Source organism: Nicotiana sylvestris, chromosome 12 (assembly GCF_000393655.2).
Source record: "Nicotiana sylvestris chromosome 12, ASM39365v2, whole genome shotgun sequence".
Lineage (NCBI taxonomy): Eukaryota > Viridiplantae > Streptophyta > Magnoliopsida > Solanales > Solanaceae > Nicotiana > Nicotiana sylvestris.
Genome location: NC_091068.1, coordinates 54,819,297 through 54,891,385, shown reverse-complemented (window position 1 = coordinate 54,891,385; position 72,089 = coordinate 54,819,297). Strand labels below are relative to the sequence as shown.

Here is a 72,089-nt window from a genome sequence, read left to right as displayed (position 1 = left end):
TTCAAAAATAAAATCACAAAAATATGCATTGGTTCTATTTTAAATGTTTCACTGTGTGATTAATGTTTTGTCTATGTGTTAATATTTGTTAAAAGTAATCAGTATTTTTGTAATGATAATTTTTGTTTTTATAATTTTAATTAAGATTTTAATAATTAAGAATAAAATTAGAAAATAAAAAATAAATTGTAAAAGTAAAAATCGGACCTGGACCTAAATCTAGGCCCAAACAAAATAAACCCCACAGCCCAGTCCAAACAACCCCATGTCCGGTCCAATTTAAACAAACCAAACGACGGCGTTTCATCATCCTTCATCAAGGGCCGTTGGATTAAATCTATCCAACGGCTGAGGTCTCACCCCTTTACCCGTAACCCTTTACCCGGTCCAGTACCCGGTTCAACCCGTCCCCCCAACTTAAACCAAACGACATCGTTTGGTTAAGTGAATAGATCCTAGCCATCCATTCTGCTTGATCTAACGATCATTATCAATCCACCCCACCCCTATATAAACCCAAATCCTTACCCCGGCCCCCCTAACTGAACACCCCCCCCCCCCTTCCTCTCCTGTTCATCATCGTCTTCAAACACACCCCTAACCCTAGCCGCCCTCATTCCCCACCGCCTGAAACCCGGCGGCAACAACGCCGCCGGTCACCACCTTAACACCCCGGAACCCCCTGACCATCCTCTATCCAAATATGTTAGCCACTTGGCTCGAATCCTCCTGAAGGTTCTCGAATCTTCATTTGAAGATTCGAGCCAAACTCAGATCCAAACTCAACCACCTCCGATGGTCCCCAAATTAACACCGTAGCTTCCCCTAACTACCCTGGCTATGGATCTGGTGTTGGTTTGGTTCGAATCACCTCAGAGTTCTTCGAATCTTCTTTTGAAGGTTCGAACCAAACATGAACTCACTCAGATTCGTTCCAAACTAACACCAAATGACCCCTAGGCCTCCCTCACCCTTGTGTCATCTTTGGTTCCCTTCGAATCTGCCCAGAAGTGTTCGAATTTAAGATCCAAGAATCAGAAACCCTAAAAATTTTCCATCTGGGAATTTTTCCGATTCGAGTGAAGGATTGAGGTCTAAGAGACTTTAATCGAGGTATTCTCAACTGAGAATACTTCGAATAAAGTCTGTTCAGCCTCAAAAATGTCCGAATTCAAGTTGAGACTGTGTCTGAATAAATTTGAAGATTCAGAGGTATTTTTCTATTTCTTTTGTGTATTCTACGTGTATTTTATGTTTGTTTCATTAGTCTGTGTAATTTTCCCATCTTTTATTGTTATTCTGTCTCATACCCGTCTATATGATCAAAATATGAAATTGTTTCTGTTGGTTGTGATTATTTACAATGTGAGTAATCGACTCGATTAAGTTCATCGATTAGTTATATTATGAATTCTCGTTTATGATAATACTGATTGAAACAATCTGTTTCTATTTTTATAGACTATTGTTGACAGATGTTGTAGATAATCATTTTAATTAATACTCGTCAGTTAAGTCATCCTGGTTTATATGAATCTGTCAAAATAAGTGCTGTGTATATGTTATTGTCTGAATATTAAGTTTCAGGGCATTGTCAATATATTGACAATGCTCCTGTGTTTGTTTGATTTTAGTTCAAAGTTGAAGTTCAGTATAATTTGTTATGTTGAATTCAGTATAATTTGTTGTGATATTAGGTTTAAATTCAATTTCACAAGTGTTGATTAGATACCATTGTGTTAGAAAAGTACATTCTCAGTTAAGATTCAGTCCAGAACTTAAGAGAATTGGTATTAGCTGTTTTAAATCAGGTTGATAATTAGGTTTGAACAGATTTTTAAATCTGTTTTGTAATAGATTCTGATTTTGTATTAATGGGCAGTAATAACAGTAGGATTTCAGGGCATTTTTGGGAATAAAACAGTGTTAGTGCTAATGTGCTGGAAGTGGAATGTTAGTGGCTATTACTTAATGAGATAATGGGAAACAAAGGGTAATGGGAGTGCTGAAAATAAGGAAAAGGGTACCTTTAGTGGCTGATTTATTAAAAAACAGCCTTAGTGCTATTGGAGGGGATTTTTTCTGATTTTAAAGGGTCCAGGCAGTCCTGTATATAAAAGGGGATTGGGACTGAAGAGAAAAAGGACAGATTTTAAAAACTCAGATTTTAAGGACTGAGATTTTGAAGAAAAGAAAAGAACTCAGATTTTTTTTAAGAAAAGGAAAGAGAGGAAGAAAACAGAAAAAGAAATAGAAAAGAGAACATTCACACACACACACACAATCTGAAACAGATACAAAAGCAGAAACAGAAAAATCAGAAATAGGAATCTGAAACAGATAGAGGAAAGAAACTGAAATCTGAAATGTTATTTTTCTAGAATCTGTCCGTTGTTTGTTTGTGGATATTGTTCGGTTTAAATCTGAAATTTTTCTCAAGTTTCTGTCACTGTTCATCTGGGTTAACGGGTTTTGTTCAGACTTGCTGTGTTATTGGTATATTCTGCCGGTGTTTTGTTGCTGCTATTATTGCTGAAATTTACTCCTTCTACCTTCATTTCCATGTACATATCTTTTAAACTCATGTTGTGAAGAGCCTCAACATGACAAATAAATGAAGCTTGAATTGTAATAATGTCTTCTATTCGTTTAAGCTCATTAGTTTAAATTTCAGCTTTGTTTCATGTTGGTTAAGCAGTAGTGAGTTCGACACGATGGCTACAAGTTAATTGTCTTATTTTGAAATTCGTATAAAAGCTTTGTAATAATGTTATCCATTTCGAACTCTCATTAGTTTAGTTATATTTGAATTGTGTAAATAGGGAACATGGCAGGAAGTTGACCTTTATTTACACTTTATGATATTGTTAGTTAGGTATAGCATAGTATGGAAATATCAAGGAAAAATACGTTATTAGTTTATTTTGTTAGTTAGTTAGTTGTTGTTTAAAGCTAGATGATGTTGGTTGCAATTTGCTATATTTTGGCATAACAATGGTTATGTTTATAATCAATAGTTGAAAGATGCATTAGTAAAATCCGCTATGTTCACAATGTCAAAATATGGCGAATAATATTGTAGGCAATATCATTTTATTAAGTCAACAGGTAGACTTGTTCTCTTTCTTAATAACAAAGGGCCTAGGAATTTATACAATGCGAAAGTTAGTGTTTAGCAATAATTCACATAGATTGAGAATCAAATTGGTTTGATTATATATATATATATATATATATCCCAAAATCATATATATATATCCCAAACTCAATCATAAGCAGAATTAATTAAAATAATTTCGCCTATTAGATTAAAAACAAGTATATGAGAATGAGATGAGATGTATAAGCACGAATTGCAACATTTTATATCAATGGTAAGTAGAAATAGAATTTGCATTAAATAAAAATAATGAAAATTCTTCAAAAATATCTCTTCCCTTTATAAATCATTTTTTAGTTTCATATGCAATTCATTTTTGGGTATATATATATATATATATTGTATTTACGAGAAAAATGGTAGTCTTAATCACGCTTTGTTTATTTTTACTCCTAAAATTTGAATGGCTCAAAAGAATATAATTCACACGTGAAAATATAATCAGCGGTAAACATTTAATAAATTGTGAATTCTTTTCGAAGAATTTAAGGGCTCCTTAAATGGGAATATCTCATGATTTTCATATAAAAATGTATGGATATAATAAACAATTTGTGGAAAATCCATAATACCATTACGAATATTTTGCGCGATTAGGGATGCGTTCGCGTAACCTGATTATATTTTTAAAAGCAAATTCGGATTATGCGTTCGCGCAACTTCGAGTGAATATTTAATAAAAGGGATTTCTCCGAGGATGTAAAATAGTTTCATATAACCCGGGATGTGCTGCTCACTGTTTAAATATAAGGGTGATGACGTTCTTAATTTTATTTTAAATCTCGAACATATGATTTTTTAATAAAAACTATAATATGGTCAATCTTATTGTGTACACGTATGCGTGACACGATTTTTTATATCTATAAAAATGTATAAGGCGAATATACGTACGCGTGATTTGTTTCAAGAAAATCTTTAATTTGTAAATAATCTAAACGACAACGGTAATAAAATCATGTAATAAAAAACGTATTTAGTAAAATCAAGATAATTAAGCCAAAAATAAAAAAACAGTTAAGCGACCGTGCTAGAACCACAGAATTCGGAAATGCCTAGCACCTTCTTCCGAATTAACAGAATTCCTTACTCAGGATTTCTGGTTCGCAGAATAACAAACAGAGTCATATTCTCCTCGATTCAGGGATTAAAACCGGTGACTTGGGACGCCTTAAAATTCCCAGGTGGCGACTCTGAAACAAATAAATAGATCCCGTTTCGACTGTCCTTCATTTGGAGAAAACTCCCTACGCGCCCCGCGGGTGCGGAAAAAGGAGGTGTGACAGGTATAAATTAGGGATTTGGTAAATTGGGAATTTAGACCTCAAATTGAGGTTGAATTCCAAAACAAATCACATAACCGGGCTCGAGGGTGAATGGGTAATCAGATTTTGGTCCGAATTTCGGGTTTGGACCAAGCGGGCCTGGGTGTTGACTTTTGTTGACTTTTTCAATAATGACTAAATTGAATTCTTTACAATTATAGGTAGTTCCAAAAAGTTAATTTGAAATGTTTGGTTGGTAAATTGCTAGATTCTATTGGTTCGGAGGCTTGTTTGAAAGGCAAAGTTGTGGTTGAGCTTTGAGTTTGGTCGTTGGAGCGAGGTAAGTATCGTGGTTAACCTTGACTTGATGGATTAGGACTTATTTGTCTATTTAATGCGTGTTTAGATATTGGGTACAACGTATATGTGAGGTTGGGATCCAACTGGGTTTGTTGTTGTTGTTGTTGTTGTTGTCGGGTTATAGCATGCAGGTGGGACTTGTTCTTGTAATTGTTGCTTTCCTTGGTCATATTATCCATGCTTAGACTAGCAAATTGTTAAACTAATCGTTCTTATCAGGTTTACGGATTCTTGGTGATAATTGAATATTGATTTCAAGGTTGAGGTTGGTATGGTGGAACCAAATGTTGAAGTAAGGCTTGTTCTCGCTATTTTATCTCACTGTTGTTATTTGTTTATTGCTTTATGGTAAGAGAGAGTGTTAATACACGAAGGGTGATTTCATGTCATGTTATGAGAGTGTTAATGCATGAAGGGTGATGTCGTGCCATATTGAGAATGTTATGCACGAAGGGTGATACCGTGCCATATTGTGAGTATTAGTGCATGTAGGATGATGTCGTGCCATATCGTGAGTGTTAATGCACGAAGGGTGATGCCATGCCGTTTCTATTGATTTACATGGTGAGGTTGAGAGTAAAATCTCGAAGGGTCATGTCGTGCACTTTTCTTTACTGTATCTAATTGTTTCATTGGTTCAAGGCATATTGTTTATTACATTTATCATTGATGCGGTGATTCTTTTATCTTATATTCCCCCTCAGCATGTCCCCCTCCCGATATTTACTCGCCTAACTTCTATTTATTGTTATTTCATACATATACTATTAAATTGCACGGGTTTATTTTGTATGTGTCTTGTTATAGCCTCGTCACTACTTTGTCTAAGTTAGGCTCGACACTTACTAGTACATAGGGTCGGTTGTACTGATACTGCACTCTACACTTATTGTGCAAATTTTTGTACCGGCCTTAGCTGATCGGGAGGTTAGCTGCTGGACTTTTTCGTCAGGAGACCCAAGGTAGATCTGCTGGCATCCGTAGACCCTGGAGTCTCTTCCTAGTCTTATTATTTTACTATTTCTTTTCTTTCAACACTGTGTACTTTCTTTCAAACTCTAGTTGTAGTAATTCATAGTAGCTCGTGAGTTGTGACTCCAGATCCTAAATGCATCAAATATTATGGGTTATGTTATTCCGCAAAACAGTTTTAGCTTTTGTTTACCTTAATTGTTCCTGTTATTGAAATTGGCAGAAATTGACTTAAGAATCCTCTAATGTTGGCTTGCCTGGCAAGTGAGATGTTAGGCTCCATCACGGTCCCGGCGGTGGGAATTTTGGGTCATGACAAAAAACAAGATGAAAAAACTAGTTATTCATAATAGTATGCAAAACTACAATATTAGAACTCATAACCGATAATGGAAATAGGAAGAAGATAATGAAAAACTCGTAAAAGAGTTCTCTGCCTTGCTCCTTGTGTGTTCTTGCCTCCTTAGGTCGAATCTCCATCTCCTCCTAAAGTGAGTTTAAGGACTATTTATATGTGATAGGATTTGCATGGGGCGAAATAATACAAGCCTACTTCAAAATAGTCTTTTTAGGTTAGCTCATTCACTCTCTCGTGCATACGCGAGAGTGAACGAGCGAAGTTCTTCTCTTTTTCTTTTTCTTTTTCTTTTCCTTCTAGGTCTCTCGTGCACTTCCATGATTTTTTACCATAATCCTCTGATTTTGTTTCAAGCTCCCCTTAGGTAACTCGTTCATACTCTTGTGTGCACGCGAGAGTGAACAAGTGAAGTTCTTTTTTTGTCTTTTGGTCCCGAATCAATATCTTTTGCTCACCTTTCGTCCAACTTGCTCCTACACATAAGAATACATGTAATGAGCATAATTCACTACAAAAACGCATGTAACCTCCAACATTAACACAAGTTATGAGATGAAAGTATACCCAAAAATATGCATTTTTCACCGTTTATAAACACCCCACACTTAAACTCTTGCTCGTCCTCGAGCATCTTTCAAAATTAAGTACATTGGCAAGAAACACATTTTAACAAAAATTACTCAAGCATCATACTAATGACAATGGCTTTTACTAACACTTAGAACCCAACATAAGAACTACTGACATCTTTCTTTAAAATTTGACCCATGCCAAGACTTTTTAAAATATATGTGCGACTTCTTCTAACATCCTAACATTAAAAGATGACTCCAATACATTTCCTACTATGTTTCACTTCTTGTGTCAACTCAAAATGCCTGAACTTTACCAATCCTTTGTACATCATGTGCTTTCAAAACAATCAAAGAGAGAAATTAGTCTACACACTCAACTATGAATTTACGTATAATTTAAGGACTTACAAATCGAAAGAATTTACTCATTCTCACAAAGAAATTCATGTGCATCCTGGGTCATATCATATGCTTGCCCGTAGTATATGTCTCTACTATTTTAAGCTTGCGAAGTCTTGGATCAATTAGGTATTTCCAGGTTGTAATGTAAGATATTTTGGGTATCGTGACTAACCCTCCTAAGCACTTTAATACACTACACTTAACTTTTAAATACATACTCTTCATGACCAATTCAAGCAATGTTACGAAACCATATACAATTTAACCCTTCTTCTTTAAGCACGACTGCGCATTCACTAGCCCGGATTAAGAGGAATAGGAGGTGTATTTTCTATTTTTTTTATTTTTCTTTTTGTATTTTATTTGATTTTTTTTTCTTATTTTTTCCAACACTCTCCAAACTTGGGTTGTGTGGCCAATTATCTTTCAAAATATATGTACACCTTTATTTTTGTGGTTCCACTCAAAAGTTACCCCAACTCTCACCTTACTCTTCTAGAGACTTAAAGTGCTTTCGGAGGTAAAGGTTCAAAAAGATCTAATTAAGAACAAAAAGGGAATCGTCTATAAAGTGGGTGTCAAAAAAAAAGGTTTATAGGCTCAAATGAGCTATCTAAGAATTAATTTATTTATGGTGGCATACTAGATCAATGGACAATCAAATAAACTCCTACATCTAGGGGTGGGCATAGTTTGGGAAAATACAAAATCCAAACCAAAATTTGAATCTTTTGAATTTTTGGTTTGTATTTTCGGATTACGGATTGGATTTTGGATTTAATTTTTAAAATTTTTGAATTTCGGATTGGATATTGGATTTGGTACCTCGATTTTTTAGATATCCGAAAATCCGAAATTCTTATACTTTATTTTTAGTCCATTATTTATATGTCAATAGTAATAAGTTCAATATTGTACCCATTAGATATTATCTCATATATTCTATATTAATTACTAAGTTACTGTGAGAATACTTTCTATTTGGCCATGGTTTTACTATTTCTACTTCTCAGTTGTCGTATTAATGTCTCTATTGTATTTTTTTGATAATAATTTCATTACTTGAATATTTCATTTGGATGATTGCAGTGAGAATGAGGAACTTTTTCGGCAATTTAACATGAGTACTTCATTTGGATATTCATTTGTGTGAAAAGAAGAAACATCTCAACTTATAAGCTCAAAACCGAAAATCCAAAATATCCAAACCAACTAATCCGAAATCAAAGTTAAAAAATCTGATCCAATCTGAACTTATTTGGATTGGATTTGAATTGTTATTTCTTCAATCTGAAAATTGAAAATCCAAACTGAAGTTTTCATATGCAATCCAAACTGCCTGAATGCCCACCCCTACCTACATCATCTCTTAGACACACAAAGCTTACTTATTTCGCTTCTATTAACATATAGGGAAAGTTCTAGACTAACACAGGATAGCACATAATGTAATCAAGCCTCACATCACACAATACACATGATTTACTCTGGACGGTTCAGACCCGACACTCAAGTTAAACAACTAAGCAAAGTCATCATATTAACTCAACACATGGAAAGTAATCACAGGAGTCAACAAATGAACTTAAGCGTAAAAGGAAAGTCACATATATTCTCAAGGCATGTGGGCACATAGAAAACGAAGAAGATAATTAATTCAAATATTATAGCTCTAAGTCCCAATATAAAACATGTCAAAAAGCACAGATACTCAAGTTTTTCTCATTCTATTATCGTTTCTAAAAAAGAAAAGAAAAATCTTTTTGTATTTTTTTCTTTAGACTTTACTCCCTTAAGAAAACTGTCTAAGAAATCCATCGTCGGGAAAAGTCCAAATTTTTTTAAAATTCTACCTAAAAAATTGATGCCCGGTTCAAAGAGTCATCCCTTGAAAAAAAACCGTTGCCATAAGAAAACCAAGAGGGATATTTCTACCTACTTTTTTTAACATACCTTTTTTTTTAACATACATAATATAGCACAAGAAATCACCTAGACAATCTTCTCCCACCACACACTTAAAATTGTGTATTGTTCCTAATGCACACCATAAATAATACGAGGGTAAAAAAACTCTCAGGTAGGCCAAAGGCCGAAGCATTAGCAGCTCATGGGGTACTTAAACTTCTCCCAGTCATTGATCGATTATGCGAGCATCCCACACTTGTTCCAGCCATCTTGCTTTCTTTTGCTTCCTTCCAATAGCTTTTCTTCTCATGCTCCTTGAAAATCAAAAGCTCTACTAAAAAATAACACAATAAAAATAGTTTAAAAAACAAAACAAAAAAATCAACGAAAGTAGTAAAGTTGGGCTGCCTCCCAACAAGCGCCCGATTTAACGTCACGGCATGACATGAATTACTTTTTGCTTCCACATCGAGCTTATGAATTGGACCCCCAATTTGGCATCAAGTTTTCGGCTATTCTCCATGGGTGGCGGAAAAAATCTAAGTGGCCCAAGTAACCAATGTAGTATTCTGCACTTTTTGGCCTTTATATGAGGTGTGTAATCCTGATTTTTCGGAAGAAAAATGTCAGAATGTAGCCACCTTATTCCGCATTCCTTAACTCATTGATTGGCTCGGATGACTCTATTTCTATATCATCATCTACACACAATGTGGAAAAATGCTTGGAGTGAGGACAACTGCTCTTAGACTAAAAATTTACAGGCTTATTCACACCCTCTTCATGATACAAACTAGAGTCAACTAAAATTGCTTCTTTAATATTCTTAGTTGACTCTAGTACCACTACTTTAACATGGGCATCCTCAAATTCTAGTTGGATAGATTGTTGGTTTTCTACTCTGACCTTCTTCGTTATCACCCCACTTTTTGCATTTAATTCACGCTCTTATTGGCTACTATCCACAATATTGGTTTGTTGAGCATTAAAAGCTTCAACCAGTTGACTCGCTTGAGCCTCTAAGTTGCAAATAGTTGCCTCTTGCCTTTCTATCTGTAGCTGTCTTTCATCATTTTGTTTCACAATGTACTTTAACATATCTTTGATCTCTTTTAAGTAATTATCCCTAAGTTTTTTGTTCCTATTAACTTCACAAGAAAAAGCAGAACCATCATAGTAAGGGGTTGGGGGAGGATAAGGAATATAATCACAACCATGCAAGTGATCATCTTGACCACCACACACATCACACACATTCCATAAATAAGGTTGAGTTGGTGCACATAACTCGCTCACAGGAACATTATGATAATTTTTCCACTGGTGGTTTCCTTCGCAATATATATAAGGATCAAAAGTAGAATGACCAACACCTAAACTCCTATAATTCCTAGATGTCATGTTTCTCAAATTAAAAAGTAGAATAAAATAAAAAAACAAAATAAAAGTTCAAACTTGAAACCTAGAAATATATACAGCTACAACTACACCGTTAGTTCCCCAGCAACGGTGCCAATATTTGATCATGCCAAACTCTAGTCCTAAAAAGGATAAGCGGCCACTGCAAATATAATCCGGTCTAAGAGTCCGGAGTCAAATCTAACAGAGAACTACGATTTTGCTATAATTGTAAAGTATCACTAAGAAAACAAGTTCGAACAATTTCTAAGTTATAAATATCAAGATTCTTATGTCTAACTAATCAACTAACAAATTAAAAAAGTAAATTAACAACTAAAGATATTAAGGGTTGGAGACAAGATTAAGGAGGTCTAGAGTTATGATTTTCCCAATTGCCGGAATCCTATCCGCTACATCTTCTATAATTTCGCCTAATTATTCTCTACTGATCGTGAGAACTCGACTTATTGTAATTCTCTCTCGAGCAACTACAATAATGTACTAGTCATATTTTCTCTAATTACGCTAGCTCGCACTTTTTCACCACTCACTATGATCACGTCAAAGCTTCGATTCTCTGATCTCGCTTTTAAACCCACCGTATTAATCTCTCATATATGTTAGGAGTGATGTTGTTTAACAACCACATAAATATATATACTTTTTCAAGAATTACACAATAAATCGGCATCGTTAATTGAGAGCTCTTCAATTAACTAAAATAAGCACGTAGTTGAACAAGTAGAAAAATTAAAAAATTTAATTATATCAAAACATATCAAGAATTCATCCTACAAAAGTTTCCATCAAAATCCTAGATAACAAATTCGTTATTCATAATAGTATGCAAAACTACGATACTAGAATTCATAACCAATAATGAAAATAGGAAGAAGAAAGTGAAAAACTCGTAGAAGAATTATTTGTCTTACTCCTTGTGTTTTCTTGCCTCCTTAGGTCGAATTTCCTCCTAAAGTGAGTTTAAGGACTATTTATATGTGATAAGATTTGTATGGGGCGAAATAATACGAGCCCAGTTCAGAATAGTCTTTTTAGGTCAGCTCGTTCACTCTCTCATGCACACGAGAGAGTGAACGCGCGAAGTTCTTCTCTTTTTCTTTTTCTTCTAGGTCTCTCGTGCATTTCCATGCCTTTTTGCCATAATCCACTATTTTTTTAAGCTCCGCTCAGCTAGCTCGTGCACACTCTAGTGTGCACGCGAGAGTGAACGAGCGAAGTTCTTCTTTTTGTCTTTTTATCCCGAATCAACTTCTTTTGCTCACATTTCGTCCAACTTGATCCTACACATAAGAATGCATGTAATGAGCATAATTCACTACAAAAACTCATGTAACCTCGTACATTCACACAAGTTATGAGATGAAAGTATACCCAAAAATATGCATTTGTTTATTAATGTCTCTCTGTCTTTATAATGCTTTGATTGATGGGAGAATTCGGCCCAAAATGAGGAATTTAGCATTAATAACAATAATAGGTATCTTATATCAAATGAGATGCGTAGTATTTTTATATAGTTCAAGTGTCATATTCATGACAAATCTAAATCATATTGTTGCCAAGTATAATGCCCAAAACATTAGTAATATTTACTTCTCATTGGAAGACATAAAGTACATATAAAGACCTTTAATAAGACTCAAAATGATATGCTAATAAAGACCAGTATTTTCTTTATACCGCAAAATGTTATACTCCCCCATTTCAATTTAGATGAGCTAGTTTGACTCGGTACAGAGATTAACAAAAATAGAAGACTTTTGAAACTTATAGTCTTAAAAACTTGAGGATTAAAAACTTTGTGGGGTCATGACATTTATGTGCTTAAAAAAGCTTCGCATTAAGAGTAAAATGGGTAAAATAAAGAACTTAATGTTAAAATATTTTCTATTGTAGAAATGTGTCATTCTTTTGGGAAAGGACTAATGAGGAAAGTATGTCATCTAAATTGAAACAAAGAAAGTAATATATTTCAAATATAGATATGGTGCATCCAAGTAAAATAATATATATATATATATATATATATATATATATATATAAGGCTAATTCATATTCATACCACCTTGAAAATAATTGGTAATGCCCAACCGTACTCTTATATCAGACATAAAAGTGCCTGTCACAATATAATACTGGTAAGACCAGGTCGAATCCACGAGGGTGGTTAAGTCTCACTACTAGAAATCCAGTAAAAAGCGATCACAAAAAGAGATCAAAATTGGTTGCTTATAGGCCTAAAAGCGACCAAAAAACGACCAAACATGCATGGTCACAATATTGATGGTCTCTAAGGTAAAAGGACCAAATATTCCGGGTAAAGACTATAGCGACCAACTTTGGTCGCTTTATTATTTTAATAATATAATTTTGGCGACCAAAGTTGGTCTCTAAATGTAAAATACGTTATTTATTTATTTATTATTAATCATAAAAAACCGACCAACTTTGGTCTCTCATCCAAATATTATATTTTAAAATCTGGAAAATAGAGACCAAGATTGGTCGCTTTTTTATTTATTTTTTTAAAAAAAAAATAAGCGACCATAGTTGGTCGCTAACTTCAAGAAATAAATTTTTTTTAATTATAAGCGACCAACTTTGGTCGCTATATTGCCAGATTTTTTTTTTTAAAATAGAATAGAGACCAAAGTTGGTCGCTTTTGAGAAATCTGGGTTAAATAGCGACCAAGGTTGGTCGCTATTGCCCAGAAAATTGTTTTTTTTAAGGGAAAAGCGACCATTGGTCGCTTTTCTTGGTATATTTTTGCCAGAAAATGCCTGTTTTGGCAGCTACACCACCTGCCAGCTTACCAAAAATCCTAAACATGCATTTTATGCTAACAACAACAACAACAATAAACAACAACAACAATAAAAAGCAACAAAGTATAAAGTTCAATAGAACTAAAAATTAAGCTAACAAAACTAAGTTAACGCTTATTACAAGCCCATTCGAAAACTGGTTCTATTGTCTAGTTCAAAGTATATAAAGTACTCAAGGAGTGTTCTTTCAGCATCCTCATCCGAAAGTTGGATTGCCTCGCCCGACTCATTAGGTGGCTGACTGCGTATGAATTCCCCCACATCAGTTGTGAAGCGAACCTATAAGAAAATTTTTATTGAATTAGTATTTCAATATTTATATAAAAGTAAATCAAAATACTTAATAAAAAGTAAAAACTTACATGTATAGTCAAGGCTCGACCCTCGACCCACCTTTCTGGATCAATCTCTTTCTTCTTCTTTACAATACGAGTCTCATTGAATAACTCATCTTACTTCATTGGCATCATAAAGTTGTATGGTGGCTTTGGTGATTATCCTCGTGGTACTATTACTCGGGATGAACTTAGATACAGAGAGTAACTTGAATACAGTACCCGACAGGGTGTGTCTTTGATCAATTGTTGTTCTCATTAGCGACAATGATGATGAGAAGGCAATGACATGCGTTTCAAACAGTGATGGTGTAGGTAAGAATTTAACATTTCCTAAGCAGATAAAAGAAGAGGTTATAGAGGAATTCTCTACTTCCTCTTGGAAAATGAAGTAGAGAATTCCTCTATAACCTTTTCTTTTATCAATTTAGGAAATGTTAAATTCCTACCTACATCATCACAGTTTGAAACACATGCCATTGCCTTCTCATCATCATTGTCGCTAATGAGAACAACAATTAAAGGCACACTATGCCAGGTACTGTGTCTAAGTTATTCTTGGTGGAAGTTGCATTGCATGTCTAATAAAGTCATCAACCCCTTCTACAAAATCCTCCCGCAATCCTAAATTTCAATTCATATCCACAAAATTTCAATTCATATCCTAAAGGCTCAATTCATATCCTAAAAGTTCAATTCATACACAAAAATTTCAATTCATATCCTAAAAGTTCAATTCATACACAAAAATTTCAATTCATATCCTAAAGGTTCAACTCATATCCACAAAAGTTCAAGTCATATCCTAAAATTTCAATTTATAAACTAAAATTCCAATACATAAACCAAAAATTTCAATTCATATCCTAAAGGTTCAACGCAGATCCACAAAAGTTCAAGTCATATCCTAAAATTTCAATTTATAAACTAAAATTCCAATACATAAACTAATATCCTAAAGGTTTAATTCATATCCTAAAGGTTCAACTCATATCCACAAAAGTTCAAGTCATATCCTAAAATTTCAATTTATAAACTAAAATTCCAATAAATAAACTAATATCCTAAAGGTTCAATTCATATCCTAAAGGTTCAACTCATATCCACAAAAGTTCAAGTCATATCCTAAAATTTCAATTTATAAACTAAAATTCCAATACATAAACAAATATCCTAAAGGTTCAATTCATATCCTAAAGGTTCAACTCATATCCACAAAAGTTCAAGTCATATCCTAAAATTTCAATTTATAAACTAAAATTCCAATACATAAACTAATATCCTAAAGGTTCAATTCATATCCTAAAGGTTCAACTCATATCCACAAAAGTTCAAGTCATATCCTAAAATTTCAATTTATAAACTAAAATTCCAATACATAAACTAAAAGTCCAATTCATATCCTAAAGATTCAATTCATATCCTAAAGGTTCAACTCATATCCATAAAAGTTCAAGTCATATCCTAAAATTTCAATTTATAAACTAAAATTCCAATACATAAACTAAAAGTCCAATTCATATCCTAAAGGTTCAATTCATATCCTAAAGGTTCAACTCATATCCATAAAAGTTCAAGTCATATCCTAAAATTTCAATTTATAAACTAAAATTCCAATACATAAACTAAAAGTCCAATTCATATCCTAAATGTTCAATTCATATCCTAAAGGTTCAACTCATATCCACAAAAGTTCAAGTCATATCCTAAAATTTCAATTTATAAACTAAAATTCCAATACATAAACTAATATCCTAAAGGTTCAATTCATATCCTAAAGGTTCAACTCATATCCACAAAAGTTCAAGTCATATCCTAAAATTTTAATTTATAAACTAAAATTTCAATATATAAACTAAAGGTTCAATTCATATCCTAAAGGTTCAACTCATATCCACAAAAGTTCAAGTCATATCCTAAAATTTCAATTTATAAACTAAAATTCCAATATATAAACTAAAAGTCCAATTCATATCCTAAATGTTCAATTCATATCCTAAAGGTTCAACTCATATCCACAAAAGTTCAAGTCATATCCTAAAATTTTAATTTATAAACTAAAATTCCAATACATAAACTAATATCCTAAAGGTTCAATTCATATCCTAAAGGTTCAACTCATATCCACAAAAGTTCAAGTCATATCCTAAAATTTCAATTTATAAACTAAAATTCCAATACATAAACTAAAAGTCCAATTCATATCCTAAATGTTCAATTCATATCCTAAAGGTTCAACTCATATCCACAAAAGTTCAAGTCATATCCTAAAATTTCAATTTATAAACTAAAATTTCAATACATAAACTAAAAGTCCAACTTATATCCTAAAGGTTCAATTCATATCCTAAAGGTTCAACTCATATCCACAAAAGTTCAATTCATTTCCTAAAATTTTAATTTATAAACTAAACTTCCAATACATAAACCAAAAATTTCAATTCATCTCTTAAAGGTTCAATTCATATCCTAAAGGTTCAACTCATATCCACAAAAGTTCAAGTCATATCCTAAAATTTTAATTTATAAACTAAAATTCCAATACATAATCCTAAAGGTACAACTCTTAGGGTTTCTTCTCTTCAAACAATTTCTTCCCCAAATTAGTAGGTAAAACTAAATATTTTGGACTAAATGTATTAATAAGAACCCTAAAAAATGCAAATAATATATAACTTTGAACCCTAATATGGTTGAGCTAACTTTGAACCCTAACATGGAGAAATTAAACCCTAATATGGAGAAATTAACTTTGAACCCTAACATGGTTGAACAAATAATATATAACTTTGAACCCTAACATGGATAAATTAAACAAAATCACTGTATTTCGAAAAAAACAAAGAAAGGAGAAAGAAACCTACCTTGGGAATGGAGGTCGCCGGCGATGGAGCTGCTACCGTCGGTGGTCGTGGATGGCACCGCTGCTGCTGGGAGTCGGGGGGGTTTGAGTGTGAGAGAGAAAAGAAAGATTTTGGGGAATTTTTTTGAAAGAATGGGAGGGGAAACCCGATTTTGACACTGGAATTAAAAATAGCGACCAACTTTGGTTGCTATTTTGGTAGCAAAATAAGTTTTGACTTTTTGACCAAAATAGCGACCAAAGTTGGTCGCTATTTCTAAAAAAAATTAAATTACTTTTAATTCAATTTAAAATTATGTACATATGTAGTATAAATTTAGGATTTTAATTCAATTTAAGCTATATATATATATATAAATAAATATATAATATTTAATAAAATATTATATATATATATTAATTGATATAAGTCAAGACGTTTTAATTTATTGTTAATATATATACATGCATATGATTAGGTTATAAGTCGCTGAATCAATTTACAAGTGTATCAATACCTAAAAGAACCCGTCCATGTGTTCCGAACGCGTCATGTTCTTATATATATATATATATATCGAATATACCTTGATATATAATACACTTAGTATATATACTATACTATACTATACTATACTATACTATACTATACTATACTATACTATACTATACTATGTATTAGTGCATTAGCTAATATTATATCGAATATAGCTTATATATATATATATATATATATATACTATATATATAGTATAGTGTATTATATAATACACTATACTATACACTTAGTATATATAATACACTTAGTATATATATACTATACTATACTATGCACTAAGTATTAGTGCATTAGCTAATATTATATCGAATATAGCTTTTATATATATATATATATATATATATATATATATATATATATGCATATGAGTAGGTTATAAGTCGATGAATCAATTTACAAGTGTATCAATACCTAAAAGAACCCGTCCCTGTGTTCCGAGCGCTTCATGTTCTTATATATACATACCTAATATTATATCGAATATAGCTTATATATATATATAAGTCGAAACGTTTTAATACCTAAAAGAAATCGTCCCTGTATATATTGGAGTATATAGTGTGTGTGTATATATATATATAGCTTATATACTATATACTATATTATACTATATATATCGAATATACCTTGATATATAATACACTTAGTATATATACTATACTATACTATACTATACTATACTATACTATACTATACTATACTATACTATACTATACTATACTATACTATACTATACTATACTATGCACTAAGTATTAGTGCATTAGCTAATATTATATCGTATATAGCTTATATATATATACATACATACATACATACATACATACATACATACATACATACATACATACATTAATTGATATAAGTCGAGACATTTTAATTTATTGTTAATATATATATATATATATGTTATAAGTCGATGAATCAAATTACAAGTGTATCAATACCTAACAGAACCCGTCCCTGTGTTCCGAGCGTTTCATGTTCTTATATATATATATATATATATATATATATATATATATATATAGACACACACGCACGCTTCGTAGTACTGCTTAACTGCATATATAGCATGTTAGAGTATATTTTAGTCTATTCATCATTTGTATTACAAAAGTGTTAACGGGTTACATTTATATTATTTAGATAGTAAATACAAAAGTGATTTTTAATTTTGACCATTGTTGACCTGAAAAGAGACCAACTTTGGTCGCTAAATATACATAAATTTAAATTAGCGACCAAAGTTGGTCGCTAAATTTAAATCAAATTTATTTATATTTTATATAATATTTAAAATAATAATATAATTGTTAAACGTTGGAACTCGGTCCCAGATTAGCGACCAAAGTTGGTCTCTATGTTTGTAAGCGACCAACTTTGGTCTTTAAATTTGAATTATAATTTTTTTATATTTTATAAAAAAATTTAAATACAAATATAATTATTAAAATTTTATAATTGGGTCCCATTTTAGCGACCAAAGTTGGTCGCTATCTGCTTACCCCTTAATTAGCGACCAACTTTGGTCGCTAATTTAAGTTATATTTATTTATATTTTATAATTTTTTTAAAATAATATTATAATTATTATAATTATATAAGTGGGTCCCCCTGTAGCGACCAACGTTGGTCGCTAATCTCAGTATACCTTTGACCAAGCAAGTCTGACCAGTTCGGTCAATATTTTGACAAAATTAGCGACCAAGTAGCGACCAACCTTGGTCGCTAATGTATATCAAATAATTATTTTATTATTTTCGCCAATTTAGCGACCAACTTTGGTCGCTTTTCTTGACAGACCAACTTTGGTCGCTAAAGTTTGATCGCTTTTTTCCGGAATTCTAGTAGTGTCTATGTTTGAACAAACAAGCCATGCACAAACCGATTAACTTTTTTAGAATGGGGTGATCAGGAACTAAAACATAAATTAAACTATTCAACTGAAAACACAAGTAATAAGATTGGATTTACTCAAATAAGGTTAAGCATAGCATTGCTCACTCTATATATAGCTGATTAGTAGAGTTTTTATCAAATTATCTCCCTCAATTTGGTATTATTATGCTCTAGCTCTCATTATACAATAATCGAATAGGTCGTTTTGAGTTCAGTCATTTTGTTTCATTGTTTGAGACTTCTAGTAAGTTTATTTGGTGATTCATAACCTGCGGGTATGAATGGCTCGGGTCCCAGGGGTTCGGGAGTAGAGATACATGAAGAGATGTGTGCATGTGCATAATCTGACTACGGTTACAATATGTAATCCAACATACAAATAGCACATCATGTCCAAATATATTACAAGTCTAGATATGATTTCTAGCATGAATGATAATACTCACGCGGTCATGCAAACAAGTAAAGCATATCACAAGTAAAACATGTATGAAACCAAGGTATAAAGAAGCCTAAAATCTACCCCAAATATGGTACAACCTCGACCCCTACATATGTGCTCGCCACTTCGCATATACATTAACCCAAATAAGTAGAATGTAGCACAAAATTTAGTTTTATGAAAAAAGTTCCCATAAGTAAAGGTTAAACTAGATACTTTTCTTTTTTCTCTGGCTAGCTATGTTCTTCAAAATTCGCCTTTTCTAGATCTAAATTCGTCGAACGAGTCCGATCTAGCCCAAAAAATACTCAATGAAGCAAACAACAACAACAATATCAATCTAGTGGGATACCGCAAGTGGGATCTGGGGAGGGTAATGCGTACGCATACCTTACCCCTACCCTGGAGGGCAGAGAGGCTATTTTCGAAAGATCCTCGGCTTGAGAGGAAGAATATGAACAAGTAAATAACAACAACCAGATCTGAAAAATAATATCAATAATGTAAGGACCGGAGAAAAATAAATGGAAGAAAGCAGTAGCAATAGCAATAGCAAAAATAAAAGCCATAAGCAGTAACACGACAGGGTACTAGAAAACTGAAGTAGAAGATAGTACTAAAATAATTCTAATACTGGCATTCTAAGAATCAAAGACAATGTACTGGTCAGCTAGTCCTATTAAACGTGGAACAGATCAAAAAAACATACGACGACCTATTATCCTTTTATCCTAATCTTCAACCTCCATACCCTCATGTCAAGGGCCAATGTCCTCGGTAAGATGAAGTCACGCTATGTCCTGACTGATGACCTCTCCCCAGTACTTCTTAGGCTGGTCTTTACCTCTTCTCATACATGCCAGTGCCAGCCGTTCACACCTCCTTACTGGGGCATCTAGGCTTCTCCTTCTCACATGCCCGAACCATCTAAGCCTCGCTTCACGTATCTTATCTTCCATAGGGTCCACACTCACTTTCCCCCGAATAATCTCATTCCTAATCTTGTCCAACCTAGTGTGCCCGCACATCCATCTCAGCACCTCATTTAGGCTACGTTCATCTTCTGGATATGAGAGTTCTTGACTGGCCAGCATTCTGTCCTATACAGCATAACCGTCTAACCGCCGCCTTGTAGAACTGACCCTTATGTTTTGGTGGCACATTCTTGTCACACAGAACGACGGATTCTAGTCTCCATTTCATCCACCCTGACCTTATACGGTGTGTGACTTCCTCGTCAATCTTCTCGTCCCCTTGGATAACTGACCTGAGATACTTGAAACTTTCCCTCTTGGGGATGACTAGTGAATCAAGCCTTGCATCTATATCTGCTCCCGCTGACACTACACTGAACTTGTACTCTAGGTACTCCGTCTTCATCCTACTCAACTTGAAACCCTTAGACTCTAAGTTCTATCGCCAAGCCTCCAACTTTTTATTGACACCATCTCGCATCTTATCAATTAGCACGATGTCGACAACGAATAACATACACCATGGTAACTCCCCTTGAATATGATGCGTCAGTATATCCATTGCCAAAGTAAATAAGAATGGGCTGAGCACAGATCCTTGGTGTAACCCCATCCTAATTGGAAAATATTCTGAGTCTCCTCCCACTGTCATCACCCGAGTCTTAGCTCCATCATACATATCCTTAATCACTCTAATGTACGCTACAAGAACACCTCTAGCCTCCAAGCATCTACAAATGACCTTGATTTTGTCCAAATCACACCTCTATTTAAGGTTATAAAACGATCGATGCAATAGTAATACCCAACAAGGAGTCGGGGTCAATTTTCCACAAGGAGCTATGAATGGGACTTAAGGGTATATATTATAGTGTATGAGCTTAAACTGTCTCAATTTACACTTCCACAGTCTTGGGTTGTTTCTAGGTCTAATTTAAACTAAGATTACAAACTAAGAAATAAATAAGGAAATTGTTTTTGTTGTTTTTCAAATGATATAAAAGGTCTAGGTGTTTGCCTAATGGGTTGTAAACTTTAAAGCTTGTTTTATTGGACGGAGTGTATTATAGCTATCAACACTCAAGTACTCACTCAATACCTCTCTGTTAGAGAGTGGTTTTTTCCAATTTGGCTTTCTCAAGTCCAAATGGGTATTGAACAAAACAGTTGATAAAAAGCTCAAGTCGGGTTTTACTATCTCTAGTTTCAACCCTTTAATTGGGCTTATCAATCTCTCGATTGACCTAATTTCTTGTTAGTCAAGTTTTTCTAGACTAAGTTTCTCTTTCTCAAGTAGAGACCAAGTTAAAAAGGCATGAACTAATATTTTCAACCATTAATTCTACAATTAAAAGCAAGAACAAGGCTAAATAATAAATACCTAACCATAAACAAGCAATAAATCAAATACCTATTAAGATCACACTCTAGGGTTGGGTCACAACCCTGGTAAAAATCTAGTTACTCATGTTTAAAATAGAATAATTAGAAGAAGCAATGATAATTAAACCCATATTGATAATTAAAATGATGAAATCAATGTTCAAAAAGCTCAAAATAGCAAAAACTACCAAAAAGAGTAAAGAACCCGTTACTGTAGCGACTAATGTCAAAACGTGACCTAAAAAATGAAACTCTTCTATTTATACAGGGCTAGAATTTTCAGACAAAAATGCCCTTTCGAAGGTTCTGCGGCCGTACAATTCCATGTGTAGTCCGCACTTTGCTTCAGCTTGACAGGATTGGAAATCTGTGACCGCGTAATTCTGAATTGTGGCCGCACTGCTCTCTTTCTACAGTCTGCATAATAATATTTGCGGCTGCGTAGCTTTGGTTTGTCTTCTCTTGTTGGTCTCCAGTGTGTTGATTCATGTTACTATGATCCTGCTCTATTTTCTGGTGCTGCTTACCTTGGATGGGATGATGTGGTGGTTGTTTAGCTCCAACTGATCCGTGCTTATATTTGGGTTGTTCTCTGCAGAGGCGGAGGAAATAGCCAGCCTTTTCTACATAATTTCCTCTTTCAGTCTTTTGGGGCAAACATGAGAGAGGTGACCAAGGTGTTTGCAGTAAGAACAGTACTCAGGCAAGCTCTCATATTGTACCTCCAACCATTTGCCATCACCATTTACATCTTGGTATTCATCAAAACCAAGCCATACATGAGAGAGTCTATCTTTTGTAAGATCAATTTGCATTTTGATTTTTGCGACACTGCCTCTGGTCTTTTAAAATGATGTTAAGTCCAAAAATAGTGCCTTGCCTACTGAAGATAGCAGAGGGGTACGGATTTCCATATAGTAAAAATATCATGGGAGCTCAGGTATCACCACACACACAAGCACGATAGGAGAGTCTTCATTTGGATTAAGTAGTGGAGACCAGGCTTCTAATTTCATCATCTGACCCTGATATACATATAACGTTTGTTCCAAACTGTTGTATGGTCATACTCATTGTCTAAATCAATATACACTGTCTTGGAATTGAAATAAGCAATCTTCACTCCAACTTTGAGCTCAATATGAGTAATGAAGCTCCTTCTAATGACCTCCATCCTGGGCATTGTGTTGGAAAATTTGCCAACCACAGTATATTGACACCTAGCAGTCAACTTAAACATGTCATCCTTCTTGAATATCACTGCAGGCTTTCCTTGTTTAGTAGTGATCTTGGGAGGGGTAAACTCAATTGGAGTTCTTTCCTGAGCCAGCTTTGCTCTAATTTTGGTTGCAAGTGAATGAGTTATAGTTGGTAGGGGAGGTTCAGGGGTGTTTTGTGGTTTCATGGCTTGGTCTTTTGGTGGGGTAGTTTGTGAGGGATTGGTAGTTGTATGTTCCTAGCTTGGAGGGGTGTGAACAGGTATTTTGGGAGGAGTATATTTGGCTGGACTATCAAAGTTGGCAGATACTTTTCGTTGTGGAGGTTTAAACTGTGTCTTTCCCTGGTTATTTGTATCTTTGGATTTGTCCTGGGAAGTACCATTTGCAGATGGTTTGTTATCCTCATTGCCTGGGATCAAGTTACTTGTGGTGGTGGGGTTTGGGTTAATGGTATCAATTGTAGGTTTGGGTTGGGTCAGTACTTGATTTTTTAATGCTTCTGAAGGTTTGGGTCTAGCATGATCTTGGCTTAATTCTGGTGATAAGTTTACATTATTGTAAGGTTGGTTCTTTGGTTTGGTGTGATCAATTGGCTCAGCAATGTCAACAGGTTCATTTGGGGGGAGGGGGGATCTAGAAGATTAATCAAATCAACTTGATCACCTTGGACTGCTGGGATGCCATTGATGATCTCATGTGAGGCTTGAGAATGGTTCAATGCTTGGTCACCCAATTTCGATCAAATAGTTGTCCTACCATTCATTTGTTGAGCTTCCTTATCATTAATTGATTGATTTTCATTGTCGAGCATCAAAGTGAGCCTATGAAGCTGGTTGTAGCATTTGGTCGAACACTTGGGTTGCTCATTTCAGTTGTGTTACCTTTTTGTAGAGTTGTGGACTTTAGCTGAGTGAAGTCCAGTGGTGTTTGTTGGAGAATATTCTCTATGGCAGCAAGAACAATTTCACTTTGGTTTCGTTCAGTTTGAACAACAGGAACGCCATCTGCGATCAACTGGTGTTCGCCATAGGTTTTCAGTTGGTCAGACCTCTCAATTCCTATTGTTAAATGACTTGAAAATTGGTGGGCATCGACATCTTGACTTGGAGAAAAATCTCCAGCACTTGCATTGACTCGATTTGACCCAAAAATGGATGAAGAATCTTTCTTTCCTCCCATGTGATTATCTGCTACAGTGACTTGCGCACCAAAAGGAAGACATGTAACTACTGGGAGTGAATCTGAGAGTGTTGTTTGCTGGGGGGGTGTACATTTTGTAGGGGGTTAATTTGAGACTGGTCCGGTGGTTTTTCACCATCGGACGGAGGAACATTGTCCATTTTCCGACGCACTGCTACTGTTCACCTTGGTCACGAGGGACTATGTATCGGAAAATAAGATTTTTATTGGAACCATTGAAATATGAATGTGAGGTCATTTAAACAAAAATTAAATATTGGTTAACTCTTACCACTTAAGCTTCCAACTATGGAACTAAATGTTTTAATTCACTCCAAAACCTTCCCAAAACCAAACAAACCATCCCTTTTGGACTTTATCATTGAAGTATATCTAGTTTACTTATCTTTTTATGATATGTGTTATTAGTACTGTGAGAAACAAGAAATACATATACAGTCTTCTCTTTGAATTTAAAGACCGGATATTTTAACATGGCAAGAAGAATTTAATACGGGAGAGAAGATATCTTCTAAGATTTTAGAAAACTAAAGGAGTAATAAATGAGATTATCTGATTAATTAGATAAAATTGGTGGGAGGAAAGAGAGAAACAAAGAAACATGAGCCTCTTGGACACAGACCCTTTTTAAAACTTGAATTGCAAATTGACCTTTAAGTTTTAATTTGTAGCATTGACTGTGAGCACGTGATTTATGCCCCATAGGAATTACTCCCATAATATATAAGAAAATAATTTTTTCCATTTTTTACAATTTTATAGGATTTTGTGGGAATTTGTGCTAATTGTTTGCATTTCTGTACATGTTTACTTTTGTTAAAAATCATAAAAAGTATCAAAAATACCATGCATTGCATTTAGGTTTTGTTTTTATAGTTTTAGGATTAATTAGTTAATTATTTGTTTTGTTAAAAATGAAAATCACAAAAATAGCTCATTTTTCATTTTTGCCTTTTAGATTGTTGATTTTTCTCTTTTAATTTAAGACTGAGTAATTTTTATAATTATTGTGATTAAGTAATAGTTTAATTTTGCAATTTAGATTAATTTAGGATTTCTTTTAGAAATTTTAATTTAAAAAAAAAGGGAATAAAAAAAGAGGTAATTGAAAAGGGGTCTTTTTTAATTGAAATTGGGCTGATCTTTATACCCAATTTAGTCCAAACCCAAGCCCAAAATAACCAGCCTACCCGATCCAACCCCTCACACCCCAAACGACACCGTTTTGTAATAATCTGATCGCAACCGTTGGATCCTCGTGATCTAACGGTTCGGAACTAATCAACCTAAATCTTATAATTGTCCTAACACAACCCCCCCCCCCTCAAACCCAACAATTCCCTCATTTCTTTCAACATGAAGCAAACCCTAGCCGCCTAAAAGAACCTTGCCACCTCAGCTGCTAACCACCACCGGAAATCGCCTCACTGTGGTTCTGGTGGTCCAAACCTCCCCAAATTTTTACCAGGCAACCACTGTTCTTTCCTCTTTCCAAATCCCTAAACAAATTCTTTCAAATCCCTGCCAATCTTTTCCGATTTCAGATCTAAAGCACCAACCCCAAAAATAAAACCGGAGTATGCGTTTGCGCAACTTTGGCCAAATTTTCTTAATAATAATAAAGCGTTATTAATTGTGGGTACGTGACATAATTTTGACGTGCCAAAAAAATGGGTACACGTACGTGTGACCTGTTTCAAGATAACTTCTTGATTAAAAAGGGTAAATGCTCATAGGTTCTAAAATCAGTAATAAAACAATTTGTTTAAGCCAAGTATGATCAAAGCGACCGTGCTAGAATTATGGAACTCGGGAGTGTCTAACACCTTCTCCTGGGTTAACATAATTTCTTACTCGGATTTATGTGTTTCGCAGACATTAATACAGAGTCAAATCTCCTCGATTCGGGATTTTAAACCGGTGACTTGGGACACCATAAATTATCCCAAGTGGCGACTCTAGCTTTAAATAAATAATCTTGTTTCAATTGTCACTTAAATTGGAAAAAACTCTCTATGCCCCTTTCGAGGGTAGGAAAAAGGAGGTGTGACAGCTCTGGCGACTCTGTTGGGAACAAGGAACCAGAACTTCTGGTTCAGGGTTCAAGAATTCGAGCTTGTTTTTATAATTTTTACTTGGCTTTATTTATTGTTCATATTATCGTATTTGTGGACCTAATGTGCTAAATGTTGTTTATTTACCGCTTTGATATTATTTGAATTGTATTAAAATGTCTTCTTACGCCACCCCTATGAGTCTTCTGAAAATGGTGCACACATTCGCGTGACCCACTTTTTCTATAGAAGTTATACCAAATAGAACGAGGTTGAGCCAGCAACAAGGCCGGGTAGACTTCAGTGCTCCCAGTACGTTGCCCCCTCTTCGGCTCGAGTTGTCCGCTCGGGTAAGCCAGGTCTATAACACATCCCCAGGTTTTAAACCTAGAAAAACACAGCCTCATGCTGGATCCCTAGTAGGAACGTTTGTTTGCATCATGAGCATTTGACTTTGGAGACTCAACACAGGGGTTGGGTCTGTCTAGGACAGGTGTACCCAAAATAACATACCATCCTGATGTATCCTATGTGCTATGTGAACATTTATTTATTTCGGCCTGCATGCTGACCGGCTAGGGAAAAATAAATCAAGAAAAAAAACAAGAGTGATGTATGGAAGGAAATAAAGCCCGGTTATGAAAAATCCCTGATATTTGGAAACGTCCTGAAACTCTGCCAAAAATTTTCAAAAAAAGAGGAAAAGAAAAAAAGTCATTTCAAAGTAAGTCAATACTGTGTCCTTTTCAAATGTGTCAAAACCGACCGAACTACGCAGGTCTGATTCCCATTGGATGTGGGATACGTAAGCAACCTACATAAGGTTTGGCCTTATTTTTCAAAAAAAAAAGAGAAAAAAAGTAATTGGCCAAATAAATGTCTTAAGCCGATCTAGCTTCGGTAATATCTTAAGTCGTTCTTGCCGGGATAGCCTTAGAGTATCTTCAGTTGTCGAAGGGCTATTTTCGTAAAGAACGGATAAGCCTGTCGGTAAAGTGTCATTTTGTTATTTTTCATAAAGAACTTATCCCCGGCCTCAAAATTTATTTGAAATTGTGAAGGGGCCACGTTTGCAAAAATGACCACTTTTGCTAAAAATAGCATAGAGGGGAGGGAGTCATGGTCCGTTGATTTTTCTTTTTTGAAATTGGAAAACCTATTTTGCAAAAAAAAGGTCCACCTGAGTCAAACCTAACCTTAACCTTCCATAGGTAAAAATGAATACTGTCCAAAATCCGTCAGAGTTGGTCATAGAACATGCTCAGCTGCAGCTGCGTATGTGGTGGAATGATCCAGATGAAGATGGTTGGGATTGGGTGAAAGAGCAGTTGGATGCCCTTATAAACATTCTGGAAATCAAACCACGAGAAGATCTAATCAAGGCTTTGGTAACTTTTTGGGACCCCATCCACAATGTTTTTCGCTTCTCGAATTTCGAGATCACCCCTACTCTGGAAGAGATGGCCGGGTATATTGAGTTTGGCCGGGACTTGAGGAAACAACAACTTATATTTCTGAGGGCTCCTTCTGTGCACAAGTTCTTTGACCTCATAAATATCAGTAAACAGATGAAGAAGGCCCATGTAAGCAAAGGGTGTTGTTATTTCTGCTTCTTGTACTTCAGGTTCGGGAACTCAGCTGGGTTCGAAATGCATGAAAAGGGTTTGAACAACAAACACAATAAGGGCCTCTGGCAAATTCATCGTCGGTTAGCTTTTATTGTGGCGTTTTTTGGGGATCATGGTATTTCCAAATGCGGAAGGGATAGTGGATATCCATATGGCCAGAATTGCACAAATCCTCACTACCAAGAAAGATCATACACTTGCTCCGTTAGTGCTGGCAGACATTTATCGAGCATTGATATTGTGCAAGGTCGGGGCTCAATTCTTTGAAGGTTGCAATATTCTTCTGCAAATGTGGTTGATCGAGCATCTCCGCCATCACTCCAAATTCATGAGTTATGGTTCAAGCATAGATAACTTCATCAAGAGCTATGAGGAAAGGGTGAAAGACTACAATGCTCCAGAAGGGTTTGAAGCCAGGGTCTCCCACTTGAGAGCTCTCAAAACAAGTCAGGTCGAGTGGACTATAAGATGGCTTCCGATGACAGAATCCATATACATGATGGCTACCAAGGGTTACCTAATGTTGATGGGTTTGAAGAGTGTCCAACAATATGCACCGCGAAGGGTCTTAAGGGAGTTAGGAAGATATCAGGTGGTGCTCGAAGATGAAGATCTAACCACCCAGATCATTGAGCTACATCTAGAAGTTGCATTTCCCAAAACCTTAGTTTAGAAGGATTAGAATGGTTGCTGATATCTGAATAATGGCACCCATGTACCAGATGTTGCAAGGGGGGGTGGATCCAGATTACGCTGCATGGTTTGAGAAAAGGTCTTGTGTAAATAACGAGCCAGGGCCTAAACCCGATCCCGAGTCCGAGAGGCTTGCCAAAGGACCTCATGTTCAAGCTTTTGATGATAAAATCCAAGAAAAGTGTGTCTGGGGAGAAAAGGAGAAAAAATATCAAGCCGCGATTCACACCTTGGAAGAGAAGTTGAGAAACATGGAATTCAATAATGATCTCTAGGCACAAGAGGCTGAAGGTGAAAGAAGAAGGTTGGCCCAAGAAAATGAAGCTCTCCGAGCCCAAGTTCGAAAAATGAGAATAGCAACTGAGAACCCGGGCAGAAGCAGAAAAGATGAAAAACTCATCTACAGCCTTACACAAAAAGTACGTGACTATGAGGATGATTTGCAAAACACTAAAGCTGAACTAGCAAATGCCCGAGCCAAGTTAGCTAAGAATACAGAGGGACAGAACAATTTTGTTCGGCAACTGAAGGAGAAGTACGACGAAGGAATGTTGGATCTAAAGAAAAAGGTCAATGTCCTTGAGAATGAAATGGCCAAGCAGGCAAGAGACTTCAAAGCAGAAAGGGAGCACTGTTATGGCATGATGTCATAGTTAGAAAAGGCCTGCAGCAGCTTCAAGAGTAAAATCATACAGCCGAACAAGTTTTGGATGCCAGATCTCAGCAGATTGGATGGTTGCTACAAGAGAAGGGTATCATCCGGGAGAGGGATAGGAGAATTGCAGACTACATTATGATGAAGTGCAACGAATGTGAACACATGACCAGGTCTATGTTCTTCACTTCAGTTATGATTTTTGTCCGACAGATCATGGATGACTTGTTTCGCCTCCAAGAAGATATGGCGCAAAGGCCCGCAGCAAGGCCAACTGGAGCAGTAGTTGAGGCACTTATGTATTCTTGACTTTGTTTGTTCGAGTCTGTATTTTGTTAGTTCATTTTCAAGTCTGTTAGTTCATTTTCGAGTCTATATTTTCAGTTTTCTTTTGAAATCTGTTGGTCCACTCATTGAGTCTATCAGTTTTTATGTTTAAATCTGTAAGGGAAGTCGTCGTAATCAATATGTTTTTTTATTTTGTTTTATGAAAATTTGAAAACCCCAAAAATGTTTTTTATTTTTTTTATTTCGCACATGTTCCCAGAACTACGCTTGGTCTGATTCATGCGGTGTTATGATACGTAGGAAATCCCCATAGGATTCAATCATAACCATAATGAAAAGGAAAAAGAGGAGAGAAAACAAGAAAATTGCGGGGAAAGAAATAATGGCAAAATAAGAGAGGAAAAATGAAAGAATAAAAGAATAAAGACAAGAATCAAGCAAAGAAAAGCAAGAATGAAAAAGAGAGAGAGAGAAAGAAAATTGCAAAATGAAAATTAGTGAAAGCCGGGGTGGCATAAGCAGCCATTCAAATGCATAATAGAAATGGTTAACTGCTTAGGTGCATTGCATCCCCAACGTGCGGTTGCCTATCTGTTAAGCTCTTAATCGCTAACAAGTTTGCTTGTTGTCATCAAGTACAGGCAGGTGGTTAGTTTGTTCGGCATTCTGGCAACCCACCTGTACAACACCAGGTCTAAAAATAAATTGATCATGGCTGGCCAAGAGCTAGATGCAAGTGTTATTGATCCATCGACAGAGAGAGAAGAGTCTGATGTTAATCTGAAAGAGTTACATAAGTTGAAACACCAAATGGAAAAAATGTACCAGGCATGGATGAAAGGGCATCCACCACCATCATACCCCGCCAACCCTGCTTTCATCCCGCCACTAGCTCAATCCCAGGAACCTCCCATTGTTGATTCATCTCCGCAACATGCATCAGGCTTCCCCACCACTTCCCAAACCACATAAGCACCACCAGCCAAACCAATCCCATACCCCCACCACCAATCACCCCTATTTTCGTAGCACCCCCGCCAGCTACACTCCATCGATCTTCCAGTGAGCCATTTTTTGAGACCCAAGATAATCAATACTATCCCCCAGAGCCTACTTTCAAGGCTTCAGATTATTACTCACACACTCCTTGTTTCGACCTCCCTATTGAGACTGAGAAACCACCTAAAAACCCAGAACAGGAGGAGATGTTCAGGAAGGTAAGAAGCCTGGAACAATCGTTCAGAAACATGTAGGGATTGGGAGGCCAAGTGAGCGGAGCCTACAAAGATTTGTGTCTATTTCCCGATGTTCAGTTGCCTGTGGGATTCAAGATGCCTAAATTCGACCTATATGACGGGAATGGGGACCCGGTGGCCCATTTGAGGGGATTTTGCAATAAAATGAGAGGAGCCGATGGTAAAGATGAGTTGTTGATGGCATACTTTAGCCAGAGCCTGAGTGGCGCGACATTGGAGTGGTATACTCGTCAGGATCACAGTAGATGGTATACCTGGGATGATCTGGCCCAAGCATTTGCTCGTCATTTCCAATACAACATCAAGATTGTTCTAGATCATTTGTCTTTAACTAAGATTAAGAAGAAGCCTAGTGAGAGTTTCAGGGAATATGGTTTTCGCTGGAGAGAACAAGCGGCAAAAGTTAACCCCCTGATAGAGGAGAACGAAATGGTGGAGTACTTTCTGCAGGCTCTGAACCCTATTTACTTTGGCCATCTAATATCGGTCATAGGCAAGTCTTTCAACGAGGTAGTGAAGATGGGTGGCATGGTGGAAGAAGATCTTAAATCAAGCAAAATCATGAGCTACTCGGCCATCAAAGCAACTACCCAAGCCATTCATAATAGTACCAGGGGAGTGATCGGAAAGAAGAAGAAAGAAGATGTGGCAACAGTTGATTCAGGATTGTGGGGGCCGTCATACCATTATTCGCAGCCTCGACCCCATCACTGAACCTACACCCAAACCCCATATAATCCACCACAACATTACTTCCCATCACCAGACCCTCAAATTTCTGTTCACCACGCCCAGTCATATACTCAACCTACTTCTTACACAATAGCGTGCCCCAGCCTCACAAAACATCTACTTAGCTCCACAGAATGCTTACCCACCCCCATGACCCTACCGAAACCCTACCGATCTAGGTTTCTAGCCCAAACCAGTGTTCAAAAATGAGAGGTTGCAGCGAAAGAAAACTTTTACCTCGTTGGGGGAGTCTTATACTAGTTTATTCCAGAGATTGAGGTTGTTGGATGTCCTAAGGCCAATTGAGTCGAAATTGCCAAACCCTCCTCCAAAGAATCTTGATTACTCCTTGAGTTGTGCATATTGTTTTGGTACTCCAGGGCATAATATGGAGAAGTGCTGGCACTTGAAAAATGCTATCCAGGAGTTCATCGACACAAACCATATTGTGGTCCAAACTCCGGAAGCACCCAACATCAATCAGAACTCATTGCCAACCCATGATAAAACCAACATGATTGAGATAGTACACAAGGAGGGGAAGCCCAAGAAGCCTTCACAATCTGTTATGATGATTCGATCTAGTGAGGTCAAGCTAGTCAAAAAACCAACAGTTGAAGGATCAGTGAACAAGTTGAGCATGACAAATGGTGAGCCATCTGTGGTAGTTGAGAAAAGATCCCCAAGTGATGTTGTAGCAAAGCAAGGAAAGTCAAAAGTAGTCATGCCAGGGTTGGTGAATAATCCTATCATAATTGTAGAGGTGCCCGTACGGACCCTATCATCATCAAGCCTGTAACCAGTTGCCGGTAATCAACACCAGGGCTATCCCATGGAACTATGAATGGGTGATAGTGACCTATAAGGGGAAGGAAGTGAAAGAAGAAGTCAATGAGGCCCAAGTATTAACTCGTTCGGGGAGATACTTTGCCCCGGATGAGTTAAGGAAAGCTAAAACATCCAGAGATAATCTAGTTCTAGTAAAGAAAGCAGTCACTAAAGAAAAAGCAGAGGAGTTTTTGAGAAAAATGAAGGTGAAAGATTACTCCATCGTGGAGCAGTTGAGAAAGATGCCCGCTCAGATCTCCTTGCTATCATTGTTGATCCATTCAGGTGAGCATCATCGGACCCTGATGAAAATTCTGAACGAAGCTCATGTCCCCAACAAAATCACAGTGAACCATCTGGAGAAGATCGCCAACAAAATATTTGAGGTGAACAGGATCACCTTCTCTGATGACGAGTTGCCCGTAGAAGGTACTGAACACAACAAAGCTCTTTATCTTATGGTAAAATGTGAAGATTCTGTGGTCATTAGACTGTTAGTTGACAATGGTTCCAGTGCAAACATCTGCCCTCTATCTACTCTAAACAAGTTAAAAGTTGACGATGAGAGGATTCACAAGAACAGCAGAGGTTTTGACGGTGGAGGAAAAGACTCGGTTGGTGATATAGTGCTTGAATTGACAATAGGACCGATCGAATTCACCATGGAGTTCCAGGTACTGGACGTGGCTGTCTCTTACAATTTGTTGTTGGGTCGGCCTTGGATATATGCCGCCAAAGCAGTCCCGTCCTCTTTGCACCAGATGGTTAAGTTCGAGTGGGATAGACAGGAGATCATCGTGCATGGTGAGGAGAATTTGTGTGCTCACAGTGATGCCTTTGTCCTATTTATTGAGACCGAAGATGACAAAGGGCCTTGGGTATATCAAGTTTCTGAAATAGTGTCGGTTGAGAAGGTTCCAAAAGGGAAATATATTCCAACTCCAAAAATAGCCTATGCATCCATCATGGTGGCTTCTGAAATGTTGAGAAATGGCTTTGTGCCAGGTAAAGGTCTGGGTGCATCTTTGCAAGGTATCGTACAGCCAGTGTCCCTCCCTAAAAATTTGGGTACGTTCGGTATTAGATTCAAACCCACAGTGGTAGATGTGAAAAGGGTTAAAAGGTTGAAACATAAGGCTTGGGCACTTCCAAAGCCTATCCTGCGTCTCTCCAGGTCCTTTGTCAAGCCCGGTGCCAGGAAACACCCAGTGTCAGCAGTGCCAAGTCCTGTGGTTGACATTGATGAAGAGTTAATTGAAAGGTTCTAGAGGTTATTTGATGATGTGAACATGGTAGAAGTTGGAGAAGGTTCTAGCAAAGCAGACGTGCAGTTCGTCGGGCTGAATGTAAAGCTTAACAATTTGAAGGCTACTCATATCCCTACTCAGAAGGAGTTTTGGTAGTTTGTTTTGTTTTCCTTTATATCTGGGTTATTCCAGGGTTGTGACCCAGATTTTTATTTTTCTCTTGTTTGATGTACAAACCCTTGTATCCTTTATTTTCAATGAAATGCAATTTCCCTTTTCCATCATTCCTGATAGTTTTTATTTTTGTTTTTTCTTTTCTTCTTTGTACAGTTCTTTTTATGCTGGTTTCAATGACATGACATGCATGAGGAATCTTCGGCCAAGTCTTAAAAGTCAATCTAATTCTGAAATAATAATCCAAGAAATAGAGTGTGATGATGAAATAGAATATGATGAGGACGAGGCATTGGAGGATATTAGTAAGGAATTAAATCATTTTGAAGAAAAACCCAATCCTAATCTGAATGAAACGAAAGCAATCAATTTAGGATATCCAGATAATGTCAGAGAAACCAAGATAAGTGTCCATCTTGAACCACAAATCAGGGAAGAAATAATTAAAGCATTATTTGAATATAAGGATATTTTTGCATGGTCGTATGATGACATGCCAGGCTTGATTACCGATTTGGTGGTCCACAAATTGCCAATTGATCTAGCATTCCTTCCCGTCAAGCAGAAATTAAGGAAGTTTAAGACCGATGTGAGTGTGAAGATTAAAGAAGAAGTCACAAAGCAGCTTGATGCAAAGGTCATTCGAGTCACGCGGTATCCCATATGGTTAGCCAATGTTGTGCTTGTGCCAAAGAAAGATGGTAAAACCAGAGTGTGTGTTGATTACCGTGACCTCAACAAAGCAAGTCCAAAGGACAACTTCCCACTGTCAAATATCCACATTTTGATTGATAATTGTGCCAAGCATGAGATTGGATCTTTTGTGGACTGCTATGCGGGGTATCATAAGATCTTAATAGATGAGGAAGATGCGGAAAAGATGGCATTCATCAAGCCATAGGGAACATATTGCATTGGGTCATGCCATTTGGTTTGAAAAACGCTGGGGCAACTTACAAGAGGGCAATGACTACTATATTCCATGACATGATACACAAGGAGATTGAGGTTTACGTAGATGATGTGATCATAAAGTCCAGGAAGCAGTCTGACCACGTTAAACATCTAAGAAAGTTTTTCCAGAGGCTTCGTAGGTACAATATTAAGCTCAACCCTACAAAGTGTGCATTTGGTGTTCCATCTGGGAAACTGTTGGGGTTCATAGTCAGTCGGCGGGTCATTGAGTTGGATCCGTCAAAGATCAAAGCTATCCAGGAATTACCACTACCAAGGAACAAGACCGAGGTGATAAGTCTGCTAGGGAGGTTAAACTACATCAGCAGGTTTATTGCTCAACTCACGACAACTTGTGAGCCCATATTGAAGTTGCTAAAGAAGGATGATACGGTTAAATGGACTGATGAGTGCCAGGAAGCATTCAATAAGATCAAAGAGTATTTGTCGAACCCACTTGTGTTGGTCCCGTCGAAACCCGGGAGACCTTTGGTTCTTTATTTGACAGTCCTAGATAATTCATTTGGTTGTGTGTTGGGTCAGCATGACATTACTGGCTGGAAAGAGCAAGCCATCTATTATCTCAGCAAGAAGTTCACATCTTATGAGGTTAAGTATACTCCCCTTGAAAAGACATGTTGCGCCCTGACTTGGGTAGCATAAAAATTGAAGCATTATTTGTCATCCTACACTACTTACCTCATCTTTCGCCTGGATCCGTTAAAGTATATCTTTCAGAAGCCCATGCCCACAAGAAGGCTCGCAAAGTGGCAGATCTTGCTCACGGAGTTTGACATCGTATATGTGACTCGGACGGCAATGAAAGCCCAAGCTTTGGCTGATTACTTGGCCGGGAACCCGGTGGATGAAGAATATGAACCTTTGAAGACTTACTTTCCTGACGAGGAGGTAATGCATATTGACGAGTTCGAGAAGGATGAAAAGTACGGTTGGAAACTCTTCTTTGATGGGGATGCTAACATGAAAGGTTTTGGAATAGGAGTTGTACTCATTTCTGAAATAGGGCACCACTATGCTGTCACAGCTCAACTTCGTTTCTATTGTACCAACAACATGGCTGAGTACAAAGCGTGCATTTTGGGTTTAAGGTTAGATGTGGACATGGGAGTCCAGGAAGTGCTGGCTTTGGGAGATTCAGATCTGTCAGTGCACCAGATTCAGGGAGAATGGGAGACTTGATATTTGAAACTCATACCTTATCAGCAATGCCTACAGGATCTCTGTCAGCGGTTCAGATCAGTGGAGTTCAGGCATATCCCTAGGATCTACAATGAGGTTGCTGACGTCTTGGCTACTCTGGCATTGATGTTACATCATCTAGATAAAGCTTATATTGACCCTCTGCATATTCAAATCCATGATCAGCATGTTTACTGTAACATGGTGGAAGAAGAACTTGACGGTGAACCTTGGTTCCACGATATCAGGGAGAACATCAAGTCGGGGGTATATCCGGTACAAACCACGGAAGATCAAAAGAAAACAATTCTGCATTTGGCAAGCAGATTTTTCTTCAGTGGAGGAGTTTTGTACAATAGAACTCTAATTGGATTATTAATATGCATAGATGTCAGACAAGCCATGACTATCATGATCGAAGAGCATTCCGGAGTCTGCGGGCCGCATATGAGTGGTTATGTTCTGGCAAAGAAAATTTTACAAGCGGGTTATTGTTGGCTCACCATGGAGCGAGATTGCATCAGTTTTGTGTGCAAGTGTCATCAATGCCAGGTACACGGAGACTTGATTCACACTCCCCCATCTGAGTTGCACACAATGTCTGCACCGTGGCCCTTTGTTGCTTGGGGCATATATGTCATTGGACCAATTGAGCTTGCGGCATCAAACGGACATAGGTTCATTCTGGTGGCCATTGACTACTTCACTAAGTGGGTTGAAGCTAAAACTTTCAAATCTATGACCAAGAAGGCAGTGGTCGATTTTGTTCATTCAAATATCATTTGTCGGTTCGGAATCCCACAGGTGATCATCACAGATAATGGTGCTAATCTTAACAATCATCTGATGAAAGAAGTATGTCAATAGTGTAAGATTACGCATCGAAATTCCTCCCCAAGGTGAATAGAGCAGTCGAGGCAGCCAACAAGAACATAAAGAAGATACTTCGAAAGATGGTGCAAGGTTCTAGGCAATGGCATGAAAAGTTGCCCTTTATCTTGCTGGGTTATCGCACTACCATTCGCACTTCAGTAGGTGCAACTCCTTATTTATTGGTATACAACACTGAGGCAGTGATACCCGCAAAAGTTGAAATTCCATCCCTTTGGATTGTTGTTGAAGCCGAAATTGATGATGATGAGTGGGTCAAAACCCGTTTAGAGCAATTGAGTCTGATTAACGAGAAAAGATTGGCAGTAGTGTGTCATGGCCAGTTATATCAAAAGAGAATGGCGAGATCATACAACAAGAAGGTGCGTCCCGAAAATTTGAGGTGGGTCAGCAAGTATTTAAATGCATCCTTCCACATCAGGCTAAAGTGAAAGGCAAGTTTGCCCCAAATTGGCAGGGGCCATTCATTGTAACAAGAGTTACAATGAATTGGATATATGCCGCCAGATGGTTAAGTTCATTGTAATTTGTTGTTGGGTCGGCCTTGGATATATGCCGCCAAAGCAGTCCCGTCCTCTTTGCACCAGATGGTTAAGTTCGAGTGGGATAGACAGGAGATCATCGTGCATGGTGAGGAGAATTTGTGTGCTCACAGTGATGCCTTTGTCCTATTTATTGAGACCGAAGATGACAAAGGGCCTTGGGTATATCAAGTTTCTGAAATAGTGTCGGTTGAGAAGGTTCCAAAAGGGAAATATATTCCAACTCCAAAAATAGCCTATGCATCCATCATGGTGGCTTCTGAAATGTTGAGAAATGGCTTTGTGCCAGGTAAAGGTCTGGGTGCATCTTTGCAAGGTATCGTACAGCCAGTGTCCCTCCCTAAAAATTTGGGTACGTTCGGTATTAGATTCAAACCCACAGTGGTAGATGTGAAAAGGGTTAAAAGGTTGAAACATAAGGCTTGGGCACTTCCAAAGCCTATCCTGCGTCTCTCCAGGTCCTTTGTCAAGCCCGGTGCCAGGAAACACCCAGTGTCAGCAGTGCCAAGTCCTGTGGTTGACATTGATGAAGAGTTAATTGAAAGGTTCTAGAGGTTATTTGATGATGTGAACATGGTAGAAGTTGGAGAAGGTTCTAGCAAAGCAGACGTGCAGTTCGTCGGGCTGAATGTAAAGCTTAACAATTTGAAGGCTACTCATATCCCTACTCAGAAGGAGTTTTGGTAGTTTGTTTTGTTTTCCTTTATATCTGGGTTATTCCAGGGTTGTGACCCAGATTTTTATTTTTCTCTTGTTTGATGTACAAACCCTTGTATCCTTTATTTTCAATGAAATGCAATTTCCCTTTTCCATCATTCCTGATAGTTTTTATTTTTGTTTTTTCTTTTCTTCTTTGTACAGTTCTTTTTATGCTGGTTTCAATGACATGACATGCATGAGGAATCTTCGGCCAAGTCTTAAAAGTCAATCTAATTCTGAAATAATAATCCAAGAAATAGAGTGTGATGATGAAATAGAATATGATGAGGACGAGGCATTGGAGGATATTAGTAAGGAATTAAATCATTTTGAAGAAAAACCCAATCCTAATCTGAATGAAACGAAAGCAATCAATTTAGGATATCCAGATAATGTCAGAGAAACCAAGATAAGTGTCCATCTTGAACCACAAATCAGGGAAGAAATAATTAAAGCATTATTTGAATATAAGGATATTTTTGCATGGTCGTATGATGACATGCCAGGCTTGATTACCGATTTGGTGGTCCACAAATTGCCAATTGATCTAGCATTCCTTCCCGTCAAGCAGAAATTAAGGAAGTTTAAGACCGATGTGAGTGTGAAGATTAAAGAAGAAGTCACAAAGCAGCTTGATGCAAAGGTCATTCGAGTCACGCGGTATCCCATATGGTTAGCCAATGTTGTGCTTGTGCCAAAGAAAGATGGTAAAACCAGAGTGTGTGTTGATTACCGTGACCTCAACAAAGCAAGTCCAAAGGACAACTTCCCACTGTCAAATATCCACATTTTGATTGATAATTGTGCCAAGCATGAGATTGGATCTTTTGTGGACTGCTATGCGGGGTATCATAAGATCTTAATAGATGAGGAAGATGCGGAAAAGATGGCATTCATCAAGCCATAGGGAACATATTGCATTGGGTCATGCCATTTGGTTTGAAAAACGCTGGGGCAACTTACAAGAGGGCAATGACTACTATATTCCATGACATGATACACAAGGAGATTGAGGTTTACGTAGATGATGTGATCATAAAGTCCAGGAAGCAGTCTGACCACGTTAAACATCTAAGAAAGTTTTTCCAGAGGCTTCGTAGGTACAATATTAAGCTCAACCCTACAAAGTGTGCATTTGGTGTTCCATCTGGGAAACTGTTGGGGTTCATAGTCAGTCGGCGGGTCATTGAGTTGGATCCGTCAAAGATCAAAGCTATCCAGGAATTACCACTACCAAGGAACAAGACCGAGGTGATAAGTCTGCTAGGGAGGTTAAACTACATCAGCAGGTTTATTGCTCAACTCACGACAACTTGTGAGCCCATATTGAAGTTGCTAAAGAAGGATGATACGGTTAAATGGACTGATGAGTGCCAGGAAGCATTCAATAAGATCAAAGAGTATTTGTCGAACCCACTTGTGTTGGTCCCGTCGAAACCCGGGAGACCTTTGGTTCTTTATTTGACAGTCCTAGATAATTCATTTGGTTGTGTGTTGGGTCAGCATGACATTACTGGCTGGAAAGAGCAAGCCATCTATTATCTCAGCAAGAAGTTCACATCTTATGAGGTTAAGTATACTCCCCTTGAAAAGACATGTTGCGCCCTGACTTGGGTAGCATAAAAATTGAAGCATTATTTGTCATCCTACACTACTTACCTCATCTTTCGCCTGGATCCGTTAAAGTATATCTTTCAGAAGCCCATGCCCACAAGAAGGCTCGCAAAGTGGCAGATCTTGCTCACGGAGTTTGACATCGTATATGTGACTCGGACGGCAATGAAAGCCCAAGCTTTGGCTGATTACTTGGCCGGGAACCCGGTGGATGAAGAATATGAACCTTTGAAGACTTACTTTCCTGACGAGGAGGTAATGCATATTGACGAGTTCGAGAAGGATGAAAAGTACGGTTGGAAACTCTTCTTTGATGGGGATGCTAACATGAAAGGTTTTGGAATAGGAGTTGTACTCATTTCTGAAATAGGGCACCACTATGCTGTCACAGCTCAACTTCGTTTCTATTGTACCAACAACATGGCTGAGTACAAAGCGTGCATTTTGGGTTTAAGGTTAGATGTGGACATGGGAGTCCAGGAAGTGCTGGCTTTGGGAGATTCAGATCTGTCAGTGCACCAGATTCAGGGAGAATGGGAGACTTGATATTTGAAACTCATACCTTATCAGCAATGCCTACAGGATCTCTGTCAGCGGTTCAGATCAGTGGAGTTCAGGCATATCCCTAGGATCTACAATGAGGTTGCTGACGTCTTGGCTACTCTGGCATTGATGTTACATCATCTAGATAAAGCTTATATTGACCCTCTGCATATTCAAATCCATGATCAGCATGTTTACTGTAACATGGTGGAAGAAGAACTTGACGGTGAACCTTGGTTCCACGATATCAGGGAGAACATCAAGTCGGGGGTATATCCGGTACAAACCACGGAAGATCAAAAGAAAACAATTCTGCATTTGGCAAGCAGATTTTTCTTCAGTGGAGGAGTTTTGTACAATAGAACTCTAATTGGATTATTAATATGCATAGATGTCAGACAAGCCATGACTATCATGATCGAAGAGCATTCCGGAGTCTGCGGGCCGCATATGAGTGGTTATGTTCTGGCAAAGAAAATTTTACAAGCGGGTTATTGTTGGCTCACCATGGAGCGAGATTGCATCAGTTTTGTGTGCAAGTGTCATCAATGCCAGGTACACGGAGACTTGATTCACACTCCCCCATCTGAGTTGCACACAATGTCTGCACCGTGGCCCTTTGTTGCTTGGGGCATATATGTCATTGGACCAATTGAGCTTGCGGCATCAAACGGACATAGGTTCATTCTGGTGGCCATTGACTACTTCACTAAGTGGGTTGAAGCTAAAACTTTCAAATCTATGACCAAGAAGGCAGTGGTCGATTTTGTTCATTCAAATATCATTTGTCGGTTCGGAATCCCACAGGTGATCATCACAGATAATGGTGCTAATCTTAACAATCATCTGATGAAAGAAGTATGTCAATAGTGTAAGATTACGCATCGAAATTCCTCCCCAAGGTGAATAGAGCAGTCGAGGCAGCCAACAAGAACATAAAGAAGATACTTCGAAAGATGGTGCAAGGTTCTAGGCAATGGCATGAAAAGTTGCCCTTTATCTTGCTGGGTTATCGCACTACCATTCGCACTTCAGTAGGTGCAACTCCTTATTTATTGGTATACAACACTGAGGCAGTGATACCCGCAAAAGTTGAAATTCCATCCCTTTGGATTGTTGTTGAAGCCGAAATTGATGATGATGAGTGGGTCAAAACCCGTTTAGAGCAATTGAGTCTGATTAACGAGAAAAGATTGGCAGTAGTGTGTCATGGCCAGTTATATCAAAAGAGAATGGCGAGATCATACAACAAGAAGGTGCGTCCCGAAAATTTGAGGTGGGTCAGCAAGTATTTAAATGCATCCTTCCACATCAGGCTAAAGTGAAAGGCAAGTTTGCCCCAAATTGGCAGGGGCCATTCATTGTAACAAGAGTGTTGTCCAATGGTTCTTTATATTTAATAGATATAGAAGGCAAATGTGTAGATATGGCTATCAATTATGATGCAGTCAAAAGATATTATGTATGATTTCTTTGGTTTGTATAATTGTTGTTTGTACTTGGCATGTTTTGAAGATTGGAATGACGAAGGCCTTTTATTCAGCTATCTAAACACTTTATCCTTTGTTACCCCTTTAAACCTTATTTGTTTTCTTTCATACCCCTCTTTTAGAATCAGTAGCAAAATTTAGAAACACAGACACAAAAGGTAAATAAATAAGAAAAAGAGAAAAAGAGAAGAGTAAAAGAGAAAGAAAGGAATGGAAAAGAAAAAAAGAAAAAAAAGAGAGAAAAAAGAGAAGAAGAAAAAAGAGAAAAGAGAGAAAAAAAAAGAAAAAAAGAAAAAGAAAAGTAACAACAACAAAGCAATTCCTATGACATGAACTACGTTCGACATGATTCCTTTTAAGGATACGTAGGCAGCCTCATGGTTCAATCCCATCATATAAAATTCAAAAGCCCCAGGCAAAGAAACTGGGGCAGAAGTTGTGACCTGTAAAAGATCTGATTCCAAAAGTTGTAATTTTGAACCCATTCAAGTGTTTTGAGCCTTTGTGATATCCTTTCTTTCTAACCCTATCCAAAAGCTCACATTACGGTCCAAAGAAAGACCTTCCTACAAATCTTCGAGGTATGCCAAGTCGATCAAGTAGAGGTGTGATTCATATTGGGGGCAACACTCCATTCTAAGCAAGAAAAATGAAAAAATGAGAGAGTCTTATTGGTGAAAACCCTCACGGGTACCGTAAGGCAATGGAAAGCTTAGAGAAATTAAAAATGAGAGAGTCTTATTGATGAAAACCCTCACGGGCATCGTAAGGCGACGGTGAGTTGAGAGATGAATAAATGAGAGAGGTTTGTTGGTGAAAACCCTTCAGGGCACCACAAGCCGAATAAGGTTGTTGACTTTTCAAAGGAATCGAATTATGGGAACCCCAGGCATAAAGTGTGAAGACTGAAAGAGGATTGATTGAATGGACTGGGCTGATTAATCCGAAGTGCATGTCATATTCATTGATGCCAGCAGCCTCACTCAGATAAGTCCCTTTTCTTTTTCTTCCTCAAATAGTCGTTCTGTTTTGATTTTCCTTCTCTATTCATAACTCTCGAAGACATTGCATTTCATTCCTTTTTGGGTCTACTCCTTTAAGGCTTTTTCAATTTTAGCCTTGCTAAGCAAAAAGAAAGGATTGCAAAGCTTATTACCAACTTCCAAATTACGCAAAAGCAAAGTACGGCCATAGCATGCCAGAAATAGCATGATGCAAAGTGGAAAACAAGGTGTTAGCCGAGCTTCAAGTGATCAAGTGGTTTCGTGAATTGTGGGGAGAAATACAGAGGTTCAGATGGGAAAGACAGATATGTTAAAACAACAGGTTGACTATAAAGCACTCGGGTCATTCAGGGCTTCGTGGTTAAGGTTCAATCAGAAGGTGAAACAATTCTTGGCCAGTCAGATGCAACTGAGCAGAATAAAGCATGGTAGTGGAAAGGCCACCCTCAACAAGAATGGCGCAAACTAACCACCACATTTTCAAACTGACGAAATTTTTCTTTGATTGAAATAGAGGCACGAAATTTCATTTGTTTCGGAGAAACCCTCCGTGACAAAAGCACGTACCAGACAGGCTCGGTAGTAAGTTTCCAGTACCTTCCCGGATAACGGGATTTAGTAAGTTTTGAGACCCTCGCAAATGACAAGGTATGACGAGAGTTCTACTTTTGGGAAGTATAATTTGGCATTTGAGTTCCCACTTTTTGAGATGAGACTTGGTTTGAAATTTTCAGGATAAGGGAATTTAGCTTAGAACTTATTTTGATAACAAGAATCGGTTAACACTCACAAATGTTCCCAATATCAAACTGGGGCAGGAAATTTCTCTTGTTTTGTTTGTTTTGATATAATCAGGCGCCCACCTGGAGAACAAGGGAAAATAGTTGCAAGTAACAAGAGAAGATGGTTCAAGTTTCAGAGGAAAGGAAGACAATTCAAAGGAAAAGCAGTCTCAAGGGAAAAGCATTTCAAGATCAGCAATCAGGCGCCCACCTGGAAAACAAAGGAAAACAGTTCAAGTTTCAGAGGAAAGGAAGATGGTTCAAGTTCAGCAATCAGGCGCCCACCTGGAGAAGGGAAAATAGTTCAAGTTTCGAGGGAAGACGGTTCAAGTTCAACAATCAGGCACCCACCTGGAGAACAATGGAAAACAGTTCAAGTTTCAGAGGAAAGGAAGATGGTTCAAGTTCACCAGTCAGGCGCCCACCTGGAGAACAAGGGAAAACAGTTCAAGTTTCAGAGGAAAGGAAGACGGTTCAAGTTCAACAGTCAGGCACCCACCTGGAGAACAAGGGAAAGCAGATCAGGTTTTAGGGAAAGTAGTTCGAGTTTTAGTAATCAGGCGCCCACCTGGAGAACAAGGGAAGGCAGTTCAAGTTTCAAAGGAAGACAGTTCAAGTGTTGGCAATCAGGCACCCACCTGGAAAACAAAGGAATTCACTTCAGAATGCAATTCAAGTCAGCAATAAAGGAAGTTCACCTCGAGAGTACAAGTCAACAGAGCAACAGAAACTACAAGATCAAGTTTGAAGATATGTAGATAGGATTTTTGTAATTCATAGGTCATAGTTTAGTCTAGCTTCTTATTTTGTCTTGGTGTAATAAGGGTTCATCAAGCAGTAGTAGCAGCAACAGTGAAATCACATCTTCCCAGTAGTCTCAGCTACCGAAACTTTCCGAACTACACTGACCTGATTCCTTTATAGCCAAGGATATGTAGGCAACCTCGGAAGCAAGGTGCGGTCAAATCTTTCAAAAATGCTTCCCACGGAGTATTCAAACGGGCAAAAATCGCTCGTATCCGCTCATTATCTTTGCATGAAAACTTTTCGTGTTTCCGAGCAAAGAGAGGCAGCTGTGAGCACATGGATTTTGCCCCATAGGAATTACTCCCATAAAATATAAGAAAACAATTTTTTCCATTTTTTGCAATTTTATAGGATTTTGTGAGAATTTGTGCTAATTGTTTGCATTTCTGTGCATGTTTACTTTTGTTAAAAATCATGAAAAATGTCAAAAATACCATGCATTGCATTTAGGTTTTGTTTTGGGAAAATGCATAAGTACCTCCGTAACATATACCTGGATTCCCAACTACACACTTTTTCTTTGCGGGAATCTTATTACCCCTCTAAACTTATTTTAAATGGAATTACTTACACCCTTAACGTTGATGTGGCAGATTGTGTGTATTTCACTCTCCTTGGGAGAGGGAGAAGCAAAAAAACGATTTTCAGATTATTTTTTATTCTTTTTTACCATTTTTTCTTACTTTTTTTTCTTTTCCTTTTCCTTTTCCTTTTCCTTTTCCTTTTTCTTTGTCTTTTTTCTTTTACTTTTTTTTTCGTTTTTTTCTCTAATTTCGGCGGATATTCATTCACCGGTGACTTTGTCTAACCTTTTTTCTTCCATTTTTTCTTTTCACACACAAATTAAACTCTCAAAAGGTTTTATTCATAAGCAAAGCAAAATACACTCAGATTTAGGGGGAAAAATTCATCATCAGAAAACCTTCCCACACCGGAAAACAATGATGTATTTAAATTTTAACTAGAAAGAATTTTCTCAACTTATATTCGTTTTTATTTCTTTTGCTCTTCCTCACACCCATAAATTACAATTTAAGAATATATATATATATATATATATATATATATATATATATATATAACAAAACACACTTAGATCAGGATAAAAATCTGTCGCCAGGAAAAAATATTCGCCGGAAAGAATGGTGTTTGTGAAATTCCGACGACCACCATTTTATTCCGTCGGTGACCAAAACAAAAAGAAAGAGAATGAAATAACCAAAAAATGAGAATAATAAGAAATAAGAAAAAAGGATAAGAAAAAGAAGAAAGAATAAAAAAAGTACTAAAAATACATGTGGGGGCGCGTGTAGCTCACCACTTGCCAAGAGTTTGGTTATCTAGTTTTAGGGTGCATATAATTCCATTTAAAATAGGTTTAGGGGGGTAATAGGATTCCCGCAAAGAAAAAGTGTGTAGTTGGAAATCCGGGTATAAGTTAGGGGGTACTTATGCATTTTTCCTTTTGTTTTTATAGTTTTAAGATTAATAAGTTAATTATTTATTTTGTTAAAAATGAAAATCACAAAAATAACTCATTTTTCATTTTTTGCCTTTTAGATTGTTGATTTTTCTCTTTTAATTTAGGACTGAGTAATTTTTATAATTATTGTGATTAGGTAATAGTTTAATTTTTCAATTTAGATTAATTTAGGATTTTTAATTAAAAAAAGAAAAGAAGAAAAAAAGAGGTAATTGAAAAAGGGTCTTTTTTAATTGAAATTGGGCTGATCTTTATACCCAATTTAGTCCAAACCCAAGCCCAAAATAACCATCCTACCCGGTCCAACCCCTCACAGCCCAAACGACCCCGTTTTGTAATAATCTGATCGCAGCCGTTGGATCTTCGTGATCCAACGGTGCGGAACTAATCAACCTAAACCTTATAACTGTCCTAACATAGACCCCCCCTCTCAACCCCAACCATTCCATCGTCTCTTTCAACATGAAGCAAACCCTAGCCGCCTAAAAGAACCTCGTCGCCTCCGCCGCTAACTAGCATCAGAAATCGCCTCACGGCGGTCTGGTGGTCCAAACCTCCCCAAATATTTACCAGGCAACCCCCTTTCTTTCCTCTTTCCAAATCCCTAAACCAAATCCTTCAAATCCCCGCCAATATTTTCCGATTTCAGATCTAAAGCACCAACCCCAAAAACCCTAACTCGCTCAAACCGCCCCAAGTCCATACCCTGTAGTCACTCGGCTTCCCCAAACCCAAAATATCCAGCAATTTCCCCTAGGAGTCTTTGAAGCTCGTCGAATTTTGGATCTAGGGTTCGACCCCTTCTGTTTCTTTGGGAATGTTTCTCGAAGTTTTGCTTAATTTGGCTGGAAGTTTGCCCAATTAGGTTATTCTTTACCAGAGTAACCATTTGGGTCAACTTCAAGCCTTTAGAAGCATCCAAAGCCAAGCACAAGTCCATTCATTTCTTCTCCGTCCTTCAGTAGGTATTTCCTCTCTTGGTCTTCTTGTTCTTTTGTCTTCTATTATTCTTTTGTTCGTTTGTGCTGATTCACATCCATAAAAACAAAAAAAAATATGTTGTTAAGGCTTTCATTCATCTCTGTTTTTTGTTAATTAAGCAGCCTTTGATAGGTTGGGTTTATTTGAATTTCATGGTTAGCTAATTAAGGTCAGAAGATTCAAATGATTTGGCTAGGGTAATCACTGACAGCTTTGTTTGCTTTCTGGTTGATGTTTAGTTTCCATACCTGCTTTCCTTGCTTAGTTTGCACGAGTCAATTAGGCTAATTTCAGCATTTGTGTTCGATACTTAGTTAGATGTTTGTTGAATTCCCCTCCCAATAATCTATTAATAGGCTTTAATAACTTTTCTTTTGAAACTTGTGTTAGTATTAGGTTTGAGTTATTTCTATTTCTGTTTCATGGCTAATTTGGTTCATGATAAATGAATTTAAGGTTAGTCTGAAGGTTTAATTGCATTTCCGTTTGTTATTTGATTCTATTTTCCCAATGTTTGCTTGCCTTGTTTTGTTTGCCATAATTTGTCAACCATTAGAAACTTAGGAGGGGTTAATTGAACAAGTAGGAACTTAGGGGGGTTATTTGGGAGTTAGAAATAAGATTTTTCAGATAAAGTTAAGGTTAGAAGCTTCTAGAATTTAGGGCAGCTGGCCCTATTTGGCCAACATAAATGCTGAAACCAATTAGAGGGTGACAACTGTCCCAATTCTGTTAGAAAGATGCATTTTGCAGGCTTGGAATAATTCCTATTTTTCTGTTTTAAGCACATGGATGAGAGGCCTATAAAGTAGGCCCTTTCTTTCATTCTAAAGGACAGAAAAAGCATCATTCTCTGGCACAAAATTTTTTTGCATTGTTTAGCTAAAATTTCTCAGATTTTGACAAGAAAACTAGAAGAAACTTTTTGAAATTTTCGAACTCAAAAAGGGCTGAAGCATGGTTTAGTTTTGGAAGTTGTGGATGTTGTTGTTTTGTTGTGTTACTCACGCTGCTACTACTGAATCCTCACTCTCTTTTGCCTTATTTTGAAATACAGGTATTCTTTGGACCTTGTGTAATATGTGAAGTGCAAATCTGAAACCATGTAATCAAGTGTGGAGACATAAGGATGAATATTAGCTTTGCTGAAAGTTTATTCATGTGGTCTTTAAAGTTTTGCCCAACTTTTGTATTAAGTTAGCTTTACATTATGTGTTCATTTGCTCATTTACTTTACTGATGCTATATTTCATTTTCAAGTTTGGATTAGGAACTTAGCTTATTGTGTTGATTTGTAATTTAAACTTGTTGGCTTTGTTTAGACTTATTTAGGTCAGTGTCGATTTTCAGTCTATGGCTAGTCCATATTATGATTTCGTTGTTTTATTTCCAGCAGAGTTTGGTCTTAGTATCTGAATTTTTTTTAGAGCTATAATTTGAGCAAGAGTGTATATGTCTGATGATTTGTTGTATTTCCAGTTCAACTGTTTAGGGTCTCAATACTATTAGGAAGATTGTACCTGTGAATTCAACATGATTAATGAGTAGATTATAATTCCAAATGTGTTCCCCTAACATTAATATGTAAAATCATAAAATCAGAAGTGTGTGACAAGGTTGTTTAAGTGTTATGATTTTCAGAGTTCTGTATATTATGTATGGTGCATGGATCATGTTTAGTTGGGCCTCATTAGGGCCTGAAGAGCTTTTGCCGAGTTGGGCCTGGATTTGGCCCACTTTGAAATGGGCAATCATCTGCCTAACCACGGGCTAGCCTTCGAGCCTAATTGTTCTTTTAAACAATTTCTTTGGGTTTAAGCCCAAACCAGAATTGGCCTAAATAATTAAGGACCTAGCATGAGAATCAACTCTCTTTTCTCTCTTACTAATAGTTATACCTTAATTTTAAAAAAAATCGTTTGTGAGTAGGAATACCCTTTAGGCCCAATTAGGTGTAACTCTTTCAATTATTTTGAGGTGTTCCATCCTAATTAACTCATTTATGGGCCTCTTATTAATCTTATAACTTAGATACTAAAAATGAATTTTCGTAGAAAAGCCTTTAGGCGCGTTTAAAATATTATTATGATTGTGTACACGTTCGCGTGACATAATTACGATTCTAAAGACCAATTCAGAGTATGCGTTCGCGCAATTTCGATCAAACTTTCTCAATAATAAAATTGTTTTTAATAGGCCGTAAAATTAAATTTGGTTCATACAGATCGAGGTGTGTCATCCACAATTTAATCATTCATGGCCCTCGTATTAATTTTATGACTTAGATATTAAGAATAATGATATTCGTAGTTTGCTTTAGGCATGCTTAATATACCATCGTGGTTGTGTACACGTTCGCGTGACATAATTACGATTCTAAAAATAAAACCGGAGTATGTATTCGCGCAACTTTGGCCAAACTTTCTTAATAATAATAAAGCGTTATTAATTTTGGACACGTTCGCGACATAATTTTGACGCGCCAAACAAATAGGTACACGTACGCGTGACTTGTTTCAAGATAACTTCTTGATTAAAAAAGGTAAATGCGCATAGGTTCTAAAATCAGTAATCAAACAATTTGTTTAATCCAAGTATGATCAAAGAAACTGTGCTAGAACCACGAAACTCGGGAGTGCCTAACACCTTCTCCCGGGTTAACAGAATTCCTTACCCGGATTTTGGTATTTCGCAGACATTAATATAGAGTTAAATCTCCTCGATTCGTAATTTTAAACCAGTGACTTGGGATACCATAAATTATTCCAAGTGGCGACTCTGATTTTAAATAAATAATCCTATTTTGACTGTCACTTAAATTGGAAAAAACTCCCTATACCCCTTCCGGGGGTAGGAAAACGGAGGTGTGACATTGACCTTCGTGCTTAATTAGAGCTTAAATGAGATTTGGGTTAATTATAAAGTGAAGCGAATAAGTTCAGACTTTATCTTTGATATTTTAATTATTACACTTTGGCCCCAACATGCATAAATATAATATTGCCATAATTTTTTTTTTTTTAAAAAAAAACAAAACTCCTCATTTGATACCCGCATTTCAGCAACGTTCTAATCCCCATTTCCCACGGTTGAATCCTCCATTAAAGCTTGTTTTCTTTATTCCTTATACAGAGGTTGTCTCTCTTATTCCATATTCCTCTCAAAGTCTTATTCTTTCCAATTTATCGATTACGGAGAGAAAGCACAAATTTTTACATCTATCGATTTGGGGATAAAATTGGCAGTACATTGGATTGACAATTTATTTTAAGAGGTATATTGTATAATTCCTTTGTGTTGTAAGTATTTGCATCTTATCTTTTTCGTCGTTGTTCATTTGGATTTATGCAGATTTTTTATGTACGGTACTCGATCACTAGTGTATAATAGACCACTATAAAAATAGACTATCGGTTCGCAATAGAATAATGAGAAATTATATATTAGTATATGATTTTTATTCCATTAAATAGGTTGAGGGGCCAAATAGTTGGAACTGGAATTCCTATTCAAAGGTTACAGTACATATCCGTTGTAATGACCCGACCGATCGTTTTGAGTATTTTAGCCTTATTTCCTTATTTATTGCCTTCACTATGTTCTATTATGGTTATGTGACTTATTGGGGTGGTTGATTTTGGTTTCGGGTGATTTTTGGAGTAAAATAGGATACTAGTCCCAAAGTTGGAAGCTTAAGTTGAAAGAGTTGACCTGAGTTTGACTTTTGTGTAGACGACTCTAAAATAGAGTTTTGACAGTTTTGTAGCTTAGTATGGTAATTTTGCACTTAGGAGCATGTCTAGATATTGATTTGGAAGTGCATAGGCCGTTTTGGCTTGAACTGGCAAAAGTTAGAACGTTGAAGATTTGGAAGGTTGAGAAGTTTAACTAGGAATTGACTTTATTTATATCGGGGTCGGATTTTGTGTAACGACCCAGTCGGTTGTTTTAAGAATTATCGCCCTGAATCCCTATTAACTGCTTTCCCCGTGTTTGTTTCTGCTATTTTGATTTTCCAGGATGTTTGGCTTTGAGTTTCGGAGAGTTTTGGGACACTTTGTCCCTAAATGAGAGTTTAAGTTTTAGAAATTGGACCGTAGTCGGAGCAGTGTGAAGACGGCCTCGGAATGGAATTCTATTAATTTTGTTAGCTCCATTGGGTGATTTTGGGCTTAGGGACGTGTGCGGATTGTGTTTTGGAGGTCCGTAGCTAATTTAGGCTTGAAATGCCGAAAGTTGAATTTTTTGAAGTTTTCGGTTCAATAGTGAGATTTTGATATCGGGGTCGGAATGGAATTCCGGAAGTTGGAGTAGCTCCGTAGTGTTGAATGTGACATGTGTGCAAAATTTCAGGTCATTCGGACGAGGTTTGATAGATTTTTTTATCGAAAACGTAATTTGAGAGTTTTTGGAATTCTTAGGCTTGAATCTGATGTAAAATTGGTATTTTGATGTTGTTTTGAGTGTTCCGAAGGTTGGAACAAGTTTGAATGATGTTATGGGATATGTTGGCATGTTTGGTTGAGGTCCCGAGGGCCTCAGGTGAGTTTCAGGTGGTTAAACGGACCAAATTCTTGTTTTGAAAGTTGCAGACTTCTTCAGTTCTGTGTTGCAGAGAATTTGCCCTTCGCGTTCGCGACGTTGCTCACGCATTCATGAAGGGTATGGCATAGTGTGCATCGCGAACGCAAATCAGGTTCCGCATTCGCGTAGAGTATTTGGGGCAGCTGGAATCCCAAGAGCTTCGTGCTTTGCGTTCGCGTAGGTGGAGTCGCATTCGCAAAGGCTTGGAGAGTTTGATCATCACGTTCGCGAGGAGGTGTTCATGTTTGCGAAAGAGGAGTTGAATTGGTGGGTGTTTTTATGCTTCGCGAATGCGAGGTAGTGGCTGTATTTGCGAAGAAGGGAATGCCTGGGTAGTATTTATATAACCCATCCGCGACCCTTCTTCATTTTTCCACCATTTTTTAACAGGGTTGATGCTTTTGAGGGAGATTTTTGAGGAAACCAAAGGGGAATCACTTAGAAATAATATTATTGACTTCATAACTCATTTATATGTGATTAAAGATATAATTAGTGGTGAATAATTAGGGAAAAATCAGTGCAAAATGGGTAATTAGGGCTTGAGATTAAGAGACCTTAAATGGCTATTTGAGGGGTCAATTGAACTCTGATTTCAGTGTTCTTAATATTTATAGACTCGTGAGAGTACAAAAATTGTGAAAATATAAATTTTACCCGATTTCGAGACGTGGGCCTAAGGGGCATTTTGGTCATTTTACCTAATTTTGCTTATTAGTTTAGAATTTGTTTGTAGAATCAGTTACTTGAAGTGTTATTTACATTATACAATTGAATTGAATAGATTTGGCCATTTGGAGTCGAGTACTCGTGGCAAGAACGTGGTTTCGGATTGATTTTTGAGTCGGTTCGAGGTAAGTGGCTTGCCTAACCTTGTGTGGGGGAAACTCCCCGTAGGATTTGGTATTATTGATAACTGAAATGCCTTGTACGTGAGGTGACAAGTGTGTACTTGTGCTAATTGTTGAAAATCCTGTTTTCATTAAGTAATTACTAGTATGTTTCTTTTCCTGTTTATACTACTTACAATTTAAGCATGTTGTTAGCTTAGGAAAGCATGTCTAATTGTCTTACTTGCTCTAACTGCCTTATTTGAATTACGTGCAGTATACTAGGCTAGAAATACATGTTTTACCTTGGTATGGAACTTGAATTGAACTGTGTACTTTCGTTGTTGTTGTTGTGTGTTTACTTTGGGACTACAGGACGGTATCCCGGGAGATCCCCCTGTATGTTTACTTTGGGACTACAGAACAGTATTCCGGCAGATTCCCCTGCACATTTACATTGGAACTAAGGGACTGCACCCGGTAGATTCCCCTTGTACTGAGTATTTACATTTGGGACTACGGATCGGTATTTCGAGACATCCCCTCGCATTATGAGTTGGATTACGGGATGGTATCCCGGGAGATCCACTGGATATTTATATTTGGGACTACAGGACGGTATCCTGGGAGATCCTCGGTTGTTATCTTTGTGCTGAGCTCTATTTCTTTCTGTGTTTACTTTGCCTCTGTAGTAGTTGTTGTTGTCCTTTATATCCTGTGTTACTTTTACTGTTGTACTTACTTATACTATTTTGTTCTACACAGTTGAATCTTATATTTTATTTAACCTCAGTAGGGCCCTGACTTTCTTTGTCACTACCCGACCGAGGTTAGGCTTGGCACTTACTGAGTACCTCTGTGGTGTACTCATGCCCTTTCTGTACATGTTTTTCATGTGCAGATCTAGGTACTTCCACTTAAACTTATCACGCTTGAGACGAGGCGCTTGTAGAGACTCCGAGGTATATCTGCCGCGTCCGCAGACCAAAGAGTCCTTTTCTACTCTCCGTTTAAGTGTTAGCCCTTCTGTATTTCTTTTCTTTGTTAGATATTCTGGAGTTAGACACTGTAGACATTCAAAATTTTGTGTTTCATAAGATTCCGGGTTTTGGGAAATGTTGTTAGTTTCGAGAGTTTTTATTGTATGTGCCCAGTGGCACCCTAAACACTATTTTATTTTACTATTTCGATTTTTAATTATTTCTTCCGCAATTTTGTTTATTTTCCGCATTGTTAGGCTTACCTATTCATAGAGACTAGGTGTCATCACAATGGTTCACGGAGGGAAAACCGGGGTTGTGACAAGTTGGAATCAAAGCTCTAGGTTCATAGGAGTAATGGATCACAAACCGGTTTATTAGAGTCTCGCGGATCGGTACGGAGACATCTGTACTTATCTGCGAGAGGCTATATAACTGTTAGGAAAATTCCACTTCATTTGATTTTCTTTTCATGCGAGATTTTGATGTCACAATTCTAAACTTTTGTCTTCTATTCTCTCACAGATGGTGAGGACACGCGCTACCCGAGATGATCAGGCACCCGCGCCCCTATTGTAGCCGTCAGAGGCTGGGGCCGAGGTAGAGGCCGAGGATGTGCACGTGGTGTAGCAAGAGCACCCACGTGAGCTGCCACCGGGGTAACACCAGCAGTTCCAGCCGGATTCCATGCACTTGATATGCCTACTGCTACTACTACTCTAGCTCTTCAGGAGACTATTGCGCAGTTCATGAGCATGTAAACTACTTAGGCTCAGGCAGGGTTGTTTCCCCTTGCTGTAGGCACATCTCAGGCTGGGGGAGGAGCACAGACTCCCGCTGCCCGCACTCCTAAGCAGCGATTGCATGTTGATCAGGTCCCAGAGATTATTCATGTACAGACTGTAGTTCCAGGTCAGCCCGAGGACAGGGCAGTAGCTTCAGAGGATGATCAGCGGAGACTTGAGAGGTTCAAGAAGTATGATCCTCCTATATTCAGTGGGTTAGCATCAGATGATGCCTTGGGATTTCTGGAGGAGTGTCACCGTATCCTCTACACTATGGGTATATCAGGATCGATTGGGGTTTCTTTCACTGCCTTCTAGCTTCGAGGAGCCGCCTATGAGTGGTGGCGCACCTATGAGTTAGACAGTATGGATGAGGCAGCTTCACTAACTTGGACTCAGTTTTCAGATATGTTCCTGAGAAAGTTTGTTCCTCAGAGCCTTAGCGACACATGGCGCGCAGATTTTGAGCATTTGCGCCAGGGTACTATGACTGTCTCAGACTATGCTGTCCGTTATACCAGTTTGGCTAGACATGCCCCAGCCTTGGTTTCTACTGTTCACGAGAGGGTTCGCCGGCTTATTGAGGGGCTTATTCCCAGCATCAAGTCTAGCATGGCTCGTGAGTTAGAGATGAATATTTCATATCAGCAGGTGGTGAGCATTGCTAGGAGGTAGAGGGTATGCATGTTAGAGAGAGAGAGGAGAGGAAGGCCAAGAGGTCTTGAGAGTCGGGCCATTATTCTAGTGCTTGTGCCCCAACTGCAGGTCATCATAGTAGGGGTTATATGAGTCGCCCCGTTCATTCAGCTCTTCCAGCAGCCAGTGGTATTCCAGCTCCCCCTAGGCCTCAGGAGCCTTATTATGCACCTCTAGTATCTAGTGCGCTCCTACGCGGGGTGCTTTCAGTGTTTAGTCCAGAAGACCTGGCCCGAGCCAGTCATAGCTGCCACGTCCTCCCAAAGCTTGCTTTGAATATAGTGAAACATACCATATGGTGAGGGATTGCCCCATACTTAGGAGGGGTGCACCTCCACAAACTTCTCAGCCACAACGTACCCCGCAGAGTTCTTAGGCTATGGTTACAGCTCCAGTTGCTACCCCACCTACTCAGCTATCTAGAGGTGGAGGTCGGGGAGGTAGAGGTCTCCCTAGAGGGGGAGGCTAGGCCAGATACTATGCCCTTCCTACTTGTACCGAGGTTGTTGCCTCTGATTCTATCTTCACAGGTATTGTCCTGGTTTATCATAGAGATGCATCAGTTCTATTCGATCCAAGCTCCACTTATTCTTATATGTCTTCTTATTTGCTCCGCATTTGGGTGTACCTCGAGATTCTTTGAGTTCCCCTATTTATGTTTCTACTCCTGTGGGAGATTCTCTTGTTGTGAATCGCGATTATCGGTCGTGTTTGGTTGCTCTTAGTGGTTTTGAGACCAGAGCCGATTTATTGTTACTCAGCATGGTAGATTTTGATATTATCTTGGGCATGGACTAGTTGTCGCCCCATTATGTTATTTCTGATTGTCACGCCAAAACCGTGATGCTGGCTATGCCAGGTGTATCGCATGTTGAGTGGAGGGTTGCTTTAGATCACACTCCCAGTAGAGTTATTTCTTTCCTTAAGGCTCAGCGAATGGTTGAGAAGGGGTGTGATTCGTATCTAGCTTATGTAAGAGATGTCAGTATTGATACGCCTACAGTTAATTCAGTCCCAATAGTACGGGATTTTAATGATGTGTTTCCACCTGATCTTCCGGGCATGTTGCCCGATAGAGATATTGATTTTGGCATTGATCTGTTGCCAGGCACCCAGCCCATTTTTATTCCTCTATATCGTATAGCTCCTCCTGAGTTGAAGGAGTTAAAGGATCAGTTATAAGAATTGCTTGATAAGGGTTTTATTAGGCCCAGTGTATCACCTTGGGGTGCTCCTATCTTGTTTGTGAAGAAAAAGGATGGTTCTATGCGTATGTGTATTGATTATTACCAGTTGAACAAAGTTATAGTGAAGAACCGTTATGCTTTGCCTCATATTGATGATCTGTTTGACCAGCTTCAGGGCGCACGGGTGTTTTCTAAGATTCGGGAGCCAGATATCCCGAAGACTACTTTTAGGACTCGGTATGGTCATTACGAGTTCCTTGTTATGTCATTTGGGCTGACCAATGCCCCAGCAGCCTTCATGCATTTAATGCACAGTGTGTTCCGATCATCTCTTGACTCGTTCGTCATTGTCTTCATTGCTGATATTCTGGTGTATTTCCGGAGTTGGGAAGATCATGAGCAGCACCTAAGGACAGTGCTCTAGACTTTCAGGGAAAAGAAGTTATATGCTAAGTTCTCAAAATGTGAGTTTTGGTTGGATTCCGTGGCATTCTTAGGCCACGTGGTATCGAGTGAGGGTATTCAGGTGGATTTAAAGAAAGTAGAGGTAGTGCAGAGTTGGCCTATACCATCCTCAGCTAAAGAGATCCGCAGTTTTCTTGGCTTGGCAGGTTACTACCATCATTTTGTGTAGGGGTTTTCATCGATTGCAACGCCTATGACCAGGCTGACCCAGAAGGGTGCTCCGTTCTAGTGGACGGAAGAGTCTGAGGCGAGCTTTTAGAAGCTCAAGACAGCTTTGACTACAATCCCAATTTTGATATTGCCTATAGGTTCGGGGTCTTATACCGTCTATTATGATGCCTCGAGGATTGGCCTTGGAGTGGTATTGATGCAGGACGGTAGGGTGATTGCCTACGCATCCAGACATTTGAAAGTACATGAGAAGAATTACCCTATCCATGATCTCGAGCTAGCTGCCATTGTTCACGTCCTGAAGATATGGCGTCATTATTTGTACAGTGTTCCTTGTGAGATTTATATTGATCATCGGAGCTTGCAGCACCTGTTCAAACAAAAGGATCTTAATTTGCGCCAAAGGAGGTGGTTAGAGTTGCTAAAGGACTATGATATCACTATTTTGTATTATCCGGGCAAGGCCAATGTGGTGGCCGATGCCTTGAGTCGCCGGGCAGAGAGTTTGGGGAGTTTGGCTTATTTACCAGCAGCGGAGAGGCCCATGGCGATGGATATTCAGGCCTTAGCCAGCCAGTTTGTGAGATTAGACCTTTCGGAGCCCAGTCGGGTTCTAGATTGCGTGGTTTCTCGGTCTTCCTTATTTGATCGTATTAGGGAGCATCAGTATGATGATCCTCATTTGCTTGTCCTCAAGGACAAGGTTCAACATGGTGATGCTAGAGATGTGACTATTGGTGATGACGGGGTATTGAGGATGCAGGGTCAGATTTATGTACCCAATGTTGATAGGCTTCGGGAGTTGATTCTAGGGGAGGCCCATAGTTCGCGATATTCCATTCATCTGGGTGCTATGAAGATGTATCAGGATTTGAGACAACACTATTGGTGGAGGCAGATAAAGAAAGATATATTGGATTTGTAGCTCGGTGCCTCAACTGTCAGCAGGTGAAGTATGAGCACCAGAGACCGGGTGGGTTGCTTCAGCAAATAGAGATTCCAGAGTGGAAGTGGGAGCGGATCACCATGGACTTTGTAGTTGGGCTCCCACGGACTTTGAGGAAGTTTGATGCCACTTAGGTGATTGTGGATCGGCTGACCAAGTCCGCTTATTTCATTCATGTGGGTACTACCTATTCTTCGGAGCTTCTAGCGGAGATTTATATCCAGGAGATTGTTCGTCTGCATGGTATTCCAGTTTCCATCATTTCAGATAAATATACTCAGTTCACATCACGGTTCTGGAGGGTCGTACAACATGAGTTGGGTACTCGGGTGGAGTTGAGTACAACATTTCACCCTCAGACGGACGGCAGTCCGAGCGCACTATTCAGATTCTTGAGGATATGCTTCGTGTGTGTGTGATTGAGTTGGAGGGTCTTGGGATCAGTTCTTGCCAATGGCGGAGTTTGCCTATAACAACAGCTAACAGTCCAGCATTCAGATGGCACCGTATCAGGCTTTATATGATAGGCGGTGTAGATCCCCGGTAGGTTGGTTTGAGCTGGGTGAGGCTAGATTATTGGGCACAGACTTGGTTCAGGATGCTTTGGAGAAGGTTAAGGTGATTCAGGATAGACTCCGTACAGCCCAGTCTAGATAGAAGAGCTACGCAGACCGGAATGTTCGTGATGTTTCCTATATGGTTGGAGAGCAGGTTCTGCTTCGGGTTTCACCTATGAAGGGCGTTATGAGATTTGGGAAGAAAGGGAAGTTGAGTCTGAGGTTTATTGGGCCTTTTGAGATATTGAGGCGTGTTTGGGAGGTTGCTTATGAGCTTGCCTTACCTCCTAGCTTGGTAGGGATTCATCCGGTATTTCATGTTTCGATGCTCCGGAGGTATCACGGTGATCCGTCGCACATGTTGGATTTCAGTTCAGTCCAATTGGACAAGGATATATCTTATGTTGAGGAGCTAGTGGCAATATTGGACAGGCAGGTTAGAAATCTGAGGTCAAAGAACATTGCATCAGTGAATGTCTAGTGGCGGGGTCAGCCGGTCGATGAGGCGACTTAGGAGACCGAGTAGGATATGCGCAGCCGTTACCCTCATCTTTTCACTACTTTAGGTATGTCTGTATGCTCGTTCGAGGACGAACGTATGTTTAAATGTGGGAGCATATAACGACCCGGCCGGTAGTTTTAGTAATTAACGGCCCGAACCCCTATTAACTACTTTCCCCGTGTTTGTTTCTGCTATTTTGAATTGCCGGGATGTTTGGTTTTGAGTTTCGGAGAGTTTTGGGACACTTAGTTCCTAAATGAGAGTTTAAGTTTTAGAAATTGGACCGTAGTCGGAGCAGTATGAAGACGGCCTCGGAATGGAATTCTGTTGGTTCCGTTAGCTCCGTTGGATAATTTCGGGCTTAGGGGCGTGTTTGGATTGTGTTTTGGAGGTCCGTAGATAATTTGGGTTTGAAATGCCGAAAGTTAAATTTTTTAAAGTTTTCGATTCGATAGTGAGATTTTGATATCAGGGTCGTAATAGAATTTCTGAAGTTGGAGTAGCTCTGTAGTGTTGAATGTGATGTGTGTGCAAAATTGTAGGTCATTCAGACGAGGTGTGATAAACTTTTATCGAAAGCGTAATTTGAGAGTTTTTGGAATTCTTATGCTTAATCCGATGTAAAATTGGTATTTTGATGTTATTTTGAGTGATCTGAAGGTTAGAACAAGTTTGAATGATGTTATGGGATATGTTTCCATGTTTGGTTGAGGTCCCGACGGCCTCGGGTGAGTTTCGGGTGGTTAAACGGACCAAATTCTTGTTTTGAAAGTTGCAGATTTCTTCAGTTATGTGTTGTAGAGAATTTGCCCATCACGTTCGTGACGTTGCTCCCGTGTTCGTGAAGGGTACGACATAGTGTGCATTGCGAACGCTAGTCAGGTTCCGCGTTCGCGTAGAGTATTTGGGGCAGCTGGGATCCCAGGAGCTTCGTGCTTCGCGTTCACGTAGGTGGAGTCGTGTTCGCGAAGGCTTGGAGAGTTTGATCATCGCGTTCGTGGGGAGGTGTTCGCGTTTGCGAAAGAGGAGTTGAATTGGTAGGTTTTTTTGTGCTTCGCGAACGCGAGGTAGTGCCCGCGTTCGCGAAGAAGGGAATGCCTAGGCAGTATTTAAATAGCCCATCCGCGACCCTTCTTCCCTTTTTCACCATTTTTGAACGGGGTTGAAGCTTTTGAGGGAGAGTTTCGAGGAAACCAAAGGGGAATCACTTGAAGGTAATATTCTTGACTTTATAACTCGTTTATATGTGATTAAAGGTCTAATTAGTGGTGAAAAATTAGGGAAAAATCAACGCAGAATGGGTAATTAGGGCTTGAGATTAAGAGACCTTAAAATGGGTATTTGAGAGATCAATTGAACTCTGATTTCAGTGTTCTTGATATGTATAGACTTGTGAGAGTACGAGGATTCTGAAAATATAAATTTTACCCAATTCCGAGGCATGGGCCCAAGGGGCGCTTTGGTCATTTTACCTAATTTCGAGTATTAGCTTAGAATTTATTTGTAGAATCAGTTATTTGAAGTGTTATTTACATTATGCAATTGAATTGAATAGATTTGGGCCATTTGGAGTCGAGTACTCGTGGCAAGAACGTGGTTTCGGGTTGATTTTTAAGCCGGTAAGAGGTAAGAGGTTTGCCTAACCTTGTGTGGGGGAAACTCCCCTTAGGATTTGGTATTATTGATAATTGAAATGTCTTGTACGTGAGGTGACGAGTGCATACTTGTGCTAATTATTGAAAATTCGGTTTTCATTAAGTAATTACTAGTATGTTTCTTTTCCTGTTTATACTAGTAATTTAAGCCTATTATTAGCTTAGGAAAGCATGTCTAATTGACTTAATTGTCTTACTTGCTCAAACTGCCTTATTTGGATTACGTGCAGCATACTAGGTTAGAAATACATGTTTTACCTTAGTATGGAACTTGAATTGAACTATGTACTCTTCTTGTTGTTGTTGTGTGTTTACGTTGGGACTACGGGACGGTATCCCGGGAAATCCCCCTGTATGTTTACTTTGGGACTACGGAACGGTATTCCGGGAGATCCCCCTGCACATTTACATTAGAACTATAGGACTGCACCCGGTAGATTCCCCCTGTACTGAGTATTTACATTTGGGACTACGGATCGGTATTCCGGGAGATCCCCTCGCATTATGAGTTGGACTACGTGACGGTATCCCGGGAGATCCACTTGATATTTATATTTGGGACTATAGGACGGTATCCTGGGAGATCCCCTGTTGTTATCTTTATGCTGAGCTGTATTTCTTTCTGTGTTTACTTTGCCTCTGTAGTAGTTGTTGTTGTCCTTTATATCATGTGTTACTTTTACTGTTGTACTTACTTATATTGTTTTATTCTACACTGTTGAACCTTAAATTTTATTTAACCTCAGTAGGGCCCTAACCTTCCTCGTCACTACCCGACCGAGGTTAGGTTTGGCACTTACTGAGTACCGTTGTTGTGTACGTATGCCCTTTCTGCGCATGTTTTTCATGTGCAGATCCAGATACTTCCACTCAGACTTATCATGCTTGAGACGAGGTGCTTGTAGAGACTCCGAGGTATATTTGTCGCGTCCGTAGACCGAAAAGTCCCTTTCTACTTTCATTTTAAGTATTAGCCCTTATGTATTTCTTTTCTTTGTTAGATATTCTGGAGTTAGACACTATAGACATTCAAAAGCTTGTGTTTCATGAGATTCCAGGTTTTGGGAAATGTTGTTAGTTTCGAGAGTTATTATTGTATGTGTCGAGCGGCACCCTAAACACTGTCTTATTTTACTATTTCGGTTTTTAATTATTTCTTCCGTAATTTTGTTTATTTTCCGCATTGTTAGGCTTACCTAGTCGTATAGACTATGTATCGTCATGATGGTTCATGGAGGGCGAACCGGGATCGTGACATTTTGATTCCTGAAAGTTGAAATTGGTTCGATGTGTCCAAACTTTCTTTCAATAATGTAGACTTTTGTAATGACCCGACCAGTAATTTTGAGAATTAACGCCTCGATCCCCTATTAACTGCTTCCTCTATATCTATTTCTGCTATTGTGATTTGCCCGGATTATTCTTTTTAAGTTTCAGAGTGTTTTTGGGATACTTAGTCCCTAAATGAGAGCTTAAATCTTAGAATTTGGACCGTAATCGGAATAATGTGAAAGCTCCAAAATGAAGTTTCGTCGATTCTGTTAGCTCCGTTGGGTGATTTTGGGCTTAGGGGCGTGTCCGGATTGTGTTTTGAGGTCCGTAGCTCATTTAGGCTTGAAATGATGAAAGTTGAATTTTTGGAGTTCTGGGCTGATAGTGGAATTTTTTATATCGGGGTGGGATACTGATTCCAAAAGTTAGAATAGGTCTGTATTGTTAATCATGACGAGTGTGCAAATTTTGGGGTCATTTGGACGTGGTTTGGTTGGTTTCGGCATCGGTTGTAGAATTTTGAAGTTTCAAGTTCTTAAAGTTTGGATTGGAGGGTGATTCATGATTTTAGCATTGTTTGATATGATTTGAGGGCTCGACTAAGTTTGTATGGTGTTTTCGGATTGTTTGGTATGTTTGGTTGAGGTCCCGGGGGCCTCGGGTGAATTTCGAGTGCCTAACGGATTGGTTTGAGACTTAAGAAAAATGTTGATGCTGTTGTATCTGGGGTAACTGCACCTGCTAATTTTGGGTCGCAGGTGCAGAGCCGCATAAGCGACTAGGGAACCGCAGAAACAGCTAGGGAACCACAGATGCAGATTTGGACCTTGTCAGCTGGGATCGCAGGTGCGGTGGAAAGTCCGCGGAAGCGAAAGTGCAGGAGCAGCTGGCGACTCCCAGGTGTGACCTAGTGCTCGCAGATGCGGTCCCAGCATATTTAAGTCGATTTAGAACTTGCGGTTGTTTTTCCGCAGGTGCGGTCCTGGGAGCACAGAAGCAAAAATCGCTAGGCAGAAAAGGAGATCTCGAGGGTTTGAAATTCATATCACAAAATTTTGATTTGGAGCTCGGTGGAAGGCGATTTTTCGATGGATTTCGAAGGAAAGCTATACGGTAACTAATCCTAACTCGATTTTGATCATATTACTATAATCTATTGTTGTATTCTTCATCTAATTAGAGGATTGAGTGAGGAAATTAGGAAATTGGGGGAAACATTCCCCAACCAAAAATCTGAGATTTGAGTGGGATTTAGGCATCGGATTTAGATGATTTTTGTACGAGTGATCTCGTGAGGGAATGGGTGTTCATAATTTATGACTTTTACCCGATTCCGAGACGTGGATTCGGGGAGGATTTTTGGGCGTTTTTCTATTTTCTCATCTTAGCTTTGATGTCATTAGCTAAATTAGTTGTTTGTAGCTATATTTACGTTACGTAATCGATTTGATTAGATTTGGGCCACTCAGAGTTGGATACTCGTGACAAGAGCATGATTTCAGATTGATTTGGGCTTGGTTCGAGGTAAGTGGCTTGCCTCACCTTGTGTGGGGGACTCCCCTTAGGATTTGGTAGTGTTTGATATATGAGCACTGTGTACGTGAGGTGGCGAGTGCGTACATGGGCTATTTTGTTCAAAACCCCCATTTTCAATAAGCAAATATTTGTCTTCCTTTAATTGAGCAATACTAATATATATAACTATCCTGTTTATCTTAGGAAAGCATGCCTACATGCCTTAACTGTCTTAATTGCCTTAACTGCCTATCTGAACTCTATGCAATGTGTTTAGTGAAAAAGTATTTGTCTTTACTTGAGATGAACTTAGTCTAAACTGTAGAATTCCTCGTTGAAATTGTTGTTTATGTTGATTGAGTTGCATATTTAAATTGGACTACGAAACGGTATTCCGAGAGATCCCCCTGCACGTTTATATTTGGGACTATGGGACGATATCCCGGGAGATCCCTCTATACTGGATATTTACTTTGGGACTACGGAATGGTATTCCAAGAGATCCCCTTATCCATTTATGTTTGGGACTACGGGACGGTATCCCGAAAGATCCCCTGCACATTTACGTTTGGGACTACGAGACGGTATCCCGAGAGATCCCCTGTTGCTATCTCTGTGTACTAAGTTGTTGTTTTTCTGTGATTTCATTCTCGTTAAATGTTAGTATTTATCTTTACTACATTATTTCATACTGTATTATTTTATTTTGCATATATACCAGTAGGGCCCTAACCTGATCTCGTCACTACTCGACCGAGGTTAGGCTTGACACTTACTAGGTACCTCTGTGGTGTACTCATGCCCTTTTCTGCACATGTTTTTCGTGTGCAGATCCTGGTACTTCTTACCAGCCACATTTCCTATGAGGCGAGACGACTGTAGAGACTTCGAGATATATCTGCCACTTCCGTAGACCTAGGAGTCCCTATCTACTCTTCCTTAAGTTAAAGACTTTCATGTATTTTTCTTCGTTGATAGTTTCTGGAGTTTAGAAGAACTATTTACTTATGTAGCTTGTGACTCATGATATTCCGGGTTTTAGGAGCATTTTCGTTCAGTTCGAAAGTGATTATTGTATATGCCAAGCGGTATCTAAATTTCTTAATTAAAGTTACTTGTTAAATTATTAGTTTTTCATGTTTTCGTCTAAATTCCGCAAAGTGTTAGGCTTACCTAGTCATAGAGAATAGGTGTCATCACGACGGTTCATGGAGGGAGAACTAGGGTGTCATAAGTTGGTATTATAGTTTTAAGTTCGTAGGAGTTATGGGTCACAAGTCGGTTTATTAAAGTCTCATGGATCGAGTACGGAGACGTCTGTACTTATCTTCGGGAGGCTATAGAACTGTTAGAAAAATTCCACTTTATTTGACTCCTTGTCATGGAAGATTATTGACTTCGAAATTCTAAACTTCTATCTTGTATTCTCTCACAGATGGTGAGGACACGTTCTACCGGAGAGGTTAGGGCCGCTCGAGGCTAGGGCTGGGGTAGAGGCTGAGGACGTGCACGTGGTGCAGCTTGAGCACCCGGGCGAGCTGCTACAGAGGAGCCACCAGTAGCTTCGGCCGGAGCCCAAGCACCTAATACGCCTACAACTACTACTCCAGCTCTCCAAGAGACTCTTGCATAGTTCATGAGCATGTACAACACTCTAGCTCAAGCAGGTTTGATTCCCCTTGCTGCATCCATATCTCATGTCGAGGGAGGAGCACAGATTCCTACCGCTCGTACTATAGAGCAGCGGGTTTAGGTCGATCAGATCCTAGAGGCTATACCGGTACCACCTGTAGCCCTAGCTCAGCCCGAGGGTAGGGCAGCAGTTTCAGAGGAGGAGCACCGGAGGCTTGAGAGGTACAAGAAGTATGTCCCTCCTACATTTAGTGGTCTAGCATCAGAGGATGCTCATGGATTTCTGGAGGAGTTCCACCGTATCCTTTGTACTATGGTCATAGCAGAGTCGAGTGGGGTTTCTTTCATTGCCTTCCAGCTTCGGGGGCAACCTATTAGTGGTGGCATACTTTTGAGTCGGACAGTCCGGTTGAGGCAGCCTCCCTTACATGGGCTCAATTCTTGGATATGTTTTTGAGGGAGTGTATCCCTCAGAGCCTCAAGGACGTATGGCACGCGGAGTTTGAGCATTTGCGCCAGGGTACTATGATTGTTTTAGACTATGTTGTCCGTTTCAGTGACTTGGCTAGACATGCATCGGCCTTGGTTTCTACAGTTTGAGAGAGAGTTCACAAGTTTATTGAGGGGCTCATTTCCAGCATCAGGTCTAGTATGGCCCGGGAGTTAGCGATGGATATCGCCTATCAGCAGGTGGTGAATATTACTAGAAGAGTAGAGGGCATGCTTGCTCGAGATAGAGAGGAGAGAGAGGCAAAGAGATCTCGAGAGTCGGGCCATTATTCTGGTGCCCGTACCCTAGCTGCAGTTCATCATGGTAGGGTTATGTGAGTTGCCACATTCATTCAGCTCTTCCAGCAACCAGTGGTATTCCAACTCCTGCTAGACCTTAGAAGCCTTATTATGCACCTCCAATATCTAGTGTGCCTCCTACACGAGGTGCTTTCAATGGTCAGTCCAGCAGACCTGGCCCAAGCCAGTCACAGTCGCCACGCCCTCCCAAAGCTTGTTTTGAGTGTGGCGACACTCTCCATATGGTGAGGGATTGCCCTAGGCTTAGGAGGGGTGCACCTCCACAGACTTCTCAGCCACAACGCGCTCCATAAGGTTCCTAGGCTATTGTCACAACACCAGCTGCCACCCCACCTGCTCAGCTAGCTAGAGGTGGAGGTCGAGGAGGTAGATGTTGCCCTAGAGGGGGAGGCCAGGCTAGATACTATGCCCTTCCTACCCATACAGAGGTTGTTGCTTTCGATTCTGTCATTATAGGTATTGTTCCCGTCTGTCATAGAGATGCATCAGTTCTATTCGATCCAGGCTCCACTTATTCTTATATGTCATCTTATTTTACCCCGCATTTGGGCATATCTCGGGATTCTTTGAGTTCTTATATTTATGTGTCTACTTCTGTGGGAGATTCTCTTGTTTTGGACCGCGTGTATCGGTCGTGTTTGATCACTCTTAGTAGTTTTAAGACTAGAGCCGATTTATTATTGCTCAGCATGGTAGATTTTAATGTTATCTTGGGCATGGACTGGTTGTCGCCCCATTATGCTTTTCTTGATTATCATGCCAAGACCGTGAAACTTGCTATTCTAGGTTTACCGCGATTAGAGTGGAGGGGTACTTTAGATTACACTCTCAGTAGAGTTACTTCCTTTCTTAAAGCTCAGCGAATGATTGAGAAGGGGTGTGATGCGTATCTATCTTATGTGAAAGATGTCAGTATTGATACCCCTACAGTTGATTTAGTCCCAGTAGTAAGGGATTTCCCTTATGTGTTTCCAGTTGATCTTTCGAGCTTGTTGCCCGATAGAGATATTAATTTTGGCATTGATTTGTTGCCACACACTTAGCCCTGTCACACCTCCTTTTTTCCTACACCCCGGAAAGGGTATAAGGGAGTTTTTTTCATATTAAAGTGACAATCGAAACGGGATTCATTTATTATTAAAAATTCAGAGTCACCACTTGGTATAATTTATGGTGTCCCAAGTCACCGGTTCAAATCCCGAATCGAGGAAAAGATTGACTCTGTTTTACAGTCCGGGAACACAGAAATCTGGGTAAGAAATTCTGTTAACCTAGGAGAAGGTGTTAGGCATTCCCGGGTTCCGTGGTTCTAGCACGGTCGCTCAACTGTTATAATTGGCCTATTATCTGATTTTAATACATGTTTTAGCCTATGGTTAAATTTTAACTTATTAACCGCTCTTATTCATTTTTAGGAAGATTGCAACGTCATTTAAAATATGTCTTGAACCACGTCACATAAATGCACCCGCGGTCCACGACACATTTTATTTAACGTTGTTGGGATTTGGATTTGGGTCACATGAAATGCACACCCGAGTTTAGGAAGGTAATTTCAAATTACGCGCCTAAAGCAACTACGCATTTTTCAACTTTGCGAGGGCCATAGAAAATTCGCTAAATGGCATGCTTCGAATTCTAAGGATTTAAAATTAATTAAATGAGGGCCATGAGTTTTGATGTTTTATTGTGGATGGAGTGGTATAAATTGATAAGTACAAAAGGCCTAAAAAATAGGTTAGCTGCATGTATATCACTGGAGCCTTTTGTTATAGCATACTACAATTTAGAAAGGTGGAGTTGGCATTTATGTGAAAATAACAAAAGACAGGTGCCAACTTTGGGTTTATCTCCATATCATCTTCAAAAGACCGACTTTCGTTTTCAAATTCTAGAAAGAAACTAACAAAATTTTATAACAAAATAATGAATCTTAAATGACCATATAAGCACAAAAAAACCATGTTGAGAACTATTCGGATGAACCAGAAGGAACAAAACAAACATGGACATACAAAAATGCATTTTAAACTTGATTATAACAAAGAACACTTAAAGTAATTTAATTTATTTAACACTATGCTAAAGACAAAGATGTAGTATCACCACTATAACTTCTACAGTACCATTTTGAAGCAGAGGAAGTTGAATCTTCGCATGGTTAATTTAAGAAAATATGCAGCCAATAACATAAACTGAAGATAAGATCCTTCCACTAACGCAATCTATTTCTTTTTACATCTTAATGTTGACAAATTGTTCAACTTCACATACTTCTTTAAATTTCAAAATATGAACATGGTGTTATATGAGCTTGAAATCTAAATGTAAACAAAACAATACCTGCTGGTTACAAGTCATGAGCCAAGAAAAATAAAAATAAAAAGAAAAAAAAATAAGACAGAGTCATGAACATACTAAAACAACGTTAACATTTGCAAATCTCAATTCACTCAATCAAATAAACATCATTCATGCGAACAGATTAAATACGAAAGAAACTTTATCAAAAGAACCAAATCAATTTGTTTCTGCTTCAATAAAGATGCTCCGACATTTTTTAACTCAAGAGCTTGAATTACATACCTACAAGAGAGTGAATTCAAATGAATAAAATCTGAAAGTTGTAGAGTCAATACAGCAGCAACAACAAAATCTCTATCAACTCTTCTTCAAACCCAAGATTCAAGGCCCGAAATATTGAAAGAAAAATTTAATGAAAATTTTCTAACCTAAATTTCTCTCCTCCCCCTCTCTTCTTTTTTTTTTCTTCCTTCTTCTCAAATTTTCTCTTCTATTTATAGCAAAATTTTCGAGATTTTTCAGATTTTGTTTTAAAAAATATTTTATTATTTTTTAATTAAAAGAAATCCCACTTACAAATTGCTTTAATTTTTTTATAAAAAGAAATCCCATCTTTCTTTATTTTTATTTTTTAAATTTCAACTTTAATTACATTTATCTTAATTAAAATCCCACTTTTTTTACTTTTTAAAAGAGAATTCCACTTATTTAACTTTCTTAAAAAAACAATCCACTTTCTTTTGCTTTTCTTTTAAAAATGCTACTTTCTTTTACTTTAAATTTTTTCAATTTTCAGATACCTTTATATTTGTTTTTTAATTCCAACTTTCTTTTACTTTTTATTTTTTTAAAATTTCCACAAAATTTTACTTTTATTGTTTTATATTTTCTACTTTCTTTTACTTTTTAAAAGAGAATTTCACCTACTTTTAATTTTTTTTTATTCAATACTTCCCTTTTTCTTATTTTTTAAATCACTCCTGAAAATTAAAACAAAAATAATATGTTTTCGGAATTTTTTTATTATTTTAAAATAAAAATAAAAATAAAATAATATTAATAGTAATAATTCACCTTTTAAATTTTGTATTTTTACCCTATAATAAAAATTGTAACAAAATTAAAAATTGTAGGTTAAAACCCCTAAAATATTTACATAGAAGAAGTGATAAAAAATTAAATATTATCAAAAATTAGGTGCTCACAAGCCCATATCTATTCCTCCTTATCGTATGGATCCTCCTGAGTTGAAGGAGTTGAAAGAACAGTTACAGGAATTTTTTGATAAGGGTTATTCGGCTCAGTGTGTCACCTTGGGGTGCTCTCATCTAGTTTGTGAAGAAAAAGGATGGTTCTATGCATATGTGCATTGATTATCGTCAGTTGAACAAAGTTATAGTGAAGAACCGATATCCTTTGCCTCGTATTGATGACCTATTTGATTAGTTACAGGGTGCCCGAGTGTTTTCCAAGATTGATTTACGTTCAGGTTATCATCAGTTAAAGATTCGGGAGCCAAATATCCCGAAGACTGCTTTTAGGACTCGGTATGGTCATTACGAGTTCCTTGATATGTCATTTGGCTGACCAAAGCCCCAGTGGGATTTATGCATTTAATGCACAATATATCCATATCTTGACTCGTTCGTCATTATCTTTATTGATGATATTCTAGTGTACTCCCGGAGTCGGGAAGATTATGAGCAGCACCTGAGGATAGTGCATCAAACCTAGAGAGAAAAGAAATTATATGCAAAGTTCTCAAAGTGTGAGTTCTGGTTGGATTCCGTGGCATTCTTGGGTCACGTAGTGTCGAGTGAAGGGATCAAGGTGGATCCAAAGAAGGTGGAGGCAGTGTAGAGTTGGCCTAGACCATCCTCAGCTATAGAGATCCAGAGTTTTCTTGGTTTGGCGGGTTATTACTGTCGATTTGTTGAGGGATTCTCATCTATTACAACACCTATGACCAGGATGACCTAGAAGGGTGCTCCGTTCATATGGATGGAAGAGTGTGAGGAGAGCTTTCAAAAGCTCAAGACAACTTTAACTATAGCCCCAATATTGATATTGCCTACAGGTTCGGGGTCTTATATAGTCTATTATGATGCGTCGCGAGTTGGCCTCGGCGCGGTGTTGATGCAGGACCGTAGGGTTATTGCCTGCAAATCCAGACATGTGAAGGTGCATGAAAAGAACTATCTTGTCTCTGACCTGGAGTTAGCTGCTATTGTCATGCCGTGAAGATTTGTAGGCATTATTTGTACGGTGTCCCTTGTGATATCTATGCTGATCACCGGAGTTTGGAGCATCTGTTCAAGTAGAAGGATCTTAATTTGCATTAGAGGAGGTAGTTGGAGCTGCTTAAGGATTATGGTATCACTATTTTGTACCACCCACGGAAAGCCAATGTGGTGGTCGATGCTTTGAGTCACCGGGCAGAGAATTTGAGGAGTTTGGCTTATCTACCTACAATAGAGAGGCCCATAGCGTTGGATGTTCCGGCCTTAGCCAGCCAGTTTGTGAGATTGAATATTTCTGAGCCTAGTTGAGTATTGGCTTGTGTGGTCTCTCGGTCTTCTCTTTATGATCGTATCAAGGAGCGTTAGTATGATGACCCCCATCTATTTGTCCTTAAGGACACAGTTCAACACGGTGATGATAAGGAGGTTACTATTAGGGATGATAGTGCGTTAAGGATGCAAGTCAGGCTATGTGTGCTTATTGTAGATGGCTTACGTGAGTTGATTCTTTAGGAGGCTCACAGCTCACGGTACTCTATTCATGCGGGTGTCACGAAGATGTATCAAGACTTAAGATAGCATTACTGGGGCGTAGAATGAAGAAGGACATAGTAGAGTATGTTGCTTGGTGTTTAAATTGCGAACAGGTGAAGTATGAGCATTAGCGATCGGGTGGATTGCTTCAGAAGTTAGAGATTCCAAAGTGGAAATGGGAGCGGATCACTATGGACTTTATTGTTGGACTCCCACGGACTTAGTGGAAGTTTGATGAAGTTTGGGTGATTATAGATAGGCTGACCAAGTCGGCTCACTTCCTTCCTGTGATGACTACCTATTCTTCCAAGCATTTGGCTCGAGTTTATATCCGTGAGATTGTCAGACTTCATGGTGTGCCGGTATCTATCATCTCTGACCAGGGCACGCAGTTTACATCACAGTTCTGGAGAGTCGTACAACATGAGTTGGGTACTCGGGTGTAGTTGAGCACAACATTTCACCCCCAGACGGACGGACAGTCCGAGCGCACTATTTAGATTCTTGAAGATATGCTCTGTGTGTGTGTGATGGAGTTTAGAGGTTCTTGGGATCAGTTCTTTCCACTTGCGAAGTTGGCGTTTAATAACAGTTATCAGTCCAGCATTAAGATGCCACCGTATAAGGCTCTATATGGTAGGCGGTGTCGGTCCCCAGTGGGTTGGTTCGAGCCGGGTGAGACTAGGTTATTGGGCACAGACTTGGTTCAGGATGCTTTGGAGAAGGTTAAGGTGATTCAGGATAGACTTCGCACAGCCCAGTCTAGACAAAAGAGTTATTCAGACCTGAATGTTTGCGATGTTTCATTTATTGTAGGAGAGCGTGTCTTGCTTCGCGTTTCGCCTATGAAGGGCGTTATGAGATTCGGAAAGAGGGGCAATTTGAGCCCAAGGTTTCTTGGTCCCTTTAAGGTGTTGCGGCGTGTTGGGGAGGTTGCTTATGAGCTTGCCTTACCTCCCAGCCTAGAAGGAGTTCATCCGGTATTTCATGTTTCGATGTTTCGGAGGTATCACGGTGATATGTCTTACATGTTGGATTTCAGCTCAGTCCATTTGGACAAGGATCTATTTTATATTAGGGAGCCAATGGTTATATTGGACAGGCAAGTTTGAAAGCTGATGTCAAAGAGCATTGCATCAGTAAAGGTTCAGTGGCGAGGTCAGTCGGTTGCCGGCTTGGGAGACCGAGCAGGATATGTGCAGCCTTTATCCTCATTTTTTTACCATTTCAGGTATGTCTCTATGCTTGTTCGAGGACGAATGAATGTTTTAAGAGGGAGAGGAAGTAACGACCCAACCAATTATTTTGAGAATTAATGCCCCGCTCCTACTAACTACTTCCCCCGTGTATTTTTCTGCTATTGTGATTTGACGGGATGATTCGTTTTGAGTTTCATAGTGTTTTGAGATACTTAGTCACTAAATGAGAGCTTAGGTCCTAAATGAGAGCTTAGGTCTTAGAATTTGGACCGTAGTAGGAACAGTGTGAAGATGGCTCCGAAATGGAGTTTTGTCGATTCCATTAGCTCTGTTGGATGATTTTGGGCTTAGGGGCGTGTCCGGATTGTGTTTTTTAGGTCCGTAGTTCATTTAGGCTTGAAATAGCGAAAGTTGAATTTTTGGAGTTTTGAACCGATAGTGGAATTTTTTATATCGGGGTCAGAATCTGATTCTGGAAGTTGGAGTAGGTATGTAGGGTTAATCATGACTTGTGTGAAAAATTTGGGGTCATTCGGACGTGGTTTGGTTGGTTTCGGCATCGGTTATAGAATTTTG

General features: G+C 38.5%; 3 protein-coding genes across 3 annotated transcripts; all 3 read left to right on the top strand.

Moving 5' to 3' along the window:
• The first annotated feature begins 31,798 nt into the window (after positions 1-31,798).
• On the top strand, positions 31,799-33,506 carry LOC138883054 (uncharacterized). The gene is made up of 2 exons (XM_070163713.1): positions 31,799-32,142; positions 32,234-33,506. The coding sequence occupies exons 1-2, from the start codon at positions 31,799-31,801 to the stop codon at positions 33,504-33,506; spliced, it is 1,617 nt and encodes a 538-aa protein (XP_070019814.1).
• Positions 33,507-34,580: 1,074 nt separating this feature from the next.
• Positions 34,581-37,798, top strand: LOC138883053 (uncharacterized). Its single transcript, XM_070163712.1, has 4 exons — positions 34,581-35,222; positions 35,388-35,780; positions 35,850-36,080; positions 37,292-37,798. The coding sequence occupies exons 1-4, from the start codon at positions 34,581-34,583 to the stop codon at positions 37,796-37,798; spliced, it is 1,773 nt and encodes a 590-aa protein (XP_070019813.1).
• Positions 37,799-38,872: 1,074 nt separating this feature from the next.
• LOC138883052 (uncharacterized) lies at positions 38,873-71,630 on the top strand. The gene is made up of 9 exons (XM_070163711.1): positions 38,873-39,514; positions 39,680-40,072; positions 40,142-40,372; positions 53,814-54,043; positions 54,350-54,499; positions 70,856-70,950; positions 71,131-71,294; positions 71,393-71,472; positions 71,546-71,630. The coding sequence occupies exons 1-9, from the start codon at positions 38,873-38,875 to the stop codon at positions 71,628-71,630; spliced, it is 2,070 nt and encodes a 689-aa protein (XP_070019812.1).
• The last annotated feature ends 459 nt before the right edge of the window (positions 71,631-72,089 follow it).

Coding starts and splice junctions, on each gene's coding strand:
- LOC138883054 (XM_070163713.1), top strand. CDS start 31,799: ATGGAGAAGTGCTGGCACTTGAAAAATGCTATCCAGGAGTTCATCGAC. Junction 32,143..32,233: donor TCAAAAGTAGTCATGCCAGG/GTTGGTGAATAA, acceptor AATCAACACCAG/GGCTATCCCATGGAACTATG.
- LOC138883053 (XM_070163712.1), top strand. CDS start 34,581: ATGCCATTTGGTTTGAAAAACGCTGGGGCAACTTACAAGAGGGCAATG. Junction 35,781..35,849: donor TGGGAGATTCAGATCTGTCA/GTGCACCAGATT, acceptor CAATGCCTACAG/GATCTCTGTCAGCGGTTCAG. Junction 36,081..37,291: donor GGGAGAACATCAAGTCGGGG/GTATATCCGGTA, acceptor TCTTTGCACCAG/ATGGTTAAGTTCGAGTGGGA.
- LOC138883052 (XM_070163711.1), top strand. CDS start 38,873: ATGCCATTTGGTTTGAAAAACGCTGGGGCAACTTACAAGAGGGCAATG. Junction 71,295..71,392: donor GCCTAGAAGGAGTTCATCCG/GTATTTCATGTT, acceptor ATTTTATATTAG/GGAGCCAATGGTTATATTGG. Junction 71,473..71,545: donor AGTAAAGGTTCAGTGGCGAG/GTCAGTCGGTTG, acceptor TTACCATTTCAG/GTATGTCTCTATGCTTGTTC.